Source organism: Cibotium barometz, chromosome 23, assembly GCF_041138505.1.
Source record: "Cibotium barometz isolate CiBa-2024 chromosome 23, ASM4113850v1, whole genome shotgun sequence".
NCBI classification, from domain to species: domain Eukaryota; kingdom Viridiplantae; phylum Streptophyta; class Polypodiopsida; order Cyatheales; family Cibotiaceae; genus Cibotium; species Cibotium barometz.
In genome coordinates this window covers 13,653,434-13,725,522 of record NC_141068.1, presented here as the reverse complement: position 1 = coordinate 13,725,522, position 72,089 = coordinate 13,653,434, and the positions used below count along the sequence as shown (strand labels likewise).

Below are 72,089 nucleotides of genomic sequence, written 5' to 3'. Positions count from 1 at the left end.
CACCTATACATCTACATCTACATGCATCCACCCACCTCCACATCCACATCTACATCTATACATCTACATCTACATGTATACATCCACATCTCTATTCACATCTACATCTATACATCTACATCTACATGTATACACCACGTCTCCATTCTCACCTACACCTATACATCTACATCTACATGCATCCACCCACCTCCACATCCACATCTACATCTATACATCTACATCTACATGTATACATCCACGTCTCCATTCTCACCCACACCTATACATCTACATCTACATGCATCCACCCACCTCCACATCCACATCTACATCTATACATCTATATCTACATGCATACATCCACCTCCACATTCACACTCACATCCATACCTCTACATCTACATGCAAACATCCATATCTCCATGCATAATAATATTCTTTTAATTAATCTAGGATGATAGTTCCTAGGATATGGTAGGAAGTCCTCTTTTTATGCTTTGAATGAATTTATTTTATGCGTGATTTCTATAAAAATTTTGCCATAGCTCCGCTACTATGACTGATAAATCTCAATTTTTTTTTCTAAGGGATAAAGCTTATCATTAAGGAAATAATTAGAATGGTCTCTAATTGGGTCATCAATCCATAATGGATTGCATCATCAATGTGCATAAACTAAAAGCATAGCAAAAGCCATTAATTTGGCCTCAAGCATAGTTTAATCTTGGATTAAGGAAAAGCTTTATGAAAAGCTTCATTTGGATTGAGAATGGGTCATGAGTATGACCATTTCTTGAGTGAGAGAGAGAAATTATAAAAACCATTAGAATTTAAATATAAATGGAAATTAACTTCTACAGCATTTATTAAATTATGTAACTCTTCACTACTATTCACCAATTAACTTCAATAGCATTTAAAAAACCATACCAATTAAACTTCTCAAGCTTGAGAGGGGTTGAGAAGAGAGAATCATTGAGAAATTATAGAAAGATCAAAATTCAATATACTTACCTTATGATTTGCTTGATTCTTTATTCACGGTAGAGGCCCCCAACCAATCAATTGGTTTAGTATGTTGATGGAGCCACCAATGGGGATTGAAGAAAGAGAGAAGTATCAAAAACTAGTGAATTATTAAAGAATTCACAGTTTTTGGCTTAGGTGGAGTAGAGTAACAAGCATAAGACACTATATATTTTGGCTTAGGTGGAGTAGAGTAACAAAGCATAAGACACTATATATTTTGGCTTAGGTGGAGTAGAGTAACAAAGCATAAGACACTATATATTTTGGCTTAGGTGGAGTAGAGTAACAAAGCATAAGACACTATGTTTTTTTCAACAAGGGGAGGCTTCTATTTATAGGAAAATTTGAGCTCCTAACCAACAAACTGATTCTAGAATTTTCCAAGTCAGTTTGGTCACTTTTTGACCATTTTTAGGTCAATTAAGCTAACTTTTTGGAACTAGACTTGAATGAGGAGAGAGGAGAGATGAAATATCTTAATTTTTATGAGTTTAAAACTCATTCAAGCATGTGAAATATGCACCTCCTTTAAAGAATTTCCCTTCCTTACATATGTGTCAAAATTGTATTGCTCATAGTTTTTTACTAATAAACCTTGTACATTTTCAACTCTTCATCTTATGTGAAATATGCACCTCCTTTAAAGAACTCCTCTTCCTTACATATGTGTCATAGTTTTTTTACTAATAAGCCTTGTACATTTTCAACTCTTCATCTTATGTGAAATATGCACCTCCTTTAAAGAACTCCCCTTCCTTACATATGTGTCATAATGGAATCATTTTAATATTGCTCATAGTTTTTTACTAATAAACCTTGTACATTTTCAACTCTTCATCTTATGTGAGCATTTAAGGGACTCCCCTTCCTTACATATGTGTCATAATAAAATCATTATTCCCAAAATATCTCATATTTTTAATATTGCTCATAGTTTTTTATTAATAACCCTTGTACATTTTCAACTCTTCACCTCATGTGAGCATTTACTCATTTTTGGGTATTTTTTCTTTTTACAATTTGGATTTATCTCCTCCCTACACATGGATTGATGCTATTGGCCCATAGAAACCTTAATTGGACCATAGTCTAAAGATTTCTGGAAATCTAGACCCTTAGGCTAAGGTTCTTTATACCTATTTCCAATTAATTCCAATTGCACATTGGAAAATTCTTTTTAAATTTCTGTTTCAGGGAAACTCATCTGAATTATAAGAGATATTTTTCTATCCAAAAATATTCAAAATCTGAATATTCTCTCTCTAGAATATTTTCTCTCTCTAGGTTAAAACAGCCACAAACAAGATCTCTTATATTTTAGAAAAGGAATTGATTACAGGGGAATATACTAGACATCAAAAAGGGGTTGGGGGAGGAATCTTACAAGGCTTCTAGATGCATTGGATCACTGTCCTCCTAATGTCAATCTTTTGGATTTAATAGAGCCAATAGATTTAGAGATAGAAAGTTGTTCCCTCTACTGATGTCTATTTCATGCTATGCCTTTGAACTTATTGAATAATTTTATTTTGTTCAGATATTAACAGTTTCTAACATATCTTTCCAACTATCCAGACACCACAACAAGATGATTCAAGTAGCTGCGGGCGGCAGCTGGAGAGTGCTGATTAGTGCCAAATATATACTTTCAAGCTATTTTGAGATAGGACAGCCAGAGCTTGTAAGAAAAAATAATTTTCAATCAGCTTCAAAAAATTTGATATTGGTATAAAGTGTTCTAAATCATCATATCTCATTGCAGATGAGAGAAGATAGCTTCAGCTCGAACTATGTATATAGTTTCAAAGCTGATATAATTTGGAAGTTTTTGAAGTACGCCTCCCCCAAACCTATTGTACCAGCTACTATCGAGTTGGGTGAGAGCTCTAAAGTCCGAGAAGGTGTCATACACCTTGATGACACAGATGATGCAGATGTGGTGCCACAGGAACAAGGACCTAGTGCTGATGAGGAGAAGCCACAAGAACAAGGACCTGCTGCTGCTGATGTTATTGAGGAGATGATGGAGCAGCAGCAAACAGATGCTCCAGGGGCAGTAGAGGAGACAATGGAGCAGCACCAAGAGACTGACTGTACACGACAGGATGGAGCAGCAGAAAATAGATTCTCCAAATAAAGATGATACGGTGAGCTTGGACCATGTAGAGCAGCCTCTAGATCAGCCCGTAGATAAATAGAAAATTGTTGTCAAGAATATGTTCTACATATATAATTAAACACTTATGTATAGAATTTTACTTTATTGAATATAATACCTTTGTTTATGGAGTCTATGTTATCTCAATTTTCAAATTTTCAATGTCTTTGCATTTTATTCAATTTTATGCATAGGTCCTGCATAGCCCTCTTATGCAATAGGCCCTATGCATAGCCCTCTTATGCAATAGGCCTATGCATAGGCCATATGCATAGGGCTTACGCATAGGGCTTATGAACTAATGAACTGATGTTTTGATTTACTATGATAATCTTTTGCAGGTCTATTCAAGAGAACAACCACCAAGGGCATACACCACACAACGATTCATACGGATTTGGCTAGTAGAGGTAAGCCCTCTTTGTTTATGCTTCTTCTCTTTGTGTTTTTGCACCCTTGGGTGTCGGGGATTAGGTTTAGGTCAAGATCCTATAGGCCTTATGAAATAGCGCTTATGCATAGCCATATGCATAGGTTGTATGCATAGGCCGTATACATAAGGCCTATACATACGGTATACGGCCTATGCATACAGCCTGTGCATAAGTCATATGCATACGGCATACGGCCTATGCATACAACCTATGCATAAGGCCTATGCATATGCCTTATGCATAGCATATGCATACCCTATGCATACGGCCTATGCGGCATAAGCCCTATGCATATGGCATATAGCCTATACATGCGGCCTATGCATAAGCCCTATGCATACGGCCTATGTATAAGGCCTATGCATATATAGCCTATGCATAAACCCTATGCATAAGACCTATGCATACGGAATACGGCCTATGCATAAACTCTATGCATAAGACCTATGCATACGCCATACGGCCTATGTATACGGCATACGCTATGCATAGACTATGGATAGGATATGCATAGGCTATGCATTGTGTATGGTTTAGACTATGCATATGCTATGGTTTATGTATAGAGATATGGAACATTGTTATATGCCATCTATAATGCTGCTTATGTCAGGTTAGGAGTCCGCAAGACGAGTAGGTAGTTTTAGTGGAGAGGGAGCCCTCGATCTTCTCACTATACTTCTCTTGTAAAAGAGGAGGTGCCTTTGGAGCTCAAATCTGGCCTGGTGATCGTCATGTATATCAAGCTTCCTACTATATGCCTATACATAGTAGGATCCTCCAAAATCTCTCCTGAATCTGTACTCAACTTGCCATTCTGATCCAATGGCACTGAGATAGGCTTACAGCCTTTCATACCATACTTGGATAACATGTCCAAGCCATACTGTCTCTGCAGTAATCCAATACCATGTGGTGACCTAATCACCTCAATGCCCAAGAAATATCTGAGCTCCCCCAGATCCTTCATCTCAAACTTCTGTCTAAGCAAGATTTTTACATCAAAGATCTCTGCATCATGGTCCCCCGTAATGATCAAGTCATCTACATAGATGTCAACAAGCACAACCCCTCTATCACCATGTCTCACATACAGCGAGAAATCTGCATTGGCTACATGAAAGCCAATAGTGACAAGATATTCAGAAATCTTGTCAGACCATGCTCTTGGTGCTTGCTTTAAGCCATACAAGGCTTTCTTCAACCTGCAAACATGCTCGGGGTGACTCACATCCTCATAACTAGGTGGCTGCAACATATACACCTCTTCTTGCAAATCCCCATGCAAGAATGCATTCTGTACATCCATCTGATGTAAAGACCATTGCTTTGACGCAGCCACTGCTATCACAACTCTCACTGTTGCCATCTTAGCAACTGGGCTGAAAGTTTCCTCATAATAATCACTGCCATATGTCTGTGCATATCCTTTGGCTACCAACCTAGCCTTATACCTGTTTATGCTTCCATCACTGTCATGTTTTACTTTGTACACCCACTTGCATCCAATGGCTTTCTTGCCCTCAGGCAATTGCACTAAGTCCCAAGTCTCATTTCCATATAGTGCATCCATCTCTTCATCCATAGCTTTCTCCTAACACACATTTCCAACAGCCTCATCAATGCATGTGGGCTCAACAACCTGCACAACCTTTGCCATATATGCATAGTGATGTGCCACATAACCATCATAGGTAAATCTCTGCACAGGATTTTTCACTCTCCCAGATCTTTGCAGCTTTTCATTCATGGCTTCCATAGCCTTGTTTACACCAGGTGTTCTCATAGCTGGGATCCCAAGCTCCTCATCAAGGCTCTCTCATCAAAGACAACATCCCTGCTTACCCTCAACTCACGTGTAGCAGGGTTATAACACCTGTATCCCTTTTGCTCAAGGGAATATCCAATAAACACACATTTTTCAGCAACTTTGGCAGTCCTATCACAATTCCTTTAGTCTGCATAGACTTCATTCTCTGCACATTCACATGTCCAATTTTTTTATGCCAAATGTCTGTGTCTGCAACAATTCCTGAACCATTTGCAAACATTGCAGCACTTATTTCAGGCATGTCTACATTCAACGTAAACATTCTGCCCACTCTGTTGCCTTTTGCAACCAACCTGCACTTGTCTTTAAAGTCTTCAACATAACAACCATCAGGGTTAAACCGAACCTGCAAACCCTGCTCAATCATCTGGCCAACTGAAACCAGATTCTTTGTTATGTTCGGAACGTGAAGTACATCTGCAAGGTAGTTCACTTTGCCATCCTGCATAGACAATGGCACATCTCCACCAACATGGGCGATTGGATGAGCAGTGTCATCCCCTATTTCTACAAAACCTGGTCTTTCAAGGTTTTTCATCTCCTTGAACCACTCCCCATGACTTGTCATGTGGTTCGAAGCACCTGAATCCACATACCATACATCATCTTTTTGTGATGCCTCAACATTTTCAGACATGGCATTCACGACATGCCGCATAACAAATAACCTTTCATTATCCTCGTTGTTTCTGCTTGAGGATGCATAGTTGTTCTGTTGCACTTTCCCATTTTGCATGTCAGCCTGCTTCTTATAACATTCTGCCTGCACATGTCCAGGCTTACCACAATAATAGCATTCACGTGCATCATTATATTGCCTTTTCTAATTTCCACGGCCTCTTTGACTCCCCCTGCCTCTGAATTTGCCTCTTCCACCTGCGTGTTGTTGTTGTTGTTGTTGTTGTTGTGTATTCTAGGACTATTGTTGTTGCTGCTGCTGCTGGCCATAATTCTGATTACATGTTCGGCCACCTCCTTGATCGCGTCCACGGCCTCCCCGACCTCGTCCTCTTCCTGAACTTGTGTAGAAGGCCTGTTGCTCTGAACTGTTTTTGTTTTGTGAAGACTGTTGGTCTTCACCCAAGCTCTTCTCTTCTATAATCAGCATAGACACCAAATCTGTAAAGTTGGGAATGTTTTTTCGAGTCTGAATAGACGTCTTGAACGCCTTGTATTGTGGCCCGAGACCACGTAGACAGACTTCCACCTTATCATCATCATCATCTACTGACAACCAATAGATGCAAGGGATTCCACAATACCCTTTATCTTCAATGCATAGTCATTCACAGACATGCTCTTTTTCTCCACAGTATGATGTTCGTTCTTCAACTGTATCTTGCGTGCCATGGTATTTGTTTCATAGAGTTTAACCAAGGTGTCCCACGCCTCCTTGGAGGACTTGGCATCCTGAATGTGCCCAATCATGGTGTCTTATATACTAATGGAGAGCCAATACATAACTTTCCTGGCTCCTTGATTCCAGTCTTTAAACTCTTTCACATCTGCAGCAGTCGGATTTATGTCCGGTATCTCTGGTGCCTCTTCATGCTCACCTTCTATGTAGTCCCGATAGCCCTTTCCCATCAGGAAATTCGTCAACCTGAACCTCCAAGCATGGAAGTTATTCTTATCAAGCTTCTCAGCCACAATCTGGGTTATGCCATCATTTGACATCTTGCCAGACACACAATTTTACCAGAAACAGCACTCTGGTTTGTCCTGCACAAACTGCTATATTTCTGCAGAGCGATACTGTAGTACTCTCAAATGTCACAACAGTGACTTCAATATGCATACATACACCCAATGGCAACTGTTAACCTCTTTGCAGCACCCACAGTGTCTGTCTTCTTGCATTTCTTAAAACAGAGTTCTGCAGAGAATCAATAACTTACCCGCGGTGCTCGAAATCGCCTGCTTTCTGAAAAACGGAGGTCCAGACGCGCCCGAAACGCATTTTCAGCCCAAAAAATTACGTCCGATAAGACAATATAGTTGCCCTATAGCTTTACTCCCGCAAAGAAATCTCCTCAATCAGAGATCGTTCGTCGGTGCCTCCCGTAGAGCTCCCAACAAGGGTGTAATCACCAACACAAATAGGAAAGGGTAGTTGAAGCTCTTACCCTCGTACCACTTCCTGTGGCTCTCTTGCTTGCAACTCAGCCCTTAGCACGGAACCAGGCTCTGATACCATGAAAAGATGCAAGGGGGAAGAGAGCTTGAGCTCTTGCAAGCACACACACACTCACAAAACCCTAATAGAGAACACACAAGGTGAGAGGCTAGAAATCTTCTTCTTCTTCACTCAACACTCAACACACCATATACAAGATAAGAGTACACACAATATGAAAGGTACTCAACCAAATACATACAAGGATTCTCTATAGTGTGAACCCAACTAAATGAGCTGGCGCTATAACTATGCCAGTCTCTAGAATGGCTATCACACAGCCTGTCATCCCACTGGCCACATATCACCCAAGATCTCACCAACCATGCCAGTGGTGTAAGTGTGGGGCCTATCCCCCACCATAGGCGGGTTATCAGTGTCCACTGCCTCACTAGACGAGCTCGATAGCTCAACAATAACTAGCAAAGAAGACTTACAAAGGTCAATTTTTAATGTCATGTACGAAGATACTATGCATGTTTCTCGTGTTGAGTATACAAGAAAAAACTAACATTATTGAAATCCTTCTTAAACAAAAAGCTTGAACTCAAACTACACAAGAATAGAGATAGAGAACACTATGGTATTATTGGCGTTACAATACATGATTGTATGCATTCAAACCCGTGTAATTCTATGAACAGAGATTTCAAGGTTGCACTACAATTATTAAAGTATAGGTTGAATTCTCTAGGAGCTATGGTGAACATATATAAATGTCTATTGTGTAAAAGTGCTAGGGTATGGATGTCTAAATAGCCTCTTCAAAATTCTCTATGCAATCATGATGTGATTGTTTGAGGCTAACACTATAGTATTATTGACGTTAAAATAGATTATTGTATGCTTGCATGAAGAGAGATTTGAAGGTTGCACTACAATTGTTAAGGTATAGGTTGAATTTTCAGGAGCTATGGTGAACATATATAGTTTTCTATTGTGTAAAAGTGCTAGGGTATGGATCTCTAAATAGCCTTTTCAAAATTTTCCTCAGTTCTATGCAATCATGATGTGATAGAGACAAACCAAGTCACTATTGAAAATTTCACATCGACTAAACAATAATGAAAGTCATAATATACCCTTAGTCTTGGTGCATCTTGAAAGATCACCCAAGCATGCCTCTCTTGGCCCCTACCCTAAACACAAGGTGTTATTTATGTGAGTATCTCCTCCTACCCTATGCATGGCTTCATATGGGAACATTGGTATATCATGTATCCTATTTGGTAGCATGTTAAATCTATGCAGAATTGCCTTTGAGCCACATTCCAACGATTACACGATTGCCAACACCGCTTCACACATGGAGTCCCCCTGTGCTTGGAATATCTAGCATTACCATTCCTAGAGGGGTAACATCTTATTCTAGTACACCCAGGAAACATCCCCACCCTAGAGTGAGTGTGCTACCAACTCCTGTTTTTGTGAGACTGGTCCTAATGCCCACATGATTAGAGCACCTATTAGGGTGTCAGTAGGGCATATGCCTGATGTTTCCCATCTACCCCCACCAGGGTTTAGACCAATGCATCCTCATGCAGTGCCACGTGTTGTACCTCAACCTGCTCCTATAATTACTCCAGTTATGCCAGCCCAGAACTACCCAACAGACCCAATTGCTTTTGCACAAGCCCTGGGAAGAGTAGCAGCAGAAAGCATAACACCTGCTATGAGAGATGGTGGTTGACAGAGCCATAGGAAGGCTTTCGAGATAGCCAAGATAACTAACACCACCTGCTAGGACAGATGCTGGTGGTCGACAAATCCATAGGAAGGCTTTCGAGATAGCCAAGCTAACTCATAAGTTCACAAGAGATGGTGATCCTAGGAGAAATTTAGAAGTATTTTATCAAGTGTGTGAGTCTCTAGGAGAACCAAATGAGGTTTCCAAGACCAATGCCTTTAGTCTAACATTAGATGGTACATATGGGGATTAGTATGGAAGTATTGTATCAAGTGTGTGAGGCTCTAGGAGAACCAAATGAGGTTTCTAAGATCAATGCCTTTAGTTTAACATTACGATAAGGCTGGGGATTGGTATAGAACTCTTAGAGTTAAGGAACGCTTGAACTTCATCGCTCTTAGAAGATTGTTCTTGACGCAATTTGTGCATGAAGCAGTTTTATAGGGTGTAGCTTCTCAGCTACACAAAAGCAAGAGAGAGGAAGAGGAGTTGGTTAGATATTTTATTAATCATCTCAAGCATTTACACTCTTGTTTCCTTTCGCATGAACGTTATTCAAATAGATTTATCCACCACAAGCTTAACCCATGAAGTGATCTATAATGGATTAGTCATTAGAGGGATCACTACATGGGATGAAGTCACAAAAAATGCCATCCAGCTAGAGAATAATCTCACGGTCAAAGTAGCTGAAGCATCAGATTCTAAATCTCACTTCTAGAATCACGGGCCATAGAACTTTCATAGTTAAACCCCTTGCTAAAGGAAACACTTTAACGGAGATGAATTTCACAGATTTCATGAAAGCACTCCAAGAGGGAATGAAGGCCAATAGAGCCCCCAAAAACGTACACATGTACCTAAGGCAAGAGCTTCAATGGTGCTCAATCTGTCAACAAGGACATTTGACTAGTGAGTGTCTAGTCCTAAGGGCACGTTATAATGATAATTGTACTTTTTGTGGACGTTATAATCATAAAGCTTCACAGTGCCGTGCACGCATTTACAAACCCTTGCTAATGCTTCTAGGCCAACAGTTGGCTTTACCGGCTCCATCACATCCACAAGCTATAATGCCTACATCAACATCTCAACACAATGCTGAATAAACGTCATAACAACCTATTGCAAGGGGGATTTACAATGCACAAAATGTGTCATTACCTCCACTAGTTTTGGGACCTCAACCACCACCTCGAGGATCACACCTCTTAATTAAGTAAGCTTTGAGGAGCCTATTGATTACCAAGAATATGAGGTAAATGTCAAACCCACCCCCCATCTCTTTGAGGACCCCATAGAGCTTCATCCTCACTATTATGTAGTGGATAGCAGAGGGGGATTCTAGCCAGTTTACTAACTTACTATGATGGGTAGGGACCGAGACATTAATGTAATAGCTAGAATAATGCCTCTTCAATGCTACCATTTTCAAGGTCCCCATCGAGTTTCCAAATGCCCTCTGAAGTTTCCTCATCTCAACCAAGCAGTGCCCTCAAACATGCCACCGGGGCTACACTTGTAATTGTTGTGGCATAGATCACTGGATTAAGGACTACCACCCCAAGACTGCCCCAACAAGATAGTGGTTACAAGCCCACAAACAAGACCCATCATCTTACCCCTAAACATGATTGGGGTAACTAATCAAACTCAAAGGCAGATCCTTAAAAATCTATATCACACACCGTTGAATGCTATCACTCGACTACAAGCCCAAAACTAACATATTCTCAAGCAACGATCTGTGGCCTCGGTAGTGAAAACTAAGAAGAAGAAGAAAAACATGACAAAAAATCTGGTTAAGAATGGAAAAATAAAGGAAACCCAAAAGACAAATCTCGAGACGCCTCAAGAGCCAGTCTTCAATTAGGGACCTAGATGAGGACGCGAACTCCTTGGACACAAGGGCGGATTCTAAACAGGGTAGGGAAATACCCTCCAAAACCAAGAGCACAGGGAAGAAGACCCCACAAAACATGCGATTCTTGAAACTAGATCACACATGGCAAAACTTGGCCCTTATCTTGACCCCTAGAAGGAAATTGAAAACTCTACTACATGGATTACGCCTAATGGTGAGGAGCTCCCTGAGGTTGTGCCCCTACGAATGATTCGTGCTCTACCTTTTGATACCAAGGGGATAGGTTATAGTAGTGAACTTGAGTCCACATGGGATGACTCAAAACAATGCTCATAACATCCAAAGAAACTTCAGGGGGAGTAGATCCAAATGTAATACGGATTCCCAATCTGACGAAAGGGATGAAGTTTGTCAAGACGTCAAGAAGCATCTCCGAAGATGGCAAAGACATCAACACTATGCAGTGAATCATAAAAGGCTACAAGAAAGAACCACTACCGCCCAATGGCTCCAGTACATGGGTGCAGTTAACTTACATCAAAAGTTTATAGATGATTAGGGAGAAGAGCTACAAAAGGTCCGGTATTGTACACCACCCCTAATTGATATAGCTAAGGTGGAATTCTCTAATGAACCAAAACCAAGTCGCTTCGCTAGAAGGAAACAAAATCATGAACTCGCACAGAAGGAATGAGAGGCTAAAGTTGCAATGTGACAAAGGTAAGGAAAATGAGCTTGATTTGTGCCTAGAACTTGAGCATTACAAGTCATACACCATAGGGGAACGCAAGTTAGTGTTTGATAATGCCAAACGTAACCCCACAAGTGAAAGTGAAGGAGTCTATGATGGGCCTATAGAGATCAAGGAAGTAGGCTTGGTTGAACCAGGAGAAGATCCTAAGCCAAGGACTTAAAATAAGGCCAAGGATGCTACACTTGTAGCTCTCCTCAAAGAATATAGGGATTTATTTGCACAGACATACCATGATATGAAAGGAGTTCCCACCACAGAAGTGGTACAACACACCATCCCCATGGTACCCCAAGTTAAACCAAACCAACAGCGACCCTATCCAATGAATCCCAAACATGCAAGCATTGTCAAGGAAGAGATCGATAAACTCATTGAGTGTGGATTCATCTATGAGATTGAACACTCATAATGGGTCTCACCCATTGTGGTTGTGCCCAAGAAGAATGGAAAACTTAGAGTGTGTGTTGATCTCAAGAAAGTGAATGCTACCACGTGCAGGGATCATACCCCTTGCCATATTCAAAACATGTGCTCGAACGAGTTGCAGACAAGGAGGCTTATAACTTTCTGTACGGATAGTTATACTATAATCAAATTTTGATCACATTTGAGGACCAACTAAAACAGCCTTTTTCACTGAGCATGGTGTGTATGCTTATACAGAGTTATGCCATTCGATCTAACCAATGCACCAGCCACGTTCCAAAGGCTTATGATGACTACTTCTTTTAAGGACTTCTTAAGAAAGTTTCTCGAAGCTTTCTTGGATGATTTGTGCATTCATTCGTCTTGGAAAAAGCACCTAGCATGCTTAAAAAAGGTGTTGATTTTATTGCATATCCTTAAACCCTTACAAATGCCAATTTTGGATGAAACATGGAGTTATTCTTAGATGAGGCTGAAATCAATTACACCACCATTGAGCGTGAGAAGGGTTAGTAATGGTTTTTGCTATAAAGAAATTTGGCATTACCTTCTTGCTAACAAATTTGTTTTCTATGTTGACCATCAAGCCTTATTGTATCTAGTATAAAAAACCATGCTCCACAGGAAGGATCACAAGGTGGTTGTTGATTCTTCTCTTGAGTTTGATTTCACACTAGTTGTGAGGGCCTGGGGGAAGAAACATGTCATGGAACATGATCTATCTCGCATTTCTAATGGCGCAGCACCAATTAGGGTTGATAACAAGTTACCGGATGCTACGCTATTCAAGGTTGAGACTATTCCAGAATGGAGTGAGAAAATCATTAACTTTTTAGCGAATGGTTTTCCACCAGAAGGAAAGGAACTAAGGAAATATTTAGCAAGAAAGTTGTTAAAAGAGAGTGCACCTTACCAACTTATTGTCAAAACTCTTTACAGACAAGGTAACAATATACTAAGACGCTATCCTAGGGAGGATGAATACTTATACATCATCGAACAAGCACACCAAGGTGTAGCTGGTGGACACTTCGCAAGCGACGTTACTACAAGCAAAATAATCCAATCGGGGTATTAGTGGCTCACACTCTTCAAATGATTGTACACTATTTGTCACTCACAGGATGTGACGAGTGCCAACGATGTGCAAAACCACAAAAGAAGGACGTGATGCCCTTGCATCCTATCATGAGAGTTAACCGACCTTTCAAAAAATGGGGCTTAGATTCCAGTGGTCATATTAGTCCTGCCACATGTGGCATGCGGCATGTGGCACACAAGCGCGTTTTGTCATTGTTGCCACCAGATTATGTAACCAAATAGGCTGAACCAAGAGCTTCACAAAAAGTGAATGCCATGACGACTACTAAGTTTCTCTATGAGAACATCATTATACACTTTGGATGTCTATTTGAGCTAGTGAGTGATCAAGGTAAGCATTTTATTAATGTTGTAGTCAAAAATCTCACTAACACATTCATGATCACTAACCGTAACTCAACACCATATTACCCACAGGAAAATGGCCAAGTAGAGAGCACCAACAAGATTCTTATTTGAATACTGACAAAGACTATTGAAGCTCGATGTACTAACTGGGAGTCTAAGCTCACATCAATTTTATGAGCCTACCGCACATCATACAAAGTTATAATTGATTGCACGCTTTTTAAGATGGTGTATGGACTTGAGGCAGTAATGCCTTGGGAATTCATGATCCCTCGCTCAAGGGTAGCCGAAGTGAAAAGCTTTATAGTAATGAATTGGCTGACCGGCTATTTGTTTTAGAACAACTCATCGAAGAGAGATGAATTGCAGTGCAAAACATGCTAACATAAAAGGATTGAAGAAAGAAGTGATTTAACAGAAATCTCAAGGACAAGGAGATCAAGGTAGGAGATCTTGTACTTTATGTATGGGGTCTGCAGTGAAAAGAAAGAGCTTAAACATATCAGAAAGGGACCATTTAGGGTTTGTGAAGTTGCTCCTCCACAAGATACTATACGTGTTGAGACTCTTGACGGAGTTGAAAATGCTGGTTTCCTTAATGGTAGTAAGTTTAAAAAATACTATGGACCTCGAAGAATCCTTATGTGCTTCTCATGATAAGAAAGCTGCCAAGGAAAGGGCCACTCAAAAGAAGACCCAAGTCCAAGAGGAGACAAGGGAAAGACGAGCCAAACTACAACAACGACGAGAAGAAAACCTTAGACCTATTGCACAAGCCTTTGTGGGAGAGGCTGAAGGGGACACACAGAAGCACATAGCGCCTCTACAAACATCCATTCAATTTCCTAACCCTTATGGGAAAGCGCTTTATAATGCATTACTTGATACGAGGGCTAGTCATAATCTAATTTCCTTTAATGCATGGAACCAATCAAGAAAACCCAACTCGAAGATACCTCCTTAAAGATGAAAGGTATCCATGGTGAAAATACCAAGGTTTTTGGACTATTACAAATAAAGATACACTGTCATGGCAGCAAGCAATTGGCGGGAGACTTCTTGGTTATGCCTTCCAGAAAAATACCTGAGAACCAATAATACTTGGTCATACATGGATGAAGACTGCAGGATGTATGATTGACTGGTCGTTGACAGGGTATGTCTCTGTGGAGGTGAAACCACAAACCACAACAACTGAACAATCTACTCATAAACCCCTACCACCTCTCACTATTATCGAGGGTCGCAAAGAGGAGGAAGCTTCAACATCCACAAAATCTATAGGAACCCCATACAATTCAGAGTCCAATATTCAAAAAAATCTTGATCCTCCTATCTCCACACAATAGGCACCTGCATATCCAAAGAACGAACAGATTTAACAAGCTACAAAGTGGCAACCCAAATCTATCTGAAAATGGATTCCTAAGATTTCTCAATCCATATCACCTCAACTGACCAAGGAAGGAGAACCTCAACACAAGAATCGACGTAGGAAGTAAAAGTTACCCCAAAATGGATCCCCAAACACTTATTAAAAGCTCAAGCCGTCTACGAGGGTAACCATTGTATTTGGATACCAAAACATAAAAGTATACCACTAGTCTCACTGCTACCAATTCCCAAACCTCAATGATGGATAAAGGCTTCAATAAAGCAAGAAGGGAAAGACTTATGCTAATATCGTTATACTTTTTTCCTCCACATTTTTCTCCCCGACAAAGTTTATGTCCATATCAGGAGAAAGCTTGTTGAAAAAAAGCTAACCCATGATAATCTAGCTTGAACCAACAGTGTACAACAATAAAGCAACTATACACATACTAAAAGACCGACTAACCATTTTTAAAAAAAATTAAAGATAATCAGGAGCATATATCAAATAGAAGAATGAAGTACGACTCTACTGTGACTACAGGCCGTGAGCATGGACTTTTCGTGGACCGACCACGAGTGACCTATCCTGGCCCCGGATTGCCAGGAATGGTACTATCAAGGGCAGCTAAGTATTCCCCCTTTCCAGACCCACTCACGCTATTTTTATGCACCACTAGGGGAGAGATGTTGTGGAGCCACCTTTGTGGATCTGTTCTACCTACAGTTTCATCCCCTTACACCATGTATTACCTGTAGGCATCGCATGTTGTACGCAACGTCCTACTTATGTTGACAGTGTTGAACTTATTTTAGGCGCTATGGGACAGGACTATCGCAGTCCATGGTAGGAGAGACACTACAACAACACGATCACGAGAGTATACATTACCCAGTGAGAGGACCCTAACAAGATAGAGCTACACAAGAACAACTTGTAGAGTAGTGGAGGAGGAGAAGAACTTATAGACTTACAATATCAGTTATGGTATATATGTTTCCACTTCCTTATTCCTTCTCAAGTATAGTGGGTGATTTCCTAGACAGCTTAGCTCACGGTAGCTACTTAGCTACCTTATCTATAGTACCCATGTCATATCACAATGAGATTGTACTAAGACCACTACCTAGTAGACCAGAGGATGCATATATATATGGCGCACATCTAAGTGAGAGGAGAAAAGTCAAAATGACAAAGAATTAGAGAATGCTTAAGACCTATGGATATCTAACGACGAGCTTACTCGATAAGTATAACTTACAGGTTATTAAGGTACAGTCATGTAGATCAGATCCAAAATTACAACATGTGATAAACACGTATGGATAGGATCTACCTCATTGCCTAGATATATTCTAACCCATCCTCACCTTTTGCTATTCTTTCAATATTTTTATGATTCTCCATTTACTGTGTGTTGAATGTGCTTACCTAGTCTATCAAAGGAGTATGCCAAGTACTCCACCTTCCTTAGGGTGCCCTATTTAGTTTAGAGCCTCCTAGGTGAATTGTGAAAGTGAAACTAGTTAATTTATGAAAAAACAAAAATAAAATACAAAGAAACTCCACAAGAAGATAACCATTGCCATGTGCAATCTAGGTAGGACTTTTGGCTCTTAGTAATAGAGCCTTGGGACTGTATCCTTGATCTCCATGGGATGGGACCTTATGGCTAAAAATCTATTAATAAAAAATCAAAAAGAAAAACCATCGATGTGGAGGTATATGAGATCTTTGAACCATTGCTTAGATCTCTACAGGATAGCGCCCTACTTTTCTATTTTTAGAATCAAAACGAAACCTCATAATAATCACTTAGCAATTTCATTTATGAAGCACCAAAAGACAGTGTGTCGAGACTAAGGTCATAACCCGCGACATGCTTTTTACTCCTCCTTAAGATCAAATTTGAACCAACCTTAATATTACCCTTGTCTTAACTAGAAAATTTGACCAATCATACATATCTTTCCTTATTGCTTGATTAGTGTTTGCATTAAGATAATGTGCTTCTTTCCATAGAAGTGACAATTGTTCATGTCTTTTTGCGACACTTCTAAGAGAGACCCAATTTTTAGTTCTCTTAGAACACTCTCTCAATTCTTTAAGAGTTCTTGGGATATTTTCTTACGACGTTACAACCTAAATGCACCTTACTTGTGGTACCATGTTGCCTTGCACATCTTTCAAGACCTCTGACATTTCATGCATCCACCACCAACCTCGAAATCAACATATTCCGAGAACAAAATGTGCACTAGAAAGGGAGGTATGTTAATCCTCATTAAACACCTCTCTAAAATCATTGTATATTTTACGTGTTCAATCATCGCTTGTCTATGAAAGGCACGCCACGAGTTTAATTATGAAGATTGTATTCTTAGATTAAGTGTTTACACAAGCCTAAACAATAATGGATAGCCATGAACCTATTTTTAAAGTATGGTCACCCAAGGTGTGAAGGCTGGGAGCCAAGATAAGGATCAGTGTATTCTCACCATTCATTCTTTTATGCTAATTCAATAGAGTGCTCTTCTTCTCTGCTCTCCTATGCTATTGTTTTCTTACTTGCCTCTTTCTTGTTTGAGCTCTTGTGTGCTTTTCTTACATGTGTGTGAGAGTGAGTGTGCGATTAAGTGAGAGAGGAGTCAAGCTTCTATTGGAGTGCAGCAACGACGTTGGCGTAGAGCTTGGACTATGGCTATGAGATATGGTCTCCTATGAGAATCTGAGCACAAGCAATCAACGAGGTGAGTGACACATCTTGTTTATGTAATTGTGGGCTAGGTTACGATAGATTAACCTCTCGATTTGAGCTGTTTTATGCTCTTGAGTGCAATGAGACAAAACCCCATGACATTGGCTACTTCCTGCACTCTTTCTTTGGTACAAAGACTTCTCATATATCATGAAGAAAAAAGGGAATGAAGACGAATGAACTAAATAAACAAGACAAGTGAATGTCAAGGATACACAAACACCTTAAGTGGCTAGAACATGTGGTAGAAAGAAAAGCTACCTAGTTGAAAATTTCAAGGGAGAACTCAATGTCTCATGTACAAGCCCTTCCTATCTCAACTATCTACATTTGTATAGAAGAGGTAAGTGATCGTGCAAGCATTGCATCTTTGAAAGCACTACATTATGATCTCATACATTCTCTCTACATCTCAATATTCAAGGTAGTCAAATGTTTCAAGTTCTTTGCATCTACTATATGTGGAGAAGCATCCTTGTCTCTAGAGAATCTCTCAAATCGGACCATGGGTCAAATCCATCTTTGAAGAATCTCCATCTTATCTCACAATGTGTCGAGCATATGGAGAGTGCTCCTCTATCTCAACCTCTACAAATTGTCCGCGCAGTCAACGAGCTCCTCTCCCAATTAACAGATCCTATTCTTCCTTGCAATTTAGTTGGCTCTCCGCATCTCTGCCCTCAAGCAATGTGATGAGATTCTACCTCAAACATGGGGTGTGGTATTGATTGTTTACTTCGAATCATGCATGAGATCATCATCATATGCAATGTCTCAATCCTCCCTCCAGCATTCTCTCCAAGATTTGATTCCCAAAAAAGTAACCCCTATATCACAGCTACTCCACTAGTGTATCAAAGTGCCACCACTTAGCCTATGGTTCCTAAAAGTGGACTTGGTAGTATTCTCTTTCAAGCTAAGACAAAGCTAAATAACCTCTCACCAATTGGGTATGGACTTTTGAGCGTCTTGGTTAAGTTGGAAAAAGAGACTTGACAAAGAATTTTCGTATTGACAGGACTATGGATCAAGATATCCCAATGGTAGCCTTCATGCAAGATATTCTCAGAGAATACTTGAATGGTTTTATTCTTATCTTCTTCAATGACATTTTGATATACTCTAAAAATGCAACAGATCATGAAGGTCATCTACGTAAACTCTTTGCAAAGAAGAGTAAATATACCTTCTCAGTAGATCATGTTGATTATTTGGGATTCATAGTATCTAAGGATGGGATTTCTCTTGACATCTCTAAAATCCAAGCAATCGTAGATTGGCCAGAGCCCAAGACAGTGAAAGAAGTCATAGGATTCTTAAGATTAACTGGGTGGTATGGAATGCTTGGTAAAGATCGTACCAACGAAATCAACTTGACAGCATACATAAGATGAGACAATCTCCACAGTGTGAGCTAGTAAAGATTGTGATCTTGATCTTATGAAGGTCACTAAGGTCTTATAGCTCCTACAATGCCTTCAAATGTCTCTATGACCCCATGTTGAGCCTAATAAAGGCACTATGTCAATGACATAATTCAAGGGAACCACTATGTCTCCTAATGGAGAACCTCAACCACCAAGCCTATCAATAGAATCCGAGATCTCATCTCCGTAGAGACCAAATGATGTTCAAGAAAGAATTCTATTTCACTCCAATCATGCCAATGATCTAGACAGACATGCCTCCTAGTGCTGTTGTGACTATAGCCCACACGATGCCATAACTCTCCATATCCTCTCTAAAGAGAGCTAGATCCTTGGAACATCTAAGCAAGTGTGCCCAAGAGATAGTATCAAAGGCTTTGCAAAAGTAGACAAAGCAACAGTAAACATGTCACTTCGGAAATACTGACTTGTCAATGATGGCTCTCAATATACAGATGTGGTCTCCAGTGTGGTGTAGGTTCTGCGATAACCTACACGCACTAGTTGTACATCCACACCTCTACCAAAGGGCTGACCTTGACTCCATCCAATTGGTCCCCGGTCTTTTGGATGGGAATGATATTCTTGCTAGACCAAGAAGGCGAGAATCCTTGGCAAAGGACCGTGATAGACACATTTGACAAGAAAGTATTACATGTGCAAGATAATCAACTATTAATCCCTTGTGATCCTTTATGCCTGCCATGTCAGAATCCACATACAGCGTTATGTAACATTGGAGATGGTGCGGAGAGTGGGTGGGGTAGGCAAGGGGTGTGCAGAGGGTTTGTGAGGGGCTGGCTGGGTATGTCGTACAGTTTTTGTGCTTAGTTGTGCCAAATGGTGGCATCAGTGCGTAAGTAAGAGAAAGCCTAAACGAAGTCGAGAAATACAAAACAGACACTTAACCTCAAACTCAAGACTAAATGAAAGCACTTGCCCTCAAACTCAAGGCTATAGAGAGCTTTAACACACAGCAACATAACCAAAGCAAAAGGGTTTAAGAGCACTTCCAAAGGAAAAGAGAAGTAGAGAATACAAGAAATAGCACACATAAATGCAAAGTATGTTTGTTAGCATTCATGAAGTGTTCAGTCTTGTAGTTTTTATCCTGGGCTCATTTCTCTCACAAAATCAAGACACATCCATCAAATGAGGGTTGAGAATTTTTACTTCAAAAAATGAAAAACCTTAATAATCCAATAAAAACAAAAACAAAAATGCTACTAATTTTTCCAACCATTGCAAACTAATTATTTAACATATTTGGCATGTTGCCTAGCTTCTGCTGAAAAAAAAAAACTGCACAAGCTCTAATGAGGTCTTCCTGATAAATAGAAGGTTCACAAAAGTTTTACCATTGCTAAAATACCCTGTTGTGAAGCAGGATACGATCAAACAGAACCAAGGATGCCCTCATCTTACCTATTAAACAAACAGAACTAAAATACTTCATTAAGAATGCCATCACTTCTTTCTAGGTAACAATAAATCCAATGAATCCCAGCCTTAGGACACTTCTGCAGGCTTGCGAACAAGAAAGAAATACATGGGTGTAAAGATCTCCATCCTGCAAAACCCAAATCTTCACCTTGGCTGGCTGGCTTGCTAGCTCTCTCTCTCTCTCTCTCTCTCTCTCTCTCTCTCTCTCTCTCATAGTTGTGAGGCTCCTTCTCATGCAGTGCCATGCCCTTATACCACAGGCATTGGCAGCAGTTGTTTTTTCTTTCAGTTCTTTTCTTTCTCTGGCTTAGTATTTCCATGGCAGTATTGTATCACCTTTTGGTTTCATGGACCCTTTGGGTCTTTCCTAGACGTTAATATTAATCTCTCTCTCTCTCTCTCTCTCTCTCTCCGAGAGGGTAGCCATGGAACCCCTGGAGGACAGACACCATACCAAGCAGATACATGACCACCTGGACATCACCCTGGACAGATTCCACCAGCTGCAGCACGCCTAACATCCACAGGCCCCTGGGAGATTTTTAAGCAACACGGACTCCCCTCCAGAAGCAGTAAACAGGGCAAGTCTCTCAGCAGTCATAGACTACCCTATTTTGGATATTCTGGACGGATGAGGATGTCTCCCCACCTTCTGCTACTAAGGGAAGGGTGAAGTACCATTTTTCTTTTTTGTTCACGATGGGTGGCAGTTGGAGAAATGTGTGGTGCAAGATATGGTTGAAAGCCCGGTGGTTCGGCCCGTGAGAGTTGTTGTCAGAGCACGGAAGCACTTTTATATCGAACCCACCCCCCACCCCCTTAGAGATGATCACAGATTCTTCTTGCCTTCGGCTGTTTGGTGGATGCCCTATCAGACATTTGCCTTGGGATCCCAATGAGTAGGAATGGATGGATGCCACCAATCCGATGAAAAGTTTGCCTTTCTATAGCTACACTGAGGAATGCCAGGCAGCTTGTCTTGGGACGAATTCAGAGAGTCCCTACACTTAGACCTCATTGGGAGTCCTATGGTATTACCTCTGACATTCAGAGGAGTTTCTAGCGGAGGCTGTGGCACTCCTACAGGAAGGCACAAATCTCCTCGTTCTTTTGGATTTCACTACATGGTGGACTGGCCACCAACCAATGGAGATCGGTTGTTGGTGTTAGCCCAACTTGCCCGAGATGAGCAGGAGCTTCAGAGACAGTTTATCACTGCCTATGGGAATGCACAAAGGATTTGGACCATGATAGCACACCTATTTGGCAGGATTGGTAAGCATGCCTACATATCTTTTGGTGCTATCATTTGGTTGACTCAGTTGGGCCCCAGCTTAGGTATGAGGGGGACGACAGGAGTCCCGTCATTTTGATCAGGCAAGGAGTTGCGCAGTGGGGTTGCCTTCAGGATTTGCCAGATTCACGATACACCCCACCGGCACAGAGATTGGACATTGCATGGAAGATTATTGCTAGTATTACAGCCTGGCACATCTGGAAGGCTAGATGCACTGAGGCCATAGAGGGCACTATTGTCTTGGACACACAGTGCCTTTGCAGGATTTGGAGTGATATTATCCATACCCTTATGGCAACCTGGGCCAGAATCCAAGGATCTTCGAGGGCCGCAAAGAGAAAGCGCGGCCAGTTTATGAGAGAGTGGGATCATGGTCTATTCTTCATTTCCACTCATATGGGACCTTGTTGGCAATACAAGGCACCAAATTGGTTGAGATCTCCACCTAGTTTGGTTTGAAATCTCCCTTCGGTATATTTTTTCATACTTAATAGAAGTCTCTTTTCCAGGAAAAAAAAAGAAAGAAAGAAAGAAAAAATCATCTAAATATTTGTGCACTCATTGACACTCGGCTGAATGTGATGTGTGAGTCTCACTGTCTATCTAGATTTGCTATCAAAGTACAAGTCTGCCAGAGATTGGTTCCATGATTTTTGATAAACTACCAGCTACCTTACAGCCCTACTCTTAGTTTCAGCACTACATGGTAAATGATGGATTTCAATCATGACGTGAAGTATAGGAAAGTGGAAACTCATTGCTCTACCCATACAGTAGAAGGCAGATGCTGGTAATATGCAAGCAGGAAGGCACTTACTGTTATTTAGCTTGGAAATCCCTTGCAAACCCTCATGGACTAAAAAGGTTGATGTAGGTATAAAATTAGTGTGAAAAGAATGGAAACATGGGCATACAATGTAGCCACGATCTAGAAGAATTGCTCTTCTAATACAACAAGAATACAAACCTGCCACCAGCAACAAGTCCATCTGCAGCCTTTTCTAGAAAATTGCTCACACGCATGCTACCCTCAGGTGCAAGGCCAAAAAACTCCAAAACTTTCACCTGGTGACAATAGAGCCATGTTCAAGTTACCAGAAGAACAATGGGCCTGCAACCTATCCACATCAAATATTAGCCTACACAATCTTTGACCTACCAAATTATGTGTGAGGAACCGCCCCACTTTTGTAAGACGGAAGCTGCTGACGGAAACCCGGCTTGTATCCAGTGGGAGGTACCATGGCAGCTGTGAAGACTTTGCCAAGTCTTCTTCCATAAGAACCTGACGAGGATTGCAAAGTAGAACTTATCTCTATGTGTTAGCACAAGAGCAGGCTGAAATAGACTCAATAATTATGACAATCTTAAGGGTGAGAATTTTTTAAATTACATTAGTAAAGACAAGGGTGATCCAGTTTGCACAAGCCATCTGATTCTATGACAGGTTGAGGTTATACAAGGTTGGGTTATAGACTAAGGAAACGGTAATGTTGATGCATGACCAACTGGAAACATCAACCAACTTTAGAAACATTCAGATACATGTGCTCAGTCAGATACAACAAACAAGAAATAGGGTCTTAGCTAGCAATAAAATGCTTCACAATGTCCGCCAAGCAAAAGTCACCAGATGGGCTCATCTATAGGGAGGGTAGCATCAGGTTGCCACCCGATGCATCGTGGGATGAATTCGTGGACACGGACGGGGATGCCCTTCCTGAAGCCATGCTAATAGAGCAGGTAAGACTGATGATCAAATCAGCATGGAAACAGTACAAGAAGACGAGATATACATTTAGCCATAACAACCAGGTAAAAGTCCCACGTCAACTTACAGAAGGGAATCTGAAAGGACAAACTAGCATCATAGACATACACAAGCCACGTCTATATGGAAGCTAGAAGTGCATAGCACTGCGACTTCATAGTCAAACACAAGCCATGTCTCTATGGAAGTTAGAAGTGTATAGCACTGCAACTTCATAGTCAAACACAAGCCATGTCTCTATGGCCTACAACAGCCACCAATACTTGAACCCTAGACATCAACCAACCCCGCCTACCCACCGAAGTACATGCAGGTATGAGGGTGCCATCTACTGCACCTCGTTCTTTTTTTCTTCTTCTTCAAATGTTCTGGAAATGACTGCAAAGATAAATATTCTCAACATCATTAACTCCAGATCATCATTTCTTCAGAGCACATATTTGAACAAGGCACACCTCAAATCCTGCAGCTTTCAAAGCTTCGAGGCATTGTCTTGTCGTGCGAACATCCGGCAGCCCATTGCCAAGCTCTATCTCTGCCTGTACTCATGAAACATAACATCGGTCATTCAACACACAAGTGCTCAAGACCCTCTGGTGAAGTTCAAAAGCTAAAACCTCACCAAAAAAGACTGATATTAAAAAAAAGTCCTTTTTTAAAACTCAAAACTGCAAGTGGACCATGAATTCATGACCATTGGACACCATGGCTTCATGACAGATAGCATGTAAAGACTTCCTGTTAGGACATCTTTTACTCATGCCACTAGCACCCAAAGAAGATGCATAGCACAAATGTGAGGATACATTGAGCAGTCATCCACAGGCTAATACATAAATTGTTTGCCTACAACAATACTCTTGAAGTCCGGGAATTGAAATTGAACCTTAGTTTGTCTGTGCTCTGGATTATTGGGATCATAAGCATCAGTCATGCACCATTCATACCCAGCAAAAAGCTGACCTGGCTTGAGCACTCGTTTGATCTCCTTGTAGCAAGCAACCTTCACAGCAATACCATCAGATTTTCCATTAACTTTAAATACCACTAATTATATATGCTTTCCAAAACTACTTTGACACCACCACTAATGATACTAACCACATCAGGGGCATGACATGAAGCCTCAATGGTATAAACTGCATGATAAGTATCATCAGGCACTGGCATTTGCATGAAATCCGCCTGTAAGATGAAAACATGCATGTAAACTCCAACCAATTATTCATGTAATCTTCACAGTCTTTTGCAACTGATTTTGTAGACTCAGATGTGTACTTTGATATTCGCACATATTCCCAAATAACATCGTTGTTTCAATAATCTAATTCCATTATTAACACAAATCTAAACAGACTGACCTTGTTTGTGTGAAAGAAAAACTTACTTTTATGAAATCACAAGTCTTGTCAAGACCCCACGCTTTATTCAACTCCTGCATGACACTTTGTGAGGTGAGCAGCATACAGTCATACAGTCATATTTGACTTACTTAAAAATTCTAATTAGTAAACCAAAACGATCAGGGAACTCAAGTCATGGGAGAACAACAGCACAAATGGGATAACAAGCTTGCAGGAGCAGGATAAACCATGCAAAACCATCCTCTCAAAACAAAAATTAATGTGGAGAGAATCTTTGGGTTCACTTTGTAATTGGCATTATGCTTTCAGCCTCTAATATAGGGATAAAACCGTATAACAAAAAAGAAACAAAGCAACTGATTGCATGAGAAACTTACAATTCCTCGAGATATTTGGTAAGCATTGTTGTTCAACCCAGTCACAGAAGCGCCACTATCAAAAAGTGCCATCAAGGAAAATAATTAATCATTAAGTGACAGCTCTCGTTCCCTCTTTCTCTCCTCGAGATATGCTATGTTTATGTTTTGTTTCTGTTTTATTTTCCATTCCATGATGAGATATGCCATGGACATTATTGTATCACTTTGGTCTCATAGGCCCATTGGGTCTTTAGTAGACTCTCTCTCTCTCTCTCTCTCTCTCTCTCTCTCTCTCTCTCTCTCTCTCTCTCTCTCTGTGTGTGCGCGCGCGCAGAGGGGCACGAGCGGAGATTGTGCCAAGGTATGTATACCTTGGAGTCACATTTACAGGCCCCATATTCAGTATGACTACTGCTGCCACTGAGATTAGCAGGAGGGCATGCCTCTGTAGCCCATTTGGAGAGACAATGCTTCCAGGCACATTTTCTCAAATCCTGCACTAAGTGTTGGCTTTTTGACACCTTAGTGCACCTAGAAGCTATGTATGGAGCAGCCGTTTATGGACCAGCATTGGGGGAGGATGTGTGGAGGAGTATTGAGAAACTTCAGGTGTTGTCATGTTGATGTTGTCACACATAATCAGGACTAAGCTGTCGGAGCCCCATGCCATAATACATGCGGAGGTTTTTTTTTTTTTCAAGAAAGAGACTTCTATTAAGTATGAAAAAGGCATACAACAATCTGGTCAAAATGCTCTCTTTGAGACCGTTACTTAGGTTCAGCATGTATACTCCTTGGACAGAGATGTCTCCATCGGCTAGCACTGGAGTCTTCTATGCAGCTGTATCATGAGAGGGAGAGGTAGAGACGGGCCAGACAGCCCTCCTCTCGGAGAAGGCGGCCACTGCCCTTACCAAAGCAGGTATGGTACTCGGAGGTAGTTGAATGATTTCATGCACATGGATTACAGATGGATCATCTCCCCCCATTTCAGTACAACCTAGACTCCCCACACCTCAATCTCTCACGACAAAAGATCAGCCAGATCATCCGGTTGAGATCTACTCGGTCTACGCATACACCAGACTTGGGTGTCATCATCAAAGATAGGGACAAAACGTGAGTTCTACAGAGATCCTTTTTTGAGACTCAGACCACTGCCACGGGTGGTGCAGTACAGGGAACAGAGATGTCTCAAAGTTGTACATAATAGAGCTGAGATGACATCCGGACAGAGTATTGAGAGACATGCTGAGACACAAGTCAAGCCCATACAAAGACATTGCCCAGAGATCCATCACTGATTTCTTCACAGCACAAGCAGCCACATCAGCCACCCACGCCGTAATCGCCACATCGACATCAGCTCATACCAGCGATACACATGGGCCATATTCACGTCCCAAAGGAGTCCTAAGTGGGAAGGCCTACTCCAGCATGCGTGCCAGGCGTCCCCATCCAGAGCACGGCCACACAGAAAAGGATCCATGAGATTCTCCATCATGACATGCCCTCAATCTATCAGGGCTGTGCACACGAGCCGCACATGTGTTTCTCCAATAGAGCTCAAACTACGAAACTCCATTCTATGTAGCATTTTCCACCAGTTTCAGAAAATTGATTTATTGTAAGCCCTGATAATCTTCAGAGGCATGTGTCACATGCCATGCAGATCGCGATTGGCCAGCTATGCGTATCATCCCACCGTCTACGGATTGAGTCTAGTAGAGCAGATTGCACCCCTCGAAAGGCACTGTAGACATTAATAAACTCTCTCTCTCTCTCTCTCTCTCTCTCTCTCTATATATATATATATATATATATATATATATATATATATATATATATATATTTATATATTTATATATATATATATATTTATATTTATATTTATATTTATATTTATATATTTATATATTTATATATTTATTTTTATTTTTATTTTTTTATTTCATAATAAGGAGTTGTATTAAAAAAGCAATGTACAAAGGCCACTTGCCTACATAAAGCTCAAGTAAGAAAGTGGGGCCACAAGGCCAACATACTAGAGTGAAGAAGTGCCCTCAACCCCTATAAAACAGATAGAGCCATCGTGCGAATCATCCTCATCCATGGAAGGGCTGAATTCTCTGTAATGACTTGTGCCAATACCATAGAGGAAATTTGCCACATCAAAATCCCGCGCACTCGTCCATAATGTCCTCGAATCCCAGACTGATAGTCAAAGAGAAAGGCATTCCTGGTCATCCAAATATGCCAAAGACCAGACCATCTGAAAACATGATATAAATTCAACTGATCCTCCTCACGTGAAACATTAGGGATGCAACCAAATATCCATTGATGTCGAGGAACACGAGGAGAACCCGTAATGGCCAGCCATATTCGAGAAATGAAGTCCCAAATCTGTCTCGCAATTGGGCAATACATAAACAAGTGCTGACAAGTTTCAAGATTTGTAGTACAAAAAACACAATGACCAGAAGCTATCTTGTGACCTCGAAGCTGGTTCCCAGAGGAAGCCCACCCACCAAGGCTCTCCAAATGAAAACCTTTCCTTGATCCAGAATCTTGGAATGCCAGCCCCTCATCAATGCATCTTTCCATCAGCTTGTACTGCGATTTAGTTTCCAAACTTTGTTAGCTTTCATTGAAACCGAGCTCTTATCTTTCACCAACATATGATAAATCGCATTCGCCGAACGGGTGGTGAGATCCTGTGGTTTCTTGAACATCCAATATTCCCATGGATACAAGGCATTTAAATCCGGAATGCTACCAAAAGAACTCTCTCTCTCTCTCTCTCTCTCTCTCTCTCTCTCTCTCTCTCTCTCTACTTGCTTTCCACACAGACATGGTGCTAGCACAGTGGATTATGTTATGGCTATGCCCAGCTTTGTTTCATGCATTGAGGACTTCACAGTTGGATCTCGGCCCATTGGGGTAGTAGTGGATCATGCATTGTTGACATTGACTATCTCTTTTCACTTTACCACAGCTCAGAGGACACGAGGGGCAGATCACACTCGATATACTTTTACCTCAGAGACTGATGCTGTCTACACAGATGGGATTTATAGACGTCTGTACACAGAGGAGCCAGGGAGACCTTTGGAGGAGTTGACCCATATACTGACAGAGACTTTACATGATGCAGCGAGAGAGGCATATCCACATACTCAGCCTGGACAGAGACAGCATTCTAGATGTATGCCCCAGAACAGCTGGTATGATGAGGAGTGCAGAGAGACCAGAGCCCGACTGTAGCGGGAGGTTGCTTTGGGAGTCACTACTTACCGACAGTCACGTATTGCCTTCCGACGCCTTGTGCGAAGGAGGAAGCGGGCCTTCCTTGCTCAGCTAGAGCAGGAATTATACCAACTGTTCTTGAGCCAGGATTCGAGGGAGGCTTGGCGTCTGTTTCATGAGTCCTCCCCTGCTTTGGCCATCACTTCTACAGAGGTCTGGGGTAGTTATGCAGCATCTCTATATACAGTTCCTGGACAGACACCTTTTCCTGACCCGCCAGCACCATGCCCACAGACATGTACTTTCTTTACCGCAGAGATGGTAAGGAAGGCCATTGATAGGATGAAGACTGGGAGAGCATATGATCACGATGGATTGGTTGCTGAGCACTTTATTCATGCGAGAGACATGCTGGCAGAGCTTCTAGCAGTGATGTTCAATCGTGCTATGTGCGAAGGCTTACCCGAGACTTGGAGTAGGTCCACCATCGTGCCTATCTTCAAGTCAGGGGACCCTATGCAGCCAGGGAATTATCGCACTATTATGATTGGTCACACACTAGCACGATTGTATGCATCCATTCTTGAGCAGCAGTTGAGTAGATGGGCAGAGAGAGTTGGCATTCGAGCAGAGGGACAGGCAGGGTTCAAGAGAGGTTTCTCTACTCTTGACCACATCTTGACTCTCCGGGCCATTATTGAGGAGGGCAGGTCGCATGGGCGACGGATTTATTGTAGCTTTGTAGACTTCCGCAAAGCATTTGATACAGTGCCCAGAGCCAGATTGATGAGGCGATTACAGGAGATGGGGGTACCCACAGAGCTCATATGGGGAATTATGGCTTTATACAGATCAGTTGCAGGACAGGTACGCACCCCAGAGGGGGTCTCTACTTTGGTTCACTCCACTATAGGAGTGAAGCAAGGTTGCCCGTTATCTCCTTCACTGTTTGGTATGTATGTGGATGAGGCTTCTGACTACATTGAGAGATTGGGGGACAGAGGAGCCCAGCTAGCAGGTACATGGATCCCACTATTGTTATATGCTGATGATATTGTGTTGATCTCTGACTCTCCTGAGGGTATGCAGCGTCATCTGGATGCTTTACATGAGTTTGCACATGATAGTGGATTGTCTGTCAACCTTGGCAAAACCAAGGTTATGGTGTTTAACACCACGCCATAGTGGGTTCGGCGATCAGCTTCCACATTTACATATGGGCAGGAGATTGTGGAGTATACAGATGCATATACATATCTTGGGGTAGTATTCAGTGGGCCAGTGTTTTCGATGAGGAGAGCAGCAGAGACTAGATTGACTAGAGCACATGCAGCCCTGGGTGGTTTGGAGAGGATGTGTTCGCAGGTTCAGTTTCAGGAACCTCGAACAAAACTCTGGCTTTTTGACACTCTAGTGACATCAGCTATGCTTTATGGAGTGCAGATATGGGGACCTTCAGTGGGCCATCACAGCGCAGGCGGGTGGAGAGGTATGGAGAGGCCTTTGGTATCTATGATTGCTAGGCTTATTAGAGCCAAGGCTGTGGTACCTCATGAGATTATTCGAGCAGAGCTGGCGGCTGCCCCTCTGGTGATTGAGGCTCTTACGAGATCAGTCTCCTACATACATGGCTTGTGGGATCTCCCCCGAGACAGATATGCACGCCTCGCCCTGGAGTCCTCCCGACAGTTAGCTTTACAGGGAGACACGGCTTGTTGGTATGGACAGATGACATCTTGGTTCCAGGCACATGGTTTTAGCATGGACAGATTGCCTCCCTTCCAGTATTCTCTGGAGGCACCCTCTCTCACTCTTACACGGACAGAGATTACCAGACTCATCCGTCAGGATTTAGTTCAGCTGGACATTAGGAGGACATGGATACAGCCGACTGAGGAGCTGGGCACGAAGATGGCTTTCTACAGAGAACATTTTCTTCAGCTCACAGCAGATGGTTTTGTGATCAGACCCAGTTACATGGATGTACACTTGTCTCATGCAGTACGATGTGCTATTGGTCAGATTCGCACATCCTCACACCAGCTTGAGATTGAGATTGGCCGATATAGAGGTATACCAGCTGAGGCCAGGATATGCCGAGTATGCCATGGGGAGCCAGAGACAGAGCTGCATTATATATGCCATTGTACTGCATACTATGAGATACGTGGTCGTTTCCACTGTTTATTCAGAGAGGGTTTTGGACCACTTTCCAGAGTCATGGGGTACCAGGACCAGAGGTGTTTGGGATTGTTCTTGCTTGAGCTGCGGAGACATAGAGATAGCCTGCTTAGGCGCACAGAGAGCCAGACTCAGAGGCACATTACAGACTTCTTTAGTCCGGCCATCACTGCGCCAGATGGACCACAGCAGCAGCAGGACATGGATACCGCCCACACCAGAGGTACACTGATTGATCGTGCGATTGAGCTTGGGTGGTCCAGACGCCCACGACCACGGAGGAGGGCATCCCAGCATAGACGGATGTTGCAGCGGCAGATTCGGATTATTCTTGCGAGGCATGCGAGACACCCAGTCAGGGTGCTGACCACACAGGATATTGAGGAGATCCGCCAGTGTCCGATGCGGCACATATTATGAGATGGAGGTACCTCCATAGTGTACCTTCCAGTTCCAGTTTCATTTTTTAGGTGCCAGTAGTATCATCTTTATTTTTTCATTTTCTGGGTTTTTTTATCCAGACATTGTATCAGATCCACCATGATGTAACTTTTGGTCTCATAGGTCATTATGGCCTTTTGAAGACGTTAATATAACATTTCATTTCATTTCATTTCTCTCTCATATGGGAGATTTCTGTGTGCCAACTCTATGAAATTCCCCATCAGCTCCCCCCAACCTTACCCATGTTCCCCACCCCACAATTTTCACCATAGGCAATGTCACCAAAGCCCTATTAAAGCTACACAACAATAAAGCCAAGGATCATGAAGACCTCATGACCGAGCACTTCGCACATCGATGTGACACCTTAGCACCTATCCTAGCTCAAATCTTAATAGAGCGTTGAATGAAGGCCTCCCTCCCTCTTGGACCAATAACACCATTGTCCGCATCCATAAAGCATGAGACCCCATGGACCCCAATTATGATTGACAATAACCTTGGCCAAGCTTTATGGCATAGTATTGGAGGCTAAGATTGGCTCCTTAGCAAAGAGACACAAGCAAAGTGTCACATGCACAGCCACCGTGGACATCGCTAATCTCATATCTAATAATTGATTTCGGTAGCAGTTTAGGGTAGATTTAGGACACTAGCAAGCTCAAGCAAAAGCAACAAGTCCACGAGTATCAGGCCTTAGGAAGCTAACTAAGGCAAGTGCTCACACAAGGGTATCATTAGGGCTGGCCGATAGGCTCATTCAGGACCTTTTAGCATTTTTCTATCAGTTGTGGACAAATGGAGCCGGCCGACAACAGTCAGCCAGGTTGTTGGGCATTTGTGTGATACTATAAAAGGCCGGGCCATCATCATTCATAGATCATCTAATCCCCCTTTGGGATCACGTCTTAGGTAGTTAGTAGAAGGTCTAAAATCAACCTTTTGGTCAAGCCAAAGGCCTCAGAAGTTGTACTTACATCATAATCTTTTTGTACCATATAATATGAACACAGCTCATTAGAACTGTTATCCTTCCTCCCTAGACTATTGATTTGACTTTCACTTTGACTGCCTCAACACCTTGCCACTTCTCAGATTCCATTCTAAGTCTCATCGAAGAACTGTGCATCTTGTTCCAATGTTGTCCCATTGCTTGCATACCCCTATCCCTTAAGCACTGATGACGTATTACTCAGGTTTATCAAGGCACCTAGTTGAGACTCCACCTCGTTCCTGGGAAGCCACTGAGGTACCCCTTTGAGGACCTAACTTCCATGGGCTCAATGCTGAGGATTCACCTAATGCATGCCTGACCTTCCTAATGCTTCTTAAATTCTTGCATTTACATTGCTTGGACATGTACACCCCTTATGACAATGCTCTTGAGAACCACGCAAATGCCCACGTGGTGCTAGTATGGCGCCCCTGGGGTGGAGGTTGGTCCTCATGTGTTGAAGGTAGGGTGGGTGTGGCTACTAGTCCTTGGAGGACTACTAGTCCATGGTATGGGAACTTAGATATTCTCATATACATTATTGGGACCTCTGGTATTTGTTATGTAGCTGCACTTGCTGCTCCAATACCAATGTGACATTGCAGAAGTCTTAATACCTTTAATAGCAGCCCTTTGCCTACCTATAGGAACCTTAATGCAAAACACATGAGAGAGGAGAGATATAGAAAGAGAGTGGTTTTCAATATATGTAATATGTACATGAAAAAGTTAATGTATACTTGGCCAATGGCCTTCCAAAACATGACTTCTACTTCTCCTGATAACTACCTATGACCTATCTCCAAGAGGGAGAGAGATGACTATGACTGAAAGCTGGCCTAGCCTTTTACAGGCTCCTCATGTGCAAGTCAGCCTGTTAATGTGCTATCGGCCACCTACTTTGGACAAATAAATGTCCAAACATGGCATTAAATGTGTTTGTAAGCTCATACTGTGTTACATGCACTAAGCTTGACCATGATAACGCACAACAGGGCCTTCTTTATACCTTTATGTGGTGAGAATCTTTAGCATCCAATTCAAAGAATAGAGACACAGAGAGAATGAGAATGTAGAAGATGACACAGTATTGGGTACCAATACCCACTGAAGGGCCCCCCTGCAAGCAAGAGTATTTGCTTATATTATTCTTTGGAGAATGTTGTACAATGCTTGAGATTACAAGCAATATGAATGCCCAACGCAAGGACGAGGAAGACTGTACATCGGCTGAGTATCCACCTAGTCCGAGGCTCTTCTGAAGACTCTTTCGGCCATTGATGCAAGTCAAGATAACTATAGGACTGCACATATGCTGGCTGAATGTGAAGAGGAGCTTCCTTGAATAGCCTGGAGTCGTCTAGATGCTGTAAGCTTTCTGCACTTTGCTGAATTACCTGAATGAATGGGACTGAGGCCATGCTTTTATATTGCCTCTCTGGCTGCAGTCAGCTGCCTTTGAGGGCAGTCGGCCTGCAGAAAATCTCCCATGACTGCATGATGCCCAATCGGCTGCATTTAATGCCCTGTTGGCTGATTTAAACACCCTGTCGACTGTTGTCAAAGCCCACGACTGGTATATTGCCCAGTCGGTTACCTATTGCCTACTTGGCTGCCTGTTGGCCTAGTCGGCTGCTGCTGGTCGGTGGTCGGCTGCTGGCCGACTGGTCACCAAAGCCACCAAAGGGGCTGGCCGACTACTTGGCAAGGTTTTGGTTACCCTTTGCAAGGATAGCCCATGTTGGGCTGCCTTGGGGCTGGCCCCTTCTATGTGTAATGAACCTAAACATGCCTACACATGCATCTAAGGCTATGGCAAACATCTATATGCTCCTATATGATGAATTCTCCAAGTGGTTTAAGACGACTAACACTTGATTGACCACTAAGGCTCAGAGACTGACCTACGTAGCTCGTTCTTGCCTGTCCCTGGACTGAGGGCTCACAATGGGGTCACGGCGTACGACAAATAATCCTAAAAAAGGTTCTACTTCTATACAAATGTTGCACTGATGATCATGCCAGTGTGTCACTGTGTACCCCAGTGCAGGGTGCACGTGACATTCCCTCCTGCTTAACTTGGCCACACGTTCAGGGCTTCTAAGTAATCTGCCAACACCTAGGGGTACTCCTGAAAGAACTCTTCATCTAGCCAAACTGCTTCATGTGTTCCATGGTCTTTAAACTTCGTGTAGAACTATTGTATTCTTCGACCGTATCCATGCTTCCATCTGGGGAGGAGAATTTGCTATGGCTCTATGACTTCAGCTTCGTCTATCATATCTGGTTGTGGCTCTTATCATATCTGGTTGTGGCTCTTCTGAGATATATCCTACAATGTTGGACCTACATATGGCTTCAACCAAGAAACATGAAAGACATTGTGCATAGTCCAACTTTCCGGCAACTGTGACTTTAAAGAGACATCACTTAACTTTTGAATGACTGGAAATGGGCCGAAACTTCGGAATGATAGTTTGGGACAACCCTTGTCCACTTGCTTTAGCCGTTGTTTCATGGTGTGGCGATATACCCAATCCCCTTCCTTAAAGTTGACAACTCGCCTGGATTTGATGGCTTGCTTGGTATATGCTTCCTGGGCTTTGGCAAGGCACTCCTTAACTAACTCCACGATTTCCGAGAATGTCTCGATGGTTTTATTGGCCTCAAGAGATGGTGACACATGTCTCATCAAAAGAGATAAGAACCGGCAACCAAATGCTGCCTCATACGGCGTCCGGCCAATACTCGATGAGTGAGTATCGTTTAGGATTGCCTAAACCAAAGGAAGATATTGTTCCCATTTCAACTGCTAGTCATGGCAGTATGATTTGAGATTGTCAAAGGCCAATTGATTGTATATTTCTGTTTGGTCATCTGTTTGAGGATGGAATGCGCTGGACAATTGCAACTTAGTCCCAAAATTGTCAAACAATGCTCTCCAAAAATGGGACGTAAACTTTGGATCTTTATCTGATGTGATAGTCCATGGTGGCAAACCACTAATGGGGTACCAAAACCAAATGAACAAGCGAGCTATGTCCTCGGTTGTGGTTGTTTTCTTGCATGGAATGAGTATGCAAAACTTACTGAATTCGTCAACAATTGGCATACATTGTGTGTTTCTAGATCCAACTGAGGCGGGAAGAGGACCTATGAAGTCCATCCTGATGTCCCTTAGGAATAGGCAAAGGCTGAAGTAACCCTGCCTATTTGGTATAAGGAACTTTCACTTTTTGACATACCTGGCATGATTGGACATGTTGGTAGACATCCCCTCACATCTTATAGGCCAATAGAATGGCCTCTCTAACTTCTCCAAGATACTATCGATACCTCTATGACCCCCAACAAGAGAATCATGGACATCTTGGAGGACTTGGCGCTTTTCTTTGAGTACACAAAGACAGTTCTTGAAAAACAACCAACCATCCTGTAAACTATAGTGACCTCGTTCTGAATTGAGGGCCAACTGATATTGAGTCTCGAACTCTTCCGGATCCGGATACTGTGCCTTCATACTGTCCAAGTCTTTGCCTTGGATTTCTAGCACAGTGGACTCCTACAATGCCTGAATAGTCCCCTTTTGACTAAGAGCATCAGCAACAGTGTTATTTTTGCCCGAGACGTATTCAATCATTCCCCCAAATTGTTGGAACAATTAATTCCACCTGGACTACCTGTCACTCCATTGGGCACTGGGCATGGTTTGCAACCACTTAAGTGCCTGGTGATCTATCTTAACTATGAAGTGCCTCCCATAAATGAAGTGCTTCCAATGCTTAAGAGCGATCATCACCCCCAAGAGCTCTTTGTCATACACCGAAAAATTCTTTTCCGCATTATTCAATTTGCGGATATAATAAGCCACTAGCCTACCATCTTCCTCTAAAACAACTCCAATGGCAAGGTTACTAGCATCGGTAATCACCTCAAAAGGATCATCCCATGATGCCAACTTCAATGCTAGTGACTCAGAGGCAACTTTCTTCTTGCACGGAATGCCTCTAGAACCTTGCCCGTAACAGACACTTTTTGACGACGAGTCTTCATGCCCTTGAGCAAGTTAGTAAGAGATGCTGCAAGGTCAGAAAACTTGTCCATGTGGGTGCAATAGGCCTAACAAAGACCCACAAATGAGCAAATTTCAGGGTCGAGGCTAATACCTGATGAACTGATGATGTATCTTAGGTAATAGATTTTGTGTACTCCAAACTCACTCTTCTTGGCATTGATAAACAACTAATTGTCCTGCAAGAGTTGCAAAACATGTGCCATATCTCACTCATGCTGCTATGCAGTCCCTGAGAAGATAAGAATGTCTTCTAAGAAGGTGAAGGCGCATTTGCCAATGAGATGCCCGGAAAACCTGAGACATCATTTTGTTGAACGTCGTTGGTGTGTTGGTGAGGCCAAAGGGCATCACCACAAATTCGTAGCGGCCACACTCGGTCCTAAAGGCCGTTTTTGGAATGTCGGCCTCAAAGATCTGAACCTGATTTAGCCACTCTTATGATCTATCTTAGAAAAAAAAATTTGCACCATTGAGTTGTTCTAGGATGTACTCTATTCTGGGCATGGGGAATCTATTCTTCACTGTTAGCTTATTGAGTGCCCTGTAATCCACACGTAAGCGTGTGGACTTATCCTTCTTTTGGACAAACAAAATGGGAGCAAGAAAAGATGGAGGAAGATAGTCATATGAATCCGACTGGAGTAGCTAGCTATCTGTTGCTCCAACTTACTATCCAATGCCTTACAAAGGTGGTAGGGAAACTTGCTTGGAGGTTATGAACTAGGAACCAACTCTATGTGATGGTCTTCAGGTCTACTAGGTGGGATGTCGTCTCGTAGCGTGGTGGTGTTGTATTGAGACGAGACCAACCATCATCCGCTGCTCCCCTGCGGATGCAAATGCGGGTGCGGGTGCGGGTGCTACTTAAACTGCATTAGATTGAGAGCGGACATATAGTAACGCACACTCTGCTCCTTTTCAGATGGCTCGTTGGGCTTGAATGTGGGAAATGAGTGGGATGCCAAGAATGGTCTAATCCTCGCAAATCATGAGAGGCACAGGAAAACCTTCAACAATAGTGAAAGTGTCCTTCCTCCAATCAAGAATGGGTGCATACTGTCTAAACCACTGGATCCCGAGGATCATGTCACACCCTAAAAGAGGGGAGACAGTGAAATCTCGTTGGAATGTGGCTTGCTGAACCTGAAACTCGCTTTATGAGTGATGTGTGTACGTAGACCAGAGGTAAACCCATCCACATCGAGATAATAAGGAACCAAGATATAGGTCATCTTGGTAGCCAACTGCAGAGAGATGACATCCTCAGAACTACCCATGTCAAAGCGGACAATGAACTGTTGTCCCTTTGTAGTGCCATATTTGTCTTTCCGTTAGCCTCACCCTCCTACTCATCATCAAATACCACTGGTAGCACTGAATTCAAAGAGGGTAAAAGTTGAACGGCATTCGAGGTTGATGGCAGAGGTGTGGATGAGGATGCTACGGTTACTACCGTGGAAGTGGATGCTTTAGCAAACTTTTCAGCCTAGAACTTGGTGCAATCTTTCTTCCCGTGTCCCACAGTGTGAGAGAAGAAACAACGGTTCGCTGTCCTGTACCATGTCTGTTCATCTGGGATGCCCTCCTTAGCTTTTTCCTCATGAGTCTTCTTGGGCGTAGAATCCTTTCTATTGCCTGATTGACTCAGAGAACTTTTCTTTTGGTCCTTTTGGTCTTTGTTGTTATGAGTCCCCTTACCCTGGGTAGATGACTGCTGTTGGGGCTTTGGAGAAGATTGTACTAGCTTGGGCTTACCTCCGTTCAGCATCAGCTCCTTATTCTGAGTGAGGGTCAATGCCCATGCATAAGTCTAAGGCTCAAAATTCCTCATTGGGTACCTACTGGTAGTGTCTAAACCTCGAATAAATAGCTTGAGCTTATCTTCTTCCGATATGCGCAACTGTTGGGCCATTGTAATGACCTTGCTAGAATAGGTCAAAACAGGGGAAACCATCCTGAGTGAGTTTGTAAAACTCGCCCTCAGATTGGTCATGTACTATGGTGGAAGGAAACGGGCTTTGAGGTCAACCACGAAGGTACTCCAATGAAAACGGAATTGGCCTATGATAGGGTCTGTGTGAGGTTGTGACCAATGCTGCCACCAAGTAATAGCTTCGCCAGTGAGTTGGGGTGTTACTACATGGACTTTGTCTTGTGGAACTATAATTTTAGCTAAAGGAAAATATGCTTCAAATTGATGAATAAATGTAACTGCAGCATGATCACACTTACCATCATACTTAATAAAATTTGGAGAGGTTCGTATGACGGTGGTTGTAGGAGCGGTGGACGAGGAATTCATAGCCTGTTGAGGGAGAGCCGCCAAAATCTGTGCCCTCCTTTGCTGATCTTGGATTTGCACAACCTCCCAGTCAAGTCTTTGCTAGAACTCTCAATCGGCTTTCTCTCTACGGCGTTGGTCTTCCTCATATTTGCATGTGGCTTTTCCTTATCCCTTTGTTCCTCCGCACGTCTCGGTTCTTTCTCTTCTTCTACTTTTCTTTTTGTTTCTTCTTTGTTCTACACGTCGATCTTCGTCTTTTCTTCTTTGTTCCTCCATATGGAGGACCTGTGCCAAATATGAGATGCCTTCTTTGGGCTTCTCTTTTTTGGCGGCAAGCTGCATCTTCAGAGAATTTATTTGCTCCATCATTATTCTCAGGAGCACTTATGTGCTTGACGGAAGCGTTTTTTCTATTTGGAAGCTTTGTGCCTCCATCTCTTCTTGTTGGCTTTCTTCTTGAAGTGATGTCTCTCCCGACATGGTGGAGGCCTGGGTGTTTTTTCCCAACCGCAGTTGTACCATCGACTAGATGCTCTCACTTCTTTAGGTAGCCGAGTTGGGTTACCAACCTGATGCTCTGATACCAATGTGAGCTTGCCCGTGATAATGCACAATAGGGCCTTCTTTATACCCTTATGTGGTGAGAATCTTTAGCATCCAATTTAGAGAAGAGAGAGAGAGAGAGAGAGAGAGAGAGAGAGAGAGAATGTAGAAGATGACACAGTATTGGGTCCCAATACCCACTGAAGGCACCCCCCCCCCCCCCCCCCCCCCGGCAAGCAGGAGTATTTGCTTATATTATTCTTTGGAGAATGTTGTGCAATGCTTGAGAAAACAAGCAATATGAATACCCAACGCAAGGACGAGGAAGACCGTACATTGGCTGAGTATCCACCTAGTCCGAGGCTTTGCTGAAGACTCTTCTAGCCAGTGATGCAAGTCCAAATAACTGTAGGACTGCACATATGCTGGCTGAATGTGAAGAGGGGCTTCCTTGAATAGCCTGGATGCTGTAAGCTTTCTACACTTTGCTGAATTACCTGAATGAATGGTGTGGGACTGAGGCCATGCTTTTATATTGCCTCCCGGCTGCAGTCGACTGCCTTAAGAGGGCTGTCGGCCTGCAGAAAATGTCCCACGACTACATGATGCCCAGTTGGCTGCATTTAATGCCCTGTCGGCTTCTTGAAACACCCTGTCCGCTGTTGTCAAAGCCCACAACTGGCATATTGCCCAGTCGGCTGCCTGTTGGTCTAGTCGGCTGCTGCTGGTCGGTGGTCGGCTGCTGGCCGACTGGTCACCACCAAAGGGGCTGGCCAACTGCTTGGCAAGGGTTTGGTTTTACCTGTAGCAAGGCTAGCCCATGTTGGGCTGCCTTGGGGCTGGCCCCTTCTATGTGTAATGAACCTAAACATGCCTACACATGCATCTAAGGCTATAGCAGACATCTATATGCTCCTGTATGACAAATTCTCCAAGTGGGTTAAGAGGACTGAGTCGACTGACACCTGACTAAGCTCTAAGGCACAGAGACTGACCTACGTAGCTCATGCTTCACTATCATTGGACTGAGGGCTCACAATGGGGTCACGGCATACGACAAATAATCCTAAAAAAGGTTCTACTTCTGTACAAATGTTGCATTGATGATCATGCCAGTGTGTCACTGTGTACCTCAATGCAGGGTGCATGTGACACACTGCTGCCTAAATCAGGGATTACTGAATATATGCTGAGATTAGCCATGTCCATGACCGTGCACATGACACGCTTGACGAGAGATTATTCCGCCCTCGCCCAATTAGATATAGTACTTTCAATCCCACTTCCAAGAGCCGCGCATGAAGAGATGGTTGTTTGACATAGACCGTGACATAGGGTACCTTGTTTTAGGGACCAGATCGAAGTGACAAATCACGAATAAGCCATCAGTGCCACATGAGATAGTGCTTGCTGAGTTTGGAACGAACACATTGGTTGTTGATGCTCTTTTCCAAACCATCACTTACATTTCCCATGTATACACGCTGGATACAGACCACCTCCCACGGTTGGCACTTGAGGCTTCTGGGCAGCTTGCATAGGAGGGACATCTCACATCATCAATTGGTTTGATGTGGTCTCCTGATGGATTGCTTCCCCATGCAAGTGATGCTGACGCCCATGAAGGAAAATCAAGAGAGAAAGATGCAAGCAGAAGGTCAACATGAAGCACCTTTGCACTCCTTATTAGATAAGGTACACAGGCTGTGGAAAGCAACTTGCAAATTGTATTGTGCCAGAGAAACACGTCAATGACTACTTCAGCAAAAAGCTATTTCCTACTCAAACTCGACGAGGGAGTCATCAAGTAAAGGGAGGTATCAAGAAGATAATCCCCTGAAAATTTCCACCATGGAAAGCAGAAATTTAAACTTGCATTGAGGATGCCTAAGATCAGCACCCCATTACTTGGGATACTTAGTATACCAAGGTCTTTATCTTTGAACAAAAGCATGTTTTTCACAAGCACACTTTTCAAAGTGCACCAAGTCCATTGAAAGTCAATCTTTATCACTTTGATGAGGATGCCTATATCATCCCATTACTTGGGATACTTGGTATACTTAGTATACCAAGATCTTTATCTTTGAACAAAAGCATGTCAAAGAACTATATCACTCTTTGGGCAAACAACGCATGAAATCCAATGCACACCTTACTAGTTTTGAAACTCCACCAGTAGTGATTGATTAATTGGGTAGAGACAAACTAGTCCAGTCCATGTTTAAAAGAAAACAGACAACCTGCCCATGGAAACACTCCAAACACAGGTAATTCTCTATTTAAACATAGGCAATTTACTAATCCAAACAATTGCCCTCCACAAAATACAACTTGGGTGCAGTGTTCCCTTACAATTAGTGAACCCTAACTCTACGCATTGTCAGAACAAAACTCTGTCCATACTAGAAACATCCAAAGAAATTATTTCTCCTGCACGTAAAATAAACTTTTGACTTTTTTATTAACAACTTCCAGTTGAAAATAAGGATGTATTTGCAAAACCTGAAGTTAGCAATCTCTCGTAAAGGTCCACCAATGCCACAACCAACATCCAACACCTGAAAAGTGAGCCATTTTAAACAAAAAAAAAACTTCAAACATGGCAGTAGCACTAAAGAGACCCCCTTTTGGATTTATACTAAGAAGGGTGCCAAGAAACATACTCGTCACAATGAATGTTATTAGCTCAGAATGGAATGTACTTAAATCCAAGTGTGCCACTTTCACGAACTTCGATCACCAAAAGGACGCCATAGTAGCCATGGTGAACAAGTTCATGAAATTCTATGGGCGGGATAAGCCACTCTGTTTGGTTTCTGACTATAGTATGTCAAACATGTACAAAGAAACAGTTTTCAAGTCACTAGGGAATCCGCTGACCATGGTGAACCTTTTCATCTTCAAGAACATAACAGCCCCACATGATGGATAATGTAAAAATGTCACGTGCATCCCTGCCACATGGCCATATCTGTACAGCAGGTGCAAGACCTAGAGTCGTAACTAGCCCCTTGTGAGCCCCAGTCTGGGGCGAGTCAGCCAGGGATCTACTTTAGAGTCCATGGTCAGGTGTACAAGTCCAGTAGATGACAATTTCTGGCTGTAAATAGCCTGGGCTGAACTGAGGTGACTTGGACAGCTCCCTTGGCTGAGATACCTTTCAGCCGAAAGTCTATCCCTTGACCTACACCTTTCCACCTTGCTTTGGTCCTTCTATAGCCCTGGACTTTCAGCACTTTGTGAGAATGAGATCATTTATGCCCTATGCTGCCTATTGCTTATATATGACTACTGTCTGCTAGTCGTTTGTAACAAGGGCTGTCGGCCTGTTGTACAGATTCCGACAACCTGAATAATCATCATTAAGAAGGCACCTTTCCACACGTGTGGTTTATGGGGCTGGCCGACAGGCCGATGGGTTTGTGTACCTTAAGGGCCGGTTGCTTGGGCATGGGGGCCTCCATAGCCCCTAGGGTAGCCTCATAGGGCTGCCCACCTTGTAGGCAAGGCCCCTAAGGCCTTATTGGGTGGCCCATAGGGCTGCCCCTTTGCCTCATGCCCACACACAACAGTATGCATGCACAAAGGTTCTTGATACTTGAATCTGGTGTCCCGAGCAAAGCTCTCTACATCATTCCAGAGGGTGACACCTGAGTGTGGGACATGCAGTACATTCATGTACAGACAGGAGATAACTGCTAACACAGCTATGCTAAGTGTTGTTAGTGTCATAAAAGAAGGGCACAGGTCCAAGCAGAGAAACGCAACATGTGTCAGGACCCCAAGAAGCTGGTTGGTGTCATGCAAACAAAAGCGGAGGGTTTCATGAGAGTTGATAGCTAGTTGGGGCTGCCCCAGAAGCTTTTATGGAGCACTCCCAGGGATAAAGTCATCCAAGGGGTGGAGCCAAGGGTGCCAAGATCAGTTTTCAAGAAGAAGGATTCATGTTTGTGTTCAAGGATAGGGCAAGAAGGCAAGGGGACAAAGTGAAACAGATGCATAGATCTCTACATCACACTTGGAGTGGATTCAGAGACCTAAGGCAAGGTTTTCAATGAAAAGGTTGCCAAGAAGGAAAGGATGACAGGTATGGGAGATCGTATGTGGAGACAGGGGACAGTCATCCAGGGTCAGAAGTTGGAATCCCGTCATCAAGTTTAGCAAAAGAGGATGTCATGTGATGCACATAGACATGCCTAATTCAAGGCTAGTCCTTTTAGGCTAGATTAGGGCTCTAGAGTGGACAAAGACCCCGTTCGGCCAGATTGGTGAAAGCTTATGGAGCAGGTCGACAGCTATTTGATTATATGGATTTGTCTTTTGGCCAACTACTGATCAGCCAACTTCTTGGGTATGCTACACTATCATGTGCACAGTGTGTATCTACCGTATGCTACACGCACACAAGACTAGCTTCGAGGTTTGGGGAAGTTTGGAGCTAGGCAGGCTGATTGGCGAGCTGAGTTAGGGATAGACTAACGGACGGGCACCCAAGTATGGACGGGCGAGCGCCCAAGTGTAGACGCCCAATGACCCCCGGCCAAGAGCCTATAAAAGGGTGGCCAAGGTTAGTCATTAGTTCGTAGAGTCTCACGTGTCTTTGTGAGAGCTCTATGGTCAGGAGTTTGGATCTAGTGCAGATGTGCACCTGCTTTATGCAGCCAAGGCCGGCAGCAGTCTCGAGGCCCGTGAGGGTAGCTTCGTGGCGGTATGGGACGTCACGAGGTAGAGATTGGTCGGTACGTCCATCTAGTTAGCTCAGCTCGTGGCTCGGTGGGGACAGCCAAGACTTGTGGGCTTGCCCACGGCTGTCAAGGTTGGGAGGTGAGTCAGGCCTGCACCCCCTTCACGTTTGCTTGGTTTGTTTTGCAGGTTCCGAGTCTTGTACCTGGAGCGTTCTACGAGGAGATCCTATGGGGATTTGACAGTGATATCAAAGCAAGCCTCGTGAACGAGCAAGTCGGTAGGTAGAGAAAAAGAGGTCAAAGAAAAGGTATGAGTTCGAGAAGCTTGCTGTTTTTCTGTTTATACTGCTGTTTTTTTAATTTCAGCATGTTGCTTTTGCATCGTAGGAACCCATGATGAATGTTGTGGTCTAGTATGGGTTGTTTGCTTTGCAAGAAGAAGGGCTAGATGTGTTTTTTGCAACTGTGTGAACAGTTGGAGAGAGAAAAAAGAAAAAGCCAGTCGGCTGTATGCAAGAGAGAGAAAGAGAGAGAGAGAGAGAGAGAGAGAGAGAGAAGTAGCGCTTGTATGGTTATTGCGCAGCTTTGTGTGTGAAGAATCTCACCACACGTAGCTATGCGCAAGCCGGCTGTTTGTTGCTGGTATTTGTACGCAGACAGGCGACTGCTTTTATGCAGTCAAGTGGAGTGCAGGCCCGTTAGATGCACAGGCGGCAACGCCAAGCAGTCGGGCAGGCGAGTGGCCTTGCGCCCATAGGCAGACACGCCTCACAGTCGGGTTGTATGCGAAAGCACAGGCGCAAGCGGCTAACCACGTGCGCAGGCGACAGTCGATTAGGCGGGTACACTCGCACAAACGGTAGGCGGCAGGCGGCATGAAGATGCGCAAAAATTAGCGGAAAGCAAAGTCGAGCGTTTTTTTTTAGCTTTTGTTTTGTTTTTTTTTAATCACCTTTGCTTTCGGTTTTTTAACATGCGCTTATGGGTTTTAATAAACCCACACCTTAGAGGGGGTTTTTAAAAAACCCATGCTTTGCTTTATAAGTGTTTTTTTTTTAAGAAAAGCAATATATATATATATATATATATATATATATATATATATATATATATATATATATCAAAAAAAAACACAAAAGCAAAAGCTAAGTAAGCTTTTGGGGAAGCCTATAAATTCCCCTCAAGGTGGCTTCTTGCCACACATCTCTCAAGCTCTCAAACTCTCTAGCACTCTTCCTTGTGGAAGATAAATCTTTTCTCTCATCTTGCTCTCTTCAAGATGTCAACCCAAGAATCCGAGTTGGAGTCCATTCTCGAACGTGAAGACCCGCCGGCTACGAAAGCCACCGATGGCGATCTTTTTGACGATTTTGTTTCAAAATCAGATTTTCAAGAGTTTCAAGTTGCTCTCGAAGCTTCTTCCTTGGACATCAAGCACAAGTCGCCGAGCAGATGCAAGCTTTACAGAACTCCGTCTCTTTGTTGACCACTACTCTATCTACTCTTTCGGGTATGGATACTTTGGCATCTGCTTTAGGCCCCAATATTACTTCGACCCCAGCAAAGAAAAAACGTCTCCTTAAGGCTTTGAAGCTCAAGAAGGAGGGACGTTGCTTCATCTGCGAAGAAAAAGGACATATGCGTAACAAGTGCCCAAAGCAAAAGGGTGCAAAGACCAACGCAGGACCCAAGCCAAAGGCAGCTAACCAGTTGTCTTTGACACATACGTCCGTTATGTACTTTCTCGCCCTAGTTCATGTTCTGATTGTATGTTCAACTCTAAAGTTTTTGGCTTGCATGATCTTCTCCAAGTTTATGGAGAAGTGAATGGCCATAGAATACATATTCTTTTGGACCCTGGCAGCTCACACAACTTTGTTAATTACAAACTTGTGTAGAAATTGGGTCTTGACACAACACCCAGCGATCATACCTATGAGGTACGCCTACCTGCAGGTCGACAAGTATGGGATCGAAAGGTGGAGACGCTACCGATCCGGATTCAGGACTACGAAGATACTCTGAAATGCTATATTATGCATCTAGAGCATGCAGACTTGTTATTAGGGATTGAGTGGTTTAAGACTCTTCAAGTCCAGATAGATTGGTCTAGTCATACTTTTTCTTTTGAATATAGGAACACCCGTATAGTATCTTAGGTGATTGTATACATCCCTCTCAGGAACCTTTTGTACATACACTTGTTTTTTGAAATATAATGGATTCTTCTTTGTATACTGCTTTTCACTGTGTCTTGATTTCACTTTCTTCATTTCTCATACCTTCAATGGATGTTAATGAATTAAGTGTGTTTGAAAGCAAAGAATTAAAGAAGATACTTGATTTGTTTCAAGATGTATTTCCTAAGAAACTGCCATCAGGCTTACCACCTGAAAGGATAATAGATCATCGTATTGACCTGGTCCCTGGTGCTCACCCTGTTAGTATTCCATCTTACAGGATAAGCCAAGTTGAGAAAGATGAGTTGGCCAAACAACTCGAAGATTATTTGAGGATGGGCCAGATCCGTCCAAGTAAATCACCTTGGGGTGCACCTGTGTTGCTTAGGAGAAAGAAGGACAACACCTGGAGAATGTGTATAGATTACAAGAGATTGAACAAGCTAACAATTAAGAACCATTATCCTCTCCCTAGATTAGATGACCTGATTGACCGGTTAGCCGGAGCAAAGTATTTCACAAAGATAGATTTACGTACTGGCTATCACCAGATACGTATTCATGAAAGGCATGTCGAAAGAACCGCCTTTCAGACTAGGTATGGTCATTACGAGTTTCTCGTATTACCTTTTGGGTTAACCAATGCTCCAGCCACTTTCCAGCAAATGATGAACGATCTTTTTCGTGAACATTTGGAAAAATTTGTGGTTGTGTTCCTAGATGATATTTTGATATATAGTTGTACTCTTGAGGATCACGTTAGACACCTCACGATTGTCTTAACTATTTTAAGACAAAATCAATTGTATGCTAAATTAAGTAAATGTGAGTTTTTCATGACAGACATCATTTACTTGGGACACAAGATCACTAGAGATGGATTGAGCATTGACTATGACCGAGTTCAGAAGGTTCTAGCCTAGCCTATATCGCAGATAGTGAAACAACTTTGTTCTTTTCTCGGTTTTGTTGTTTTTCTTCGGAAATCAGTGCAGTACTCTCAGCTCACACTACCGATGACCGACTTGTTGAAAGGTCGTGGACGTAAGTCGAATCAGTCTATCACTTGGAATAACGATCTGGATATGGCCTTCAAACTCTTAAAAGATAAAGTCAAGGAAGCACCTATCTTAGCATTACCCAATCCTAGTCGGCCTTATGTTCTTGAAACTGATACCAGTGACTATGCAATCGGGAGTGCTCTATTTCAAGATGGTAGACCTGTTGCTTTCAAAAGTCAAAAGCTAGATGACACTCAATTTCGTTGGTCAACCCTTGAGAAGGAGCTTTATGCTGTCATTCATGCTCTCAAGGTTTGGAGACATTATTTATATAGCTCCAATCAATCAATCAAGTATGTGTGATGTCGATGATTTGAGAGGAAGGAAAGCTCGATGGACTGAGTTAATGCAAGATTTTGATTTTGAGATTCGTTATCAAAAGGGATCCATGAATAGTGTCGCAGATGCGCTTAGTCGAATTAGAGAGGTGAATACTTTGTCGTTCACCGAGATTTCTACTGACTTATTTCAGTCATTAACAGGGCTTTGCAGGATTGATAGTTATTTTGGTCCATTTTGGCAAAAAATCCAAGACGAGAGCTCATTGATTGACCAAGACTCAATGACTGAGCAGCCTACCATTCAAGCTGCAGGAGGCCAGTGGATGATTCGGAATGGTTTACTATTCCGTAATGACAAAATTTGTGTACCACATATCCCAGACATTAGTCAGGGCTTTGCAGGATTGATAGTTATTTTGGTCCATTTTGGCAAAAAATCCAAGACTAGAGCTCATTGATTGACCAAGACTCAATGACTGAGCAGCCTACCATTCAAGCTGCAGGAGGCCAGTGGATGATTCGGAATGGTTTACTATTCCGTAATGACAAAATTTGTGTACCACATATCCCAGACATTAGGTCCAAGATTCTTAAGGAGTGTCACGACGCCCCTTTTGCTGGACACCTTGGGATACACAAGACATTATCGTTAGTGAAACACACTTTTTATTGGCCAAAGATGAAAGTGTATGTAGAAGATTATGTTCTCAAGTGTCAAGTTTGTCAAGCAAATAAAGCTAAACGCTTTAGACAGGCTGGGCTGTTGCATCCTTAGCAAATCCCAGGTAATAAATGGGAAAGTATTTCCATAGATTTTATTACCGGATTGCCAAGAACAAGTCAAGGCCACGATTCTATTTGGGTTGTGGTGGATCGCTTGACAAAAATGGCTAGATTTTTACCGGCACGGAAGACCATTACAGCTACGCTATTAGCACGGCAGTTTATCGAGCAATTGTTTAGACTGTATGGGTTACTGCAGGACATAGTCAGTGATAGGGACTCTAAGTTTACAAGTGATTTTTGGAGACTTGTTTTTGAGAAGTTGGAAACAACTTTGAATTTGAGTTCCTCGGATCATCCGCAATCTGATGGCTAGACTGAAAGAGTGAATCAGATTTTGGAGGATATGCTTCGAGCATATGTATCCAAAAGACAGAGTTCATGGGAGGATTATCTTCCTATGTTAGAATTTGCATATAACATTACTAAGCATACGAGTACAGATTTTAGTCCTTTCATGCATATGTATGGTTTTCAACCTAGATCACCTGTTACAGTAAGATTCTCAAGACTTCAGCATGATGCAGCACATAATTTTTTGCAAGATATGCAAGAAATGTTCCAAGTTACGAAGGAATCTATTAGAAGTGATCAAGACCGAGACAGATTTTATTCTAATAGACATCGTTCACCCAGAGAGTTCTCTGAAGGAACGATGGTGTATTTGCGAGTTCCGAAAGATTCCGAGACTTTACGGACAGGTGGATCTCCGAAATTATTCCCTAGATATTGTGGACCATTTCGTATTACACGAAGGATTGGTTCAGTTGCATATGAATTGGATTCGCCTTCTCATGCCAAAGTTCATCCTGTATTTCATGTTAGTAGACTTAAGGAAGTACTAGGTGGAACAGACCAGTTAGTTACTCCTCAAGAAATTATAGATGTCGAGGACATGACATTTGTTCCGCACGAACCTGAAAAGATTCTTGGATTTTGTGAAAGAAGATTACGTAATACGCTTATCACGGAATACAAGATCAAGTGGAAGGATCGTGTTGAGGAGGACGCTACATGGGAGACATTGACTACTCTTCAGAGAGATTACCCTAGCTTTTTAGTGAGCTCAGGAGTGAGCTCTTAGAGGAAGGGGAGTATGTCATGTGCACAGTGTGTATCTACCGTGTGCTACACGCACACAAGACTAGCTTCGAGGTTTGGGGAAGCTTGGAGCTAGGCAGGCTGATTAGCGAGCTGAGTTAGGGATAGACTAACGGGCAGGCACCCAAGTATGGACGGGCGGGCGCCCAAGTGTGGACGCCCAATGACCGGCCAAGAGCCTATAAAAGGGTGGCAAAGGTTAGTCATTAGTTCGTAGAGTCTCACGTGTCTTTGTGAGAGCTCTATGGTCAGGAGCCTGGATCTAGCGCAGACGTGCACCTGCTTTATGCAGCCGAGACCGACAGCAGTCTCAAGGTCCGCGAGGGTAGCTTCATGGCAGTATGGGACGTCATGAGGTAGAGATTGGTTGGTACCTCCATCTAGTTAGCTCAGCTCATGGCTCAGTGGGGACAGCCAAGACTTGTGGGCTTGCCCACGGCTGTCAAGGTTGGGAGCGGAGTCAAGCCTGCACCCCCTTCACGTTTGCTTGGTTTGTTTTGCAGGTTTCGAGTCTTGTACCAGGAGTGTTCTACGAGGAGATCCTATGGGGATTTGACATACACCATGAGTTATTTTGAGTATCTCACTCCCTATGGAGTTAGGTCATAGATTAGGTGTTATGTTTCCTTTTGGGGAAGACCAAAGGCCACAGACTATGTACCTTTCTATACCATATGAATATACTGAATACACAGCCACCTCTCTCTCTCTATTCTCTGTCTATGTTGATTGTTCTTGCATCAAGAGTTCCTATGCAATGCTTAGGGCTGATAGAAGACTATCCGGAGCTTTCATACGTCACATGCAATAAAGTGTCTTAACATCTTGGACCGGTCCACATTTGGACATCTCGGCGGATCCCACACCTTGGACCAGTCCACATTTGGACGCCTCACTTGGACGCCTCGATGGATCCCTTCAGAAAAAAGGTTCCAATTCGGCCTCTAAACTTGCCCTTGGCTCAGCTAATGTCTAGAGAGGAGTAGGTAGGAAATCCCTCTCTCTCTCTCTCTCTCTCTCTCTCTCTCTCTCTCTCTCTCTCTCTCTCTCTCTTGCACGATCCTCTAGCTACACGTCCACACGGTGTCACTAGTGAGCTTGCGTGATCCCTTCTCATTGGCAGATGCCCCAAACCTCACAAGCCTCATCCCTCCACCAAGCAAGCGCAGATCAAGTGTTACAACCCCATGGACCTCCTAAACACGGAACACAAGTGATTAGTACAATCCCCCTAAGAGGGGCGCAAGCTAGCTCACCTCCTAGCCATAGGTTCTATCCTCCCTCAAGCCAAGGGCTAAGGTCTGACTCCCATAGATCCATGCCAGTCTATGCCATAGAGGCCTTTGGCATGCCAATCTATGATCTGCCACAAGCGTGGTAGGAGTGTACTTGAGAAAATGTTCATGGCACAAGCAACCCTATAGCTTGGAGGTCTGACACATCCATGTCAAAGACATGGCATGCTCTATGTGGTGGAAACTTGGTTGCTCCAAAACTGAGGTTTTTTTGTCGTTCTCTCTATGCACATGCATAATTTGTTGGCTTAAAAATATTTCATAAGCCGTGTGATTTCTTGGATTTCTAGAGTACTTGGAAGCATTTGTATAGAGAAACTAGTTTGTTTTAGATTACTTACAAGCATCCTTAAGGAGGAGCTAATACCTATTTTGAACTTCGCCACTAATTGTATTTTGGAATTCGCCATTTTAAGTGTAGCCACTACAGTGTGTTTAAGTTTATTTAACCACTATCTTGCAAACAAGTTGTATGTTTTATCGATCTTTAAGTTCCAACCTTTGTGTGGAAAAGGAAAGGAAAAACAATACCATTACTTTATTGAATTAGACATTCATAGAAGAGGTTCCACACATCACCTTCATTCCTGGTTGTAATTCAAGACGGAGTGCAAGGTAATGCTCATGCCTTTTGATGCTTTCTTGCAAAGTCTCATTTTTCAACCTCGAAGAAAAAAGGGTTTGTGAGTCACATGTGTTCAAATACTAGATGGTTGGAAAAAATCACCATAGAAAACATGCAATGAGCACTGTCGGCAGTACAATTTTCTTACAGTACCTGTGAGCAAAATGGAAGGACTGGCCCCATCCGTATTCATAGAAACTGGTTGCCAAGTCATAGTACTTATTCACCTACACCAAGAGCAGGGCAGAATCAGGAAAGAAGTACAGAAGCATGCAACGTATGTAGGCAGTTAGATGCATTCCATGTAAAGATGATGTTATGTGTGTATAATAGGCATCCTAAATGAAGGCAATTAGTGATATATTCGTTTAAAAGTGAAAGCCTTATGACAAAACACCAAGAAGATGTGGTAGCTGGATTGCATGACAAAATGAACCCACCATGTCTGCATAATTTGACTTCCGTTCCGTTTCATCTCCGCCGTGGCATGTGTGGTAGTTTTCATAACTGCAAAGCACAGAAGATGTAGAGTTGTGATTTAAGCCAAGTATATTGAAGGAAAAACGGATCTTTTTGAAGAATTAGGATCGGGAGTCGGAGATGGATGTAATCCGATAGGCCAGTTTTGCCAGGCATGCACAACGTATGAGCGCGTACACTGGTGCATAATGGAGGCATGATGCGAATCTACAAATCAAGAGAGAGAATTGCCCAAAAATCCAAGGGAAGTGCCGCAAACCAAGCGTGACGGCAGGAAACCGCCGGCACGCTGAGGCATACAGTTGCTATAAGACAAACTGTCGGAAAAATGATGCGGTCTCTGTGTCGGAATCATGAGGTGACCGGAGGCGACTGCCGGAATGCTAGGATCCTAACGGAATCAAAGGATCAATGTGAGGTAGTGTCCGAACCCTAGGACGATCAATGCGGAACCCTAATGCGAAATCACACACACACACACACACACACACACACACACACACACACAGCTGACTTACGATTTTACAGCTGAGGAAACCTCCGACTTGGAAATGTACCCCCCCGTGTTGGAGGCGAGCTTGGTAACATCGCTGGTGACCGTCATGGCGGAGTCGGAGGTCTGAAAAGCGCGCACACAGACGCAAAGCGATCGTGTGCGCGCGCGCGAGCGAGCAAGGATCAAACCCGGACCAAAACCGGCACAAGATTGAAGAGCACAGATAAAAATGAGAAATCGGAGAAGAAACTGACGAAGCACGCAAACGTAAACCAGATTTGGATGCGCTTCGTGTTGGACGCACTTCCCCCGATGTGGTTGAAAGAAATCATTAAATAGATATAAGAAAAAAAAAAAGGTAATCTATCCGGTTTTTGTTTAGGAAATTTGGAACAATATAGTTATATATAGATGATTCTAAAAACAGCTCTTTGTTTTGGAAATCTTTACTATACGCTTGTTTTATAACTAAAATATATGAAAAATCAGTCCTTTAGTAAAGGTTACTTAAAATCTCAGCGAGTCTTTCTTAATTTTGGCCCGTACAAATACACTAGAATGCCAATTTTTTCTAAACACTTGTCATATTTCTTTTTTTTGGGAAAATATATATTATATTATATAAGGGCTATTATGACCATCCTTTCATCTTTCAAAAGGAAATCATCAAATGTATATGGATAATATTTATATTTTTATATTCTCTATATATATTATATATGAAGGAGGCGGTTTCACAAAACTACCACGTAGCAACAATTTGGAGGTTCAAGAAGAGGAGGCTTGAGGAGGTTAGGATAGAATTTGAATTTGGAGGTTTGAAACGACGTGCGAAGCACGAGTTAGCCCACTAGTAGTTATAATAGATGAAGTCAACACCAAACAAATCTTCAAACAACACATGTACATCGTGATACGACATAAAGTTTGCGAGTTAAACTACCCATTTTATACAAGAAATCTTAAAGGTATTACACTTCACTTTTACTTGGGTGGGCAAGCCTTGGAACTAATGTTAATCTTCCTCCCATGATACTATGTTTGACTAGCCTCTCTTTGCCATTAGACAATTTGATAGTCGAAACGGTAAGAGGAGGTGTGTAAGTTCTCCTCAAAAACATACATTGCATGTTCGCGAGTCTATGTTCAACTAGCACCTATGGGTCCCCTTATCATGAAATAGTAAGAAAAAATGTGTACTATGTCTTAATTGAGTATTTACGATGTCATGATTTACAAGGACAGGTGCATTTCATAGCTAGGCAGACAATAAGGGATGAATGCACATGATTGCACCCAAGAAAGAGTTATTGGTTGATGGGAATGCCAAGTTTTGACAACTATGGAGTTGTTCTCACGTTATCCAAAAATACTATTAATGGCTTAGAGAGTTTTTTTAAAACCAACCTCAAGGGCCCTTGTTGAAATAAGATTGATGGCCTAGAGGGTTTTTCTAAAACCAACCTTAGGAGTCTTATTTTAACAATCTTTTGGGTCTTATTAAGCCCTTAGGGGTCTTATTTTAACAACCATTGTCCAAATACCACAAATTGAAAAATCTAATGTGGGGATTTTTTCTCTTTGAAATTTGTGTACTTTGTGAGGTCCTCCACGTCATCTTTTTCTCTCTTGTAATGTTTTTTTTTTGGGGGGGGGGAGAGATGGATTTAGAATTTAGCTTTCTTGACATGCTTTGTTCAGGTCAAGTTCGAACTCATGTCCAAGTTTTTTTTGGGTATTGTGAGGATAAGTACTAAAATTACATGCCATCACTTCCCTCCTTAGAGAGAGGGTAGATTCTAGCCCAAAAGCTCCTCATTAAAAGGTGCAGGGCCACTCCTAGGTTATAAACCAACAAGCTACTAGGGCCAAAAGTTGGACAATGGAGAGGCTTGATTACCCATGGGCTAGCATTCACACAAGGCTTGTTTTAAGGTATGTACAATCTAGCATATTGATAAGTTTTATGTTATGTTAGCATGTCTTTGCAAAAAATAAAATAAAATCTTGGTGATAGGTTAGACTCTGCAAAAGTATCATTTGGCTCTATGAATATTTTTTGTTCTAACTATAGTAGGACTATGTTCTGCCTATAGTAGGACTATGAATATTAGTAGGACTATGTGAGGAGTGTTTTTTTGTGGGACAATCAAAGCTCTTGTGGGGTCAATGATCAAGCGATCTAATAATGTAGGAGTTTTTTTATATTTCGAAATATTAGATCATTTGAAGATTTAGCTTTCAATGGCATTTACTAGTTTAGCTTTAGTGTAACATATGTTTTGATTAACTTTTAGTGTTTGTGTCAATCATCAATCAAAGCAAAGGTGGAAGTATATTCTGTAATTTTTATTTTTAATTTTTTAAGTCAGTGTAGATATGTTTTAATTAGCATTCAAAAAAAACACCTCATAGTGGGGGACATCCTTTTGCAAAAGGATATTTGTAGTGGAATTAAATCTTGAGAAGTACTCGACTAACATATTCATAGGAATCATTATAGGATCACCATAAAAAAAATTCTTATGTTTATTAGTAGACTTTTACTAATATTATTGGAGTGGAGATCAATGTAGCAACACACACATAGATGCAACAAAGCAAGGAAAGATAGATGAAAGCACAACACTCAAAGTAGATTGATGAGAATGAGTAAAGTGACATAATAAGGTTACTTACAAACTCGTAAGAGTATGTAAGTGACATAATAAGGTCACTTACACACTTGTAAGAGTGTGTTCATATGCTGGGGAGGGGGGGACCTCCTAAAGAGAGAAAACGTGCCCCGGGCCATTACACACTCATAAGAGTGAAGTGACATAATAAGGTCACTTACACACTTGTAAGAGTGTGCATATGCTTGGGGGAAAAAACCTCCTAAAGAGAGAAAAAGTACCCCGGCCCATTATTAGCCTACGTCCTCACATCACCATATAAAGTGGAGATCAATGTAGCAACACACACATAGATACAGCAAGCAATGAGAGATAGATGGAAGCACAACACTCAAAGTAGATTGATGAGAATGAGTGAAGTACAAGTGAAGTGACATGATAAGGTCACTTACACACTCATAAAAGTGTATATACATACTCAGGAAAAAAAACCTCCTAAAGAGGGGAAAAAGTATCCTGGGCCATTCTTAGCATAGCTACGTCCACACATCACTACCTCCCCTATAGTGATTATGTTAATATATACATGGATCATATGGCTAATCAATCCCCAAATGTCAATAAGCCCAAAGCTATGTGAAAAGCTTCGAAGTTCTCTCGTGAGAGAGCCTTCGTGAACATATCTACCACATTATCATGTGTAGAGACATAAGCCAGGCTAATCACTCCTACAAATAAGCCTCACCCTAACATAATGATAATACACCTCAATGTGCTTCATGCAATCTCAAAAACTAGGTTCCTTGCATGAAACACTAGGTTCCTCGCAATGGCTGATGCACTTTGGCTATCAATGAGATGGAGGTGGCTGATGTGTGTAAACACTAAGACCTTCCAAAAGGCGTCTGAGCCATACACACTCTAATCGCTATAAAATCTGTCCGGTACTCAGCCTTATAGCTCGAAGTGGCCATTGTAGGCTACTTCTACTGAGCCATGATATACAAGAATCACCAAGGTGAAAGCAAGAGCCACTAGTTGGATACTTAATTGTCATAACATCTAGCGCAATCAAAATCACTAAAGCATGCAACTGAACATCATCCCCTTAGCATAGAATAAGCCAAGCCAAGGTATTAAATACTATGTAGAATGCAGCCTAATGCTTACTTCCAGGACTGTGTAGAAACCTACTCAACTGGGAGACCACAAACTAAATGCATGGCTTTGTATTACATAGATAGACAAGACACCCAATTGCTGATAAAGTGATGCATCAAATGGTTCACCTGTATCCTGGTGGAGACTAAGCCTAGCACCTGTCTCTACTGGTGTGAGCAACACACTTACAGTCTTCAAGACCAAACCGTGTGAGCAACCTCTATATGTACTTTGACTACAACATTTTATAATACCATCATCACGCTGTTTAAACTGTACACCTAAATAATAATGGAACAAGCCCAAATCTATAATCTCAAATGACACATGTAATAATTCAGCCTTGAAGGTTGAAATCTTCTGGCCTATGAGGTAGCATGTCATCAACGTATAAAATGATGACCAAAAAACAATCTTTAGTCCTCTTTACATAAAGGGTACTCTCAGTTGGACTATTGCAAAAACCATTTACAACCAAGTATGCATTTATTTTCTCATAACATGCTTTGGGAGCCTTCTCAAGGCCGTATAAAGCTTTTCTTAACATGCATACTTTAGATTCATGCCCCTTATTAACAAAATCATGAGACTAAAATACATAAACATCCTCATGCAAGTCACCATTTCAGAAGGCAATCTTGATATCTAACTGATATATATTCCAACCATGATGTGCTGCCAATGCATCAATACACATGATTTGTAGTCATACAAGACATGGGTGCAAAGATCTCATGCCCTTCTCTTGAGCATAACCCTTTGCAATAAGTCTTGCCTTGTAGCGATCATCAACTCTACCATCAACTTTATGCTTTAGCTTATAAACCCACTTTGTATTAATGGCCTTAATAATATAAGGCAAATCTACTAAATATCCAGTGTCATTTTTTAAGATTGAGTTGTACTCATCCTGCATGGCCTGCATCCATGTACACCACTTGATGTGGTGAGAAAAATACACATTGTAATCTTTATTGAGTATATGAGCGAATAAGTCTAGAGCATCCCTTTGTTTTGAAGGGTTACCCCTATTTTTATTTGAAGGGTAAAACAAACATTACCTTTCTTGTAAAGAAGGGTAAAACCTTTCGTTTAAAATTGAGTTTGTTTTTCATCTCTTCTTTGATACATTTTAGTTTTATTACTATATACAATAAATATGACAATAATGTTATCCAAAACTTGAGAAACATTATTTACTTCAATTCTCAAAACATGAAAGAAAATAGACAAAAGTCTTATAAAATTTATATTCCAAGAATAAAGGAGATATAGTCATTCTTACTCGACCTTCCAGGTCTCCTTTCCTTCATCTACTAACCACGTAAATACTCACATAAGTATTGCTATACAAGGCTAGTGATTAGAGACCGATCGAACACAATTCTTGTAGCAGTGTTAACTAGCTATTGGGCTATATAGTTGGTTATGGCTCATTTGTGAGTATCTGTGAGAGAGTTCATGTGTGGAACTCTACCTTGGGAGAGGGGACTCCCAAGGGACCCACCTTGTGGTTAGCCCACTCACATAAGCCGTACTTACTAGTGTGAGTATTTGTGAGAGAGTTCATGCGTGGAACTCTACCTTGGGAGAGGGGACTCCCAAGGGACCCACCTTGTGGTTAGCCCACTCACATAAGCCGTACTTACTAGTGTGAGAAGCATGAGGACTAGGGGTGTGTGGTATGGGATGAGCATGCCTTGTGGATGTGGGCTTGCCAGGATTGTGTTAGTATCTAGCTCAAAGGTAGCTTACCATTGTGTATGGTTTGGAGCCTACAGCAGTTAGGTGGTGAGTGCTAGCTAAACACTTATATGTTCCTATGGATAGTTATTTCATTACTTGGTGTACAATGACATGCTCTCAGGCTACGATTTCTTATTATGAGGTGTTTCATTTGGTATGAGAGTATTGATTATAATTAATAGTGCTTAGCCCTTAGTGTTGGTTTACGATAAATAACAAAGGATTAATACTAGTTTTGTTGGAAACTTTTCGAGCAAATAATCAAGTGAATAATGTGTGTTTTTTATATTGGAATTGAAGTAAAATCAATAATTAGTTGGTTTTTGAAGGCATTAGTGTATAGTTGTTAATGTAAAAAGGTTATTAGTGGGTTTAATATTCTCTATAAAAAATCCAAAACAAAAAAAAAAAAGAAACCTTTTAGATAAGGAAAATTGGGAATACTAGAGTCTAGTTGGGTGTGTTAGATAATTTATAAAACAATTTGGGGATTTATGGTTTGAAAACCATGGTTTAAATGCTTGACTATGTGTATAATTTGAGTAAATTGGAGTGAAAAATGAAGCATGGAAGGAATTCATGGAGTACTACAAGCCTAGTTCACCTTAGGAAAGAGAATTAGGTGTTGCACAGCTAAGAGAAATGCACATGTATAGCACATAGTACCTTGTCTATTGTCCCTAGTCCATTGTCCAATGGGTAAAAGCTTACATATTAGTGAGAAATGAAGCCTACAAAGAAATTAGTTGAGTACTACATGCCTAGTTCACCTTGGGAAAGAAAATTAGGTGTTACAATGAAGAGAAATGCATATGTATAACACACAATACCCTATCTATGGCCCATGTTATGTTCTCACCATTATCCAATGGATAAAAATTTACATATTAGGTTTTTGGAAAATTTGAAATTCTCCATGGGTAAGTGTGGGAGAAATCTTGGGCTTTTTATGTGAAGATGAGCCTTGGAGAGCTATCATGTGTTTGTTATGATTGGAGTTGCCCATCTGGGGGGGACACTTTTGTATGTGAAGATGAGCCTTGGGGAGTTGTCATGTGTTTGTTATGATTGGACTTTCCCATCTAGGGGGGGACACTTTTGTGTCCTTTATACCACAAAAGGACATATGTCCTTGCCCATGCTTTAGCTCCTATAATCAAGTTTCTCATGCCTACTCTAATCTTGGATAAGGGTTGAATTTTCAACTATTGAGATGGGCCTTTACACATATATAAGGTGTTTTCCCTTGTCTTTTTTGTCTTGGATCCCATAGGGAAGTAGCTGGAAAACTCCAAGTTCCCTCATTTCTTAGATAAACCCTTTGCAAAATTATCCCTTAGACCTTTGTTTTCTCATCAAAGGTTCACACCAAAATATTACCCACTAATCAAGTAGCCATATAAGGTTCGTTAAATCGAATCCTAAGCCTTAAGTCGATAGTTTTCAAGAGTTTTTAACAAGACAAAGGACCATAGCTAAGGAAGAATCAGAATAAATATCCTTTTCTAAGGATGGATGACCTTATTTATGGAGCACAATACCTCACAAAGATTGACCTGTTATTAGGATATCTAAGGGTGTGATGCCTTTAAAGTGTTAGAATAGTTGGAGTCTCAGTAGTGTGAAAGGGTTATTGAGTATTTTGGTGTGAACCACCTCTTAGTAAGCGTCAAAAGATAAGGCCTTGGTGCCTATAAAAGCATTATACATGGTGGGAGTATTAATTATCTAATATAATCATTTTTGTTTAGGTGTGTGTTATTCTCTCTCTCTCTCTCTCTCTCTCTCTCTCTCTCTCTCTCTCTCTCTCTCTCTCTCTCCATCCATCTCCATGGCTTGAACTTCCATCTCCTCTTCTGCTTCTCCACTCTCTCCTGAGCACCATGATTTTCTACATAAGGCTGGTTTTAGAATCAGGTATGGGCATTACCATTTCTTTACTTTTTAGATAAGTTTTGTCTATATCTAGGAAAGTTTATGATAGTCTTTTTGGGTGGCATCATATAAGTTCTATTTGATAGAGAGAGCAAATGTAATTTCGTTAGACAAGATCCGAGGTCACGTTATTACTATTAACAATGTCCATATTGATTTATAAGAAGATAGAGGAAAGTGTGTGAGTGGCCAACTATAAGGACCATCACCCATGTTAAATCCTTTTTGAGATTTTTAATCTTCTACATTCATCTAGAATTATGAAAAGATTGCATTGCCTCTTTTAAATCTTTCTAAAGGGTTAGAGAAAGGTAAGAAGCTTAAAATCTTTACCTTGGAAACTGATAGGGGCTTGAATCATTGAGAACTAGTAGTTGTGACCCTGGTGATGAAAGGAGTTGGATAGGTGACAATAGTTCTAGAGCATTGGGGCATTCATTCATGAAATATCCTCGTTTTTGCTAGAATATAAAGCACTTACACTCCTTTCTGAGCTAGAATAAATATGTGGCATTCGGTGGGAAGAGTCCTAACCTCTAAGTCCACTAGCTTCAAACACTTGGCTCCGATTGTGACCCTTATTCCTCTTAGGCTTGGGCATATCAAAATTTGAAGGAGATCTATTCGGGGGAGGGGCAAAGAAGGGCTTATGCTGGTCTATCTATTTGGGAAAGGCTTACACAAAATCCTCAGACATTCTGACTGCTTTAGCTATAGATAAGGGCATTGCATTCTTCACCAACCAATCGCCAACAAAATCCTCAGTCATTCTGACTGCTTTAGCTATAGATAAGGGCATTGCATTCTTCACCAATCTTCTGATAGCCCAATGGAGAAGAGTCTCATCATCCATTGCTAGAGCATATTTCATGCCTTGATAGGTTTGCCAGCCTGGGATAGCTCTAAGAACTCATTCATTTTTTCTTATTGAAACCCAAGGGGACAAAATCTATGATAAAGGCAGTTTCTCATTTCCTCCCACCTTAGCTAGTCATGATTAAGATGGTTGGATTCAAGATAATTCCTCCAACTAATTTTAACCACACCAATAATCTTTAAACCTAGTAAGAGCCATCTTACTCCTATCGTTGTAACCTACAAGATCAAAATACTTGTGCATAGATGTCCACCTTAACATTATCTCTGTGAAGTTATTGCCTTTGCCTCAAAAGAGTCTTGGCCGAGACCTATGGAGCACTTCTTTATCATTATTATCCAAGGCTCCATTTCAAATACAACATTATAAGCTTGATGCCTGCACCGCATGATTCTTCTGAAATAAAAGACTTTTCTTATTCAGAACTTTGGCAATGATTATATAACAAGAAAAGATGCCTTTTATTTCCTCAAAAAGTTTATTACGTGTCCAAGGAAAAATTTGATTTAATCATCTTTTCTTCTTAAGATTAGGGGAGATAAAATTCTCGATGAAGGTAGTTCTTTATATCCTTTCACCTTACCTAGTTCTGATTAAGATGGTTGGATTCAAGATAATTACTCCAACTACTTTTCCCCACACCAATAATCTTTAACCTAGAAAGAGCCATCTTATTCCTATCATTGTACCATGTAATATCGAAATAGTCATCCACAGGGTTTGTCCAACTTAACATCACCTCTTCGATGTTGTCACCTTTACCTTGGAAGGGTCCAAGTTGAGACCTATGAAGCGCTTCTTTAACATTGTTATCCAAAGGCTCCATTTTCAATTACAACATTATGAACTTAACACCCGCGCCTCATGATTATTTTAAAATAAAAGACTTTTCTTAATTCAAAGCTTTGGCAATGATTACATAACAAGAAAAGTTCTCTTGTATTTCCTCGAAAAGTTTATTTCATGGCCAAGGAAAAATCTCAATCCGAGGATCCAAAAAGTTGAAAACGATGATATTGCCTTGCAATTACAAACTTTCTACAAGGAAGATACATACATAGATGGTTCAGACTTGCTAAATACTGATCTAGGGTAAAGAGACTTCTACCATAAATTGTGTATTCTTTTACAAAATCTAAACTTGCTAAATACTCATCTAGGGTAAAGAGACTTCTATCACAAATTCTACATTCTTTTACAAAATCTAAACTTTCCATAATCATGGCTAAGCTTAGATTTGAGTCATAAATGAATGGAAGATAGATAATCTATGTCTATTACTATAATAAACTTTTTTTGATATTTATCCCACTGATGACACCACAAGTCCAAGGCCATACTGCATTTTTTATTTTACACAACATTACTCAAAATGGAAGACAAAATTCAAAATTCAAACAATATAACATTTATTTTATTCCAATAAATTTTTTTAATACATAAAAGGAAGGTCAATGACCAAGTCTAGCTCTCATAGAATGACAATACATCCTGACAGACATGCCATAATACGCTCGATCAGAGGCTCAGCTAGCTATTAAGATCCTATGTTGAGGAATATAGTGCCTAAGAGTCATATACATAAGCCTATGAAACCTAAGATCTCTTTGAAGTGGTCCATAAATGACTATGCCTCTTACAACATCCAGTGTAAATCATCGCAAGGGTAATGCTCTCTAATAGCCGTGCTCATCCGTTTTTACAGGTAGCCATGATCCACAATACTAAGTACCAATTGTCTTTCTGATCAGGTTGGGAAATAAAGTCTCTTAAAATGTTGAGCATAAGTGACTCGATCAAAGTAGCGAGCCGAAGAGAGGCATCAATGTCACCTCATCACATAAATCTCCTTGCACCACGATTGCGATCCTTAGACCAGAACAAATACCCACTGATAAGCTCGAACACTCTTGGACCACCCGTGATGATCGAAGGATCCCTACAATGTCTCACATCCACCTCAACATAAATGTCTCACATCCACCTCAACATAAATGTCAATAAATCCTAGGAGTCACTTCATTCGGTCGTCACCTATCCTAGAAGCATGAACACTCTAGCTACCACCATCAAGAGTCCTATAATGTCTACCACTAGCACACATACTTAGCCACTAGGCACTACCATGCATGTTTCACTCTGCAATCACTTCTTGTCCTCACGCCAATAATGCTAGGAGCACACCCAAATTTGGTTAACATGGGTTAAGGTCTCAGGGAAAACCGCCTTTGTGTGATGCTCTTGAGCAAGAAATTTATCAAATTGGGAGGCCAAGCTAATTTTGTCACATGAACTTACAAATCAAGGATACCTATTCCTCCCCATGGTCCTTGTGTGTACAAACTTTGTTCTAAAAAATATAGTACATGGGTATCTTTTGGGTCTTATTCTGCCATAGAAAAGCCCTAATAAGGGAGATGATTTTAAGCTAATGACATTTCTTAAAGTTAGTGAATGGTGTATAAAATTGAATATAAGCTTATATGATAAACTTCATCATTGTCACTTCAGCATGAAAGGGAAGTAGAGTATTATTCAATTTCCTCAACTTGGCACAACCTTCTAAATCACCTAGTTAGAAAGATGTTTGTTTATAGCCCTAACCCCTATGGGTTAACCATGATGCCTAAAGACGCACCCTTTATTGATCCCACCTTGATATGTCAAAGCTCCTCTCCTTAGTCAGGCTAATGGTCCTAGGTTTCCTTAGGTTACATATAGATCCAAATGCATCAACAAAGCATTGGTATCATGATGGATAAGACCCTCCTAATGTTTTCTTCATTTGCATGGAGAAAGAGAATCTTGTTTGGTGTTTTTTGAGTTTTGCAATATTTTGCTTTTTCATGTGAAAAACCAATCCTTTCGGGCTTTTTAATATTTTCTAAAAACATAAAAAATATTGTTACATTTGAGCTTTGTTGAAAGTTTCATTGCCTTAGCTATAGTCAATAGACTCAAACTACACCTTATGAGTAGGTAAAAACAACATTTGGACCTTCAAAATTAAGATCAAAATCAATTTGTGTTTTTCATGCTTGAGAGTTTTTATGGCTGTGAAAAACTAGAGAAATTCCCACCTTAAAAAAGTTTGGCATGAAAAACTAGAGTTTTTCATGGCCGTCACTATCTTGACTTTTTCATGCTTGACTTATCTCTCAGATACTCACACCGTGAATTTCTTGAGAAAATGATGTCCTAATATTTTCATCATTTGAGGATTTTGAGGTGCTAATTGATCTAAATTGATGTGTTAAGTTCATTCTAAGTGAATTTGACATAAAAAGATAAAAAAATAGTGACATAAAAAGATTTAAAAAATAGTGTGAAAAACCACAACTGTGAGTTTCTTAAAAAATTCACGCTAATCATTAGTTTGGACTTTTGAGGTAACTACATGCTTTGGACATACTGTTAAACTTGATTAGTGATGAATTTGCGCTTAAATCTTGAAAAACATTTGGTGATTGTGACTATCTCTTAGATATTTATGTCGTGATTATTTTTTTGAGTTACCTAGTTTGCATAGCCCAACCAATTGAGGGAATAATGCTGATCAAGAGTGTCACCTTGGATTTGAAGATTAGTATAAAAAAGTTGGGCATGAAGAAACAAAGTTATACATGTCGTGAATGACTCAATCTTTGGGGCATGAAGAAACAAAGTTATACATGTCGTGAATGACTCAATCTTTGGGGCAATTCTTTTGGTGATTATTTGGGGTGAGCTTTAGTTCCATGAGTTTTGCTTATGTGGACTAGTCTAATGATGTGACATTTTTGACGTATCCATGTCAACATGTGATGAATCTATGTCAACATGTGACATGGTATAGACATACATGCATCATGAACATACATGCTATCATGTGCACACATACATCATCCACATGATGGTATAGATCATGGACATATATAGATACATGTATGCTACTATGGACATATATACATCATCCACATGATGGCCATGTATGATATCATAGATCATGGTTAGATGGTCATGATAGTCTATACATGTGTGGAATAGGTTGTATGTGATCTCCATATTCTCAATCTTCAATTGGTGTGCTTTTATGGTCCATGTGATCCACAGATGGTTGGGATTTGTGCTTTCTATATGCTTGGTCTTTTCAAGGTGTGCTCTATATGGCGTATGTGGTTTTAAACATGTTTGTTGTTGTCCTAGTGTGGTTTGTATGGCCAGAATGGGCTCTATGTTATTTGTATGCTTGTTCTCATTGTGTGCTGCTTTGCATCGTCCATATGGTTTTATACATGGTCGCAATGGGCTGTGTGAGATATTTACATGCTTGTTCTCATTGTGTGCTGCTTTGCATCGTCCATATGGTTTTATACATGGTCGCAATGGGCTGTTGTTGTCTTGGTGTGGTTAGTATTGGAATGGGCTAAACATGCCGCGTACATGGTTGGAATGGGCTCTATGTGATATATAGGCTTGGTCTTCTCACATTGTGCTTTGCATGGCAATCCATTTGGTTTGTATGCTCAAAATGGACTGCCTAAGAACTTTACATGCTTGGTGTTGTCTCAATGTGCTCTTTGTAGCCCATGTGATCTACATATGGTTAAAGTGGGCTATGTGATCTCTATACGCTTGATCTTATCACATATGGTTTGTATATGGTTAAAGTGGGCTATGTGATCTTTATATGCTTGATCTCCTCACATATGGTTTGTATATGGTCAGAATGGGCCTAAGGAGGCAACTCGGGCCTTTGTTGTTGCCTTGCTTTTCCTCAAGGGTTCCTCTGCGTCGTGTGGCTCCCTTAACTTCCCTGCCTCTCTACACTTCCTCTCCTATCTCCTCACTCGAGTGCTCTTCCAAAAGCTAGTCCACATGCTCACCAGTGCCAATGTGCAACCTTTTAGCAAGTTGTAGGTCGGAGACATTAAAAATAACACCTATTAAAGTGATTTAAAAAAGAAAGGGAGAGGGGGAGGGATGAAGTGCTCGGCACTATAAGTCCCCTCCTCCCCCCCTTGTTTTTTGGAGTAGGCACCTTATTATCTAAAAGTCCACTTTATTGAAGTGCATAAAAGAAAGAAGCAATAACTTTAGCCTCACTTATCCTATTGATCAATGCATTTATGCTCCTAATGTTGTTCCTTCTAATGCCTCTTACCATGAAGAGTTTACCAATTGACCCTACCATCACATGGTCTTAATAAACACATCTTGCTTGTTTGCAATAGAATAAGGGATGTGGGCCTATCACTCTTCATGCAAAGCATAGTTACATGGATCCCCATAGGTACCTAAGCCTTACCCTGGATTCCTCAAGATAGCTAGCACTTGATGGCCATCTTGGAGTATGGTATGATCAAGTTTACACTTGGTTCTCACAAGATATGTGCTCTGTGTGGACTACCTTCCACGCTTTTCGTAAAATTCAGACTCTCATTTTCTCCAACTCTCTCATGAGGACACCAACCTGATTATTCAGTTAGATCTTCTTAGCCTTTACACTCATTGCACATGGATCACACCTTCAAAGCTCCCACCAAATATGCACTTCTACAGAGATCACTTGCTCATGCTCACTGAGGAGGATGGATTCATCTAGCAAAGCAGCCGGGCTACTTGAGTGTTCACATGTCCCATGCCATGAAGATTATTATGATTGGGAAGATATGGGTTTTAGCTTACCGTGGAGATAGGAAGAGTTGAGTGCACCTTCATAGATCCGAGGAGCTCATATGAAGGTGAGGGAGGAGAGGCTCAAGACTCACCTTTCCCAAGTGAAGTTACATCAATGGACTGGGCCTCCAATTCTAGCATGCTCCTGCTCCTAGCCCCTCGAACGTTGGCTCCACCATTCCCTTATTAACTCTAGATCCAGGACATGCTTCATTGCCATCAAAATTTTTCGCGCTCTCTCTTCTCGTTCAACCCATCGCTATTTGTGTCCCTTTGCTGCATCGCTCCCTGCGCCCCTTGCGTTGTTGCCCATTGTTACCCCCATCACTACACCCCTTGCGTTATTGCCCATTGTTAATGTCCACTATCCATGCCCCTTGTGTTGCTATCCATCGTTGTTCATGCCCTTGCATTGGTTCCAACCATTTGCTCATCATTGTCCATGCCCCTTGCATTGCTGCCCATTGTTGTCCTTTGTCTATGCCCCTTGCACTGCTACCCATGGCCCATCACTATATGCGCATGCCTACCCATGGCTTTCTACTGCCTGTGCATGCCCTCATCCTTGTTGCATTCCTAGACTCATCCCCCCTATACACCCAACCTCACCCCTCTAGCTCGTCGACCATAGACATGCTGCCCCGCCCCCCTATAGACCTGCTACCTGTATGGGGGTCAGACTTACCACCCCTTATACGCATGTGCCTACCCATGGCTTTCTGTTATCTATGCATGCCCTCACCCATTCCAAGAATCGTGCCCCCTATACACCTAACCGCATCCCTCTATCCTTGCCAGTAGACCTGTTGCTCCTATGGGGGGATAGATTTACCTTTCCCTAATGTGCAACAACACTCCCTTTAATTATAGATTTGGACCATAGCACATGTCTACACTAATTTTCCCCATCTCGTTTGCCATGTGCAAATCTGCACCTAGCCTACAAAGTTGGTCGTTTGCTCGATCTGCCTTGCTTGTGCCTGTGTTGTTGTACTCGCCCCAGCTCTCTCCAATCCCTACTTGATTCTTCCCCTGTGTTGCTAGACTCACCTTGCCCCTATTAGATCCACTATAGACCTGACCAACTAGATAATGGCTCCTTGCACTCTTCCTCTTTAGCTCTCTGCCACACTTGAATTGCCATCTCCTCATGCGTACTCTCCTTGTCTCCTCCTCCAAAAAATTGAAATCATGTCCACTTGTCTGCCACTCGTGCTCTTCGAGAACAAGAAGGAGATGAACACCAAGAAAGATGTAAAACCCAACATTGTATTAACAGTTATGATGTATGAGATGAGACTATTACAAGTGTGTGCAGCTCTCTTTACTATAGAAAGAGATAATAGTACAATTATGTTATACTGGATAGGTGTCGGTCCAATTAGTTAAGTGAATGTATGCATGTATGGTGGAAACCATACTCTAACACTCCCCATGTATGGTGGAAACCATACTCTAACACTCCCCATGTCTAAAACTAGACAATGGTTTCATAAGTTGAGTGCACATGAATGTTATATGTTTATATAAGTATTCATGATATGTATATGTATAAGTGAGTTACATGCTCATCACGCATATCAAATAAGACTTTTAGGATATACAACATGAGTAATGCAATTAGAGGATATGATGTCAGAAGACATCAGTAGTGGATTCATCTTTGTGTGTAATGGAGGGCATGTCTTTGGTGAGTCGGTGTAGAGACACTCACATTGAGATGGATATTCCCCCCACTTGTTTTGGAAATGGAGGAAGGAAATGCCAAGAGGTGAGCCTTGGAAGTGTGTTGAGCATGAGCAAGGCTCAAGCGATTGAGCAGTTAGCACCTGGGATGTTGGCGAAGAATGTCAATTTTGAGGTTGAGGGAAAAGCGATTGTCGAATGATCGAAAACAAATAGGAACTAAGAAGGTTCTAGTAGTGAGAACCCAAAATAGCAGTACATTTGTGCATCAAAAAATGCAAAGATGGTTTAAGTTCTTACCTTCATAATAATTGAAGGGTGGTGAGTGGGTGTTTAGGTTTGTGGCTTCTCAGTGTGGTGTCAAAAACCCAATTAGTTCTTCTCTCAGAGGTCTCTATGCCATGAAATTTCAAACTTATCTGATGGTTAGAACCACTGTAATGGCCAAAACAACTTCCTAGGCGCGACTGACTTCTCTTATTATTATGACCATGGCTATGGTTGCATTGTTTATGGCTTCATCTACTATGGGTATGACTATGATGACGATTATCTTTGCTACTATTGCTATGAGTATATCATGTCAATGGATCTCGCTAGATCAATGACTCTTCTGGCCATGACGATGAGACCGGCTTCGACTACTCACAACGTGATGTTTCCAATGGCCATGGCCATGATTGTCTTCACTTGAGGTGTGGGAGTGGCTTTGGCCTACGATGTTACTAAGGATGAGATTTGGCTTGACTACTTCCATATGTTCTTGGTTCATGACTACTTCCATATGTTCTTGGTTCATGACTACTCCCCTCTTTAAGAATAGATTTGGGCCAAGGTGGAAGTGTTATTATTGGAGATAGGCCACACTAGGCGCTAATGGCAGTAGGCAAAGAGTGTTAGGAGCTGTTGGGCTGATGAAAACTCTGAAGCATACTCGTTCCTCTTGAAACATAAAAATTATAGAGGTGAAATTAAAACTCATTAAAGCCTACATAAATGTCCTCTCATTAAAGCTTAACAACTGTGCTCTCATATAGAATTGAATTACCTATACCAAAAAAAGTGCCAAGTGGTTAACCTCACAAAAGGATGGTAAAGGTAACTGTTGCGGGGACATAACCATGTCCCAATACATCCCCATCATTGCTCATGAGATAGTGAAGATCTCTCTCAATGTTGATGTAATAGTTGTTAGCCTTCTGTCTCTAGGAAGTTCAAGTGTGAATAGAGTGATCAACGGGCACTTTTTACCCTGTGCTGGTAGTTTTTTTTTTCCCGTGAGAACACACCCTTAGTGTGTTACCAGCTACACCAACCTCTAAGGGCTACTAGTACGTTGTACTCCACATGCTCATAATCCAATAGAGTACATTCCAGTTATTGCTTTCATCTAAGTTACTCTCTGAGCTTGTGTGTGTGTTTTGTCTGTGAGTCTGTGTAGAGTATAAATCTCCTTTCACACCCAACATTGGTATCAGAGTAGTTGTTTCTTAAAGACAGTGCCTGGGGTTTAAAGTTTGGCTTTGAAGCCAATAGCTCTTCGTCGCCAAACACTATCCTGGTGCAAGTTTCAAAGCAAGTGCTATAGAGATCTTAGTCTGTGGACGCTTTTGCTATTTTGTTAATGGATTAACATGCTACCTCACAAGCACAAGAGAGAAGAAGAAGAGAGTGCATGCAAGGGTTGAATTCGGTGATTTGCACTTGGACAACCCTATTAGGGTTAACTCCCCGACTGCTAGGGGCTCACTTTACACTCTCTTTGTGTCACCCAAAGAGAGATCCAAGAAAGCTAGGTAGGAGCAAGAGGGTAGGAGCAAGAGGGAAGGAGCTATGGAGAGCTCAACCTCTACCTCATGCCAATTGTATATGCAAACAAGACAAGATGGAGAGCAATGAGAAGGGAGTGAAGGAGAGAAGGGAGAGCAACACCATTCCTATTCACATACACCAACAATCATAAGAAAGCAAGCATTACAAGCAAGCAAGCCACCATAAGCTCAAAAGAGAGAGAGGGGGGGAAAGAAGGCAAAACTCCATTGAGACAAATGGGATTGTCCCTTTTCATGTTTCATAAAATTTCTTATATACATGAGCTCATATTTACAATGTCCAGCCGTCCAATTACAAATGGGGCCCAAAATTAGTCTTCCTAGTTTATCTAGCTCTATGTACATCAATTTCGTAATGACCAGCATTACACAAGCCGTAAGCTTGGTCATCCCATGTCTCATTTACAATTAGCGCTTAGCGCGGTTACCAAAAGATGAATTACAAAGGAAGTATAGTAGTCGTGCTGTGAAAGGTCATGTTAACCAGAGTGGTTAACATACCCCCCTCCTGATCCCAGGTCTGTTCTCCAAATTGGTCGAAGAAGTTATCTGTAATAAGTAGATAGAGTAAGTGCAGACGAAGTCCCATCGCAAGGTAGGAGCGGGAGGGGCATGATGGAAGATGCGGTAGCTCATCCAGAAGGTCGTCCCCATCATGTCTTCAAAAGTCCAAGCAGGCATCCACATGACTCGTTCATAGTAGTTGAACAACTGCTTGTTGAGGGTGGCCCTTTGTTGATGTCAAAGGCGAGGCCTTGGGCTCCCTTGAAGTAACGGTCTCATGTCAAGAAGGACTCCAGCAAGGTGATGATGAGGTTGAAGAATCGAATTGTGGCAATCACCGCCGTCGCTGGGTCGGCAACCTAGTCATAGTGGCGGATGAAGTTGTGGAAGTGCATGACCATGGATTCCTTAGTACAGGGATGTTTTGGTGATGGGGGCATGAACCATGGGAAGTTGAATTGCAACTTTAGGTTCTTCTATTGCTCGTCATGCACCATCTTTAAATGGGAAGATAATCCGAGCTAATCCTCAGTGCGCGGGGTGCGTTACAGTAGATGTCCTAGATTAAGGGTTTGTTGAGGAAGGGCCGTGCTAGGCCGGCTACTCGCCCATGAGATCAAATGTTATGGGACGAGCAGTGGCGGCTGGTGTCTAGTGGTATTTGTCATGGGTTCTATAGGTGGGTGATCAAGCCGCCAGGTGATGTGCTTGGCGTCGAGGTAGGGGCAAAGGACATTAAGGTCGAGGCGGTCGGTGATCCGGCTTATGGGGTGATGTTGGAGCTATCGACCAAGCAGGATTGCGATGGCCTGCTTGAACTCCGTACGGTTGAGAGGATTACGCCAATTCAAAGGGTTTGGCATAAGGTCGACTTCCTCGCACTCAAACGGTGGTGGTGGTGGGATTTCCCCTTCTTCAAGTGGTGGGTTGGTGGGTGGCAAAGCTGGCAACCGGGGTGGAGGGGGTGTCGATGATGAAGGTCAGGTGGTGAGGCTCACATCGAGAAAAGGTGGGGGTCTGGCAAAGGTGGAGGGGATATCTCGGAATGCTGTGTGCATTCCTAAGTTGAGGGATAGTGAAATTGGCGAGGGGGGTGTGGGTGATGGGGGTGGAGTGGGAAAGTCAAGGGGGGGAGAAGAAGGTGGGGCACCAAAACAAGGAAGAGTGGAGGTGCTTGAGGGGGGTGGTGGGGGTAGGGGTTGTGAGGAGAAGCAAATGAGGAGCCTGATGGTGGAGGAGGAGGTGGTGAAGAAGAAGAGCTTGGGGTTGGAGGAGGCAAGTTGCTCGGCCCATTAGTGCCATCATTGTTGTCGTCTTGGCCAGGGCCAGTTGTTGCAGCGGCAGCCTAAGGATCATGAGCGTAGAAGAAATGGATTGCGGGGTGGCAGCCTCGGCTTCAGTGTACTCCCATGGAAAGGCGATGTGGGAGTCGCCAAACTGGCATATGCCAGTGGACTCCATGACTTCGATCTGGATGAAGTAGCGGTGGTAGAGAATGAGTAAGCCGGTTACTGAGTAGGGTGGTAGAGGATCACTGAGAGGATCACTAAGGAGGGACAGGTAAGCGCTGTAGATGACATGACAGCCAGCTGGTGCGAAGGTACTGCAACGCATGGCTCGAGAGGAGGGGAAGATAGGGGTAGGGGCAGACACCATTTGACATGACAGCTAGCTGGTGCGGAGGTACTGCAATGCATGGCTCGAGAGGAGGGGAAGATAGGGGTAGGGGAA

General features: G+C 42.0%; 1 protein-coding gene across 2 annotated transcripts; it reads right to left on the bottom strand.

Annotated features, from left to right (window-relative positions):
* Positions 1–20,577: 20,577 nt before the first annotated feature.
* Positions 20,578–52,655, bottom strand: LOC147625658 (cycloartenol-C-24-methyltransferase-like). 2 transcript variants are annotated; one of them, XM_086817179.1, is made up of 14 exons: positions 52,599–52,655; positions 52,367–52,467; positions 51,809–51,875; positions 51,522–51,595; positions 51,323–51,407; positions 41,860–41,915; positions 25,603–25,657; positions 25,249–25,296; positions 24,963–25,046; positions 24,748–24,864; positions 24,317–24,400; positions 23,250–23,375; positions 23,058–23,155; positions 20,578–20,920 (listed from the first exon to the last, which is right to left on the bottom strand). In XM_086817179.1, the coding sequence occupies exons 2-14, from the start codon at positions 52,450–52,452 to the stop codon at positions 20,860–20,862; spliced, it is 1,041 nt and encodes a 346-aa protein (XP_086673305.1). In that variant the 5' UTR covers positions 52,453–52,467; positions 52,599–52,655; the 3' UTR covers positions 20,578–20,859. The 2 variants fall into 2 exon arrangements, with proteins under 2 accessions (XP_086673305.1, XP_086673306.1); XM_086817180.1 differs by lacking the exon at positions 52,599–52,655 and having other exon boundaries at positions 52,367–52,592.
* Between the last annotated feature and the right edge of the window lie 19,434 nt (positions 52,656–72,089).

Excerpts from the sequence above, each read along its gene's own strand:
- LOC147625658 (XM_086817179.1), bottom strand. The coding sequence starts at position 52,452 with ATGACGGTCACCAGCGATGTTACCAAGCTCGCCTCCAACACGGGGGGG. Across the intron at positions 51,596-51,808 it reads AGTCAAATTATGCAGACATG|GTGAATAAGTACTATGACTT; the intron begins GTGGGTTCATTT and ends CTCTTGGTGTAG. Across the intron at positions 20,921-23,057 it reads GGACTTGTTGCTGGTGGCAG|GATGGAGATCTTTACACCCA; the intron begins GTTTGTATTCTT and ends TGGGTTTTGCAG.